The sequence below is a fragment of the Chelonia mydas genome, chromosome 5 (assembly GCF_015237465.2).
Source record: "Chelonia mydas isolate rCheMyd1 chromosome 5, rCheMyd1.pri.v2, whole genome shotgun sequence".
Taxonomy (NCBI): Eukaryota; Metazoa; Chordata; order Testudines; family Cheloniidae; genus Chelonia; species Chelonia mydas.
This window is the reverse complement of record NC_051245.2, coordinates 122,334,977-122,394,625: the sequence shown is the minus strand read 5'-3', so window position 1 is coordinate 122,394,625 and position 59,649 is coordinate 122,334,977. Positions and strand designations below refer to the sequence as shown.

Genomic DNA, 59,649 nt, shown 5'->3' with positions numbered 1-59,649 from the left:
TTCTCCAAAAATACCCAAACAGATGTGTTTTACACCATACCTGGAAGGTCACCAAATTTGGACAGTTCAGAGTCCTCAAGCCCACACACCGAATGCCCTGCCAGCCACCCGCTTTGCTTTATTACAAGAGGGTTCCAGCTCAGGCATTCCTGCAAATGGCAGCATGGTACAGGGAGAGACACAAGCCCTCAGGTAAGGCTGTCCCAGGTTATTTAGGGCTTTGTAGGGGAGAACCAACTCCACCGAGACCAACACACCGACTGGTAGACCCACTGCAGGCCATCAGTGTTCCAGTCAGGATTAAGTGAATAATTAAATCAGACACATCAGCACAAAAATGTAGTGTTTATTTTCAGATGTATCTCATAACATTATAAACATACTGATAGCTTCATGTGAGATGGCACTATAGTGCTTGGCTATTAAGTCTGAACACAAGCAGGGTGAGGTTATTTTTGTAATTGTCAGGTTTGGAGATTAGATATTGCTCATTTTACAAGATGGGTCAGTTCAGTAGTGAGTGCTTATTCTGAGATATTGCTTCACATAGGAAGACCAAGAAAGCAACAGCAGTCAGACATGGGTTACTGAAGCTGTAATATGTCCTCCTAGAAACACTATAATTTGATATGCTGAAAATTAAGTTCGTTACATCTAAAAGATTCAAGGTTTATTTTAATTTTTTTCTTTGTTGTTTCTGAAGAGAGCAGCCCTCCCTACCACTATGGCCTTTCACATAACCACAAACGTTTTATTATAAAAACTGATCCAGAAGTACAGTTAAATATAGGTTTCATTTACATGTTCATATTCATTCTTAATTTTAAGTGCATTAATTGCCCCACCCCCATCTCTGCTTTCTTCCTGTGAGTGGGGAGAGTTTTAGACACAGGTGCTAGATAAAGAAAACAGCTGGAAAATAGAAAAAAAATAGGTTTTGGAACAAAACTGGAAAAAGGCAAGAGATTAGCAATAAGGCAACATCAACATAAGATTAAATTAGAAAACACCGCACTGTAGTGATGATCTAGTTTTAATGGAGATGCAGTGAGACTGACGTAGTACAATACTGATCCCTTGACATCAACATGATTACCACATAAAATGCAGCATTTTCTAATGTTATTCATGAACTTGGCACATTTCCTTGGTGCCTGAAAAAAACAAAAGCCAGAAGTGTAACCATTAAAAAACAGTCATGGGACTGTGAGGTTTTAAAAAAATTGAATCATGTCATTCATAATAGTTTCAAGTTCCTGCTTACCTTAGAAGCTTAAATTGCAAATCAAATGTTAACACCCCTTAGGCAGTTTTCTCACCACAAAGCGGGAGAGAAGAGTACATTTTATTTCTCTCTCAGCCAGATATTGTTTCATACAGAGTCCCGTGTTTCTGTGGTACTGACCATGATTGTTTAGTTCCAGTGTTTCAACTGTCTCAGTCACTCAAGACTAAACTAGCTACAGAACTGAGGAATAAGGATTTAAATTTTCAGCTTTCATTCAAATAAATCCAAGATTTTTCAGGAGGCCAACATCCCTATTAAAAAAATAGCATAGGTTTAATCAAAGTCAGACACAGAATGAGTTTGCTACATAACAGATTGAAGAGGAGGAGGTTGGAAAGTTTGCAAATGCTTTTTTTATATTAAAAAAAGCCCCAACTGCTGCTTCTGAGAATTAGCTATATTAGATGCTCATGATCTGTCTCTTCTGGATATGACAGATGTGCTGAAGCACTAACCCAAATTCTGCATAAACGGAGTAACGCTGGTCCGCAGAAGTGCTCCAAAATGTTAATAGAAACCCAGTTTGTTGAACTCCAGGAGTTAGTTGATGTGCATCTTAAAAAAAAAAACCAAACCCATTGTTAGTCTCTAAGGTGCCACAAGTACTCCTTTCCTTTTTTTAGTTACAATGGTATCAAAGAAGAGGAAATTAAAATAAGATCTGTGAGATTCACGGGAAACAGATTACTGAACTTGTTTTACAAGGTGTACAGTGCTATTTTTTAAATTAAATTTGTGTTGGATTTTTACTTGTGGGAAAGTACATTTATGATACTTCTCTAAATTGAAGAATTAGAGTCAACTGCTACATTTTATCCAGAGAGGCATATGAATATGGCAAGACAGGCTCTTATTCCTGACTGTTCCTCAGATCAAAGTAATCCATGGTTGGGAGGACAATAAGTATATGGAGAAGGAAATTAAAAAGCCTGAAGATAAGAGCATCAGAAAAGGATAGTCTGCTTACACAATAAGTTGGATCAGATTGACTGTCAGCATCTGGAAAGGGTAAGAGACTATCTTATACAATAAAAGAAGCCACCACAGATCATATCTCCCATTTAAAATAAAGTAGACAATAACAAGCTCTTTTCAGACATCTATGTATATGGAGTTTTAACATATGAAATACAAGTTGGTTAAAATACTGCTAAGAATAGCACATACAGAAACAGTACGTCACTTATCACTCATTACAAGTTTTTACAGAAAAAAATGGTGAAACACCTAGGAGATCTTGCTGTATTCAAACTATATACACATCTAACAGTCCAAACGTTACTTGTCTTGGACTCAAGGTAAGCACCTTCATTACAGTGTCCATTACAGGAAAACAGCCAAAAATACATTCAGAACCCCTACAACTATTTTCCTAATTAACATTTTAAAGCATTTTGTGGTAGACAGGTGTATCCAAGATTGTTTTTCTTTAAGGATATGCAATCTGCATTAGTAACAGTAAAGAGCTCTTTGCATTTTTGTTCATACACATAATGTATCAACTTATTTTACAAGTTATTTATTTAAACACTTTCACAATTTTACAAAATTCCTAAAAAAAATTTGCACTTCAGTTTCTCATCCTTGAAACGTGCTACTTTAACATAATTAGGAGCTGGCTACATTTTCACCCATTCTCTCCTACCTATTTCTTCCCTCCCACCTCCCCCCACAGCAACCCCTACTTGGTTTTAGGGATTGCATCCCCATGAGCCCAAGACCTGCATTTACATAATAATAATAATACTTAATACGTCTATAGTGCCTCCTTCAGAGCATCTCAAAACGCGTCCAAACAGTTGTTTAAGCCTCACAACACCCCTGTGAGGTAGGTATGGTATTATCCCCATTTTACAGGACCAAGACTTTTTTTTTTTTTTTTTTTTGGGGGGGGGGGGGGGCACAATCACACTTAAGTGTTTACTACAAGGGCAGCTTCTTAACCTGCAGTCTTGAACAAAATAGTGTTAATACTCCAGACATCGTTCAGTTCACGTTCCTACAATTTGTATTGGCATTATTTGTATGGGCTTGGGGGGAAGGATTAAAGCAAAGTGCTGGGTAGGTTGCTGCTCTGCCACCGCAGGCAAGTGGTTTTGGAATGTTTATACAAATGGCTGGACTGGCTGAACCGTTTGCCGCACTTTAAACAGGCATAAGGCTTTTCTCCTGTGTGCACACGGATGTGCTTCTTACAGTCTGTTAAGGTCAGGAAAGTCTTGCAGCAGATTTTACAGGCATATTTGCGAGCACCTTCTACAACCAAGACATTGTGCTCAGATAAGGCCTTCTTACATTTTGAAAGAACATCAGCAGATGCCCTGGTCAACTGTGGTGGACCAGGCTGGGAAGGATGCCCATTTTCGAAAGAGGAACTGGTCCCATTCATCATCAACTGGGAATTAGATGTACTATCTTGCATTTGGGAACTCCTAACAGAGGTCACAACAGGCATTTTGGGGGCTATGCGACGGTAGCCGGGAAAGTTACTAGCTCCACCTCTTGGAGAGCCCATCATTGCCCTTGATAAAGAGTGTAGTCCCAAGCCAGACCTTGGAAAGTCCATCCCAAACTGTTCTGCTGCCCGGTATCCAGAAGTCTGTACACATGGAAGACCCATTACATCCTGCATAGGTCTAACAAAGTGAGAGTCTGCAGATTCATTGAATGGATTTTCCACATGAGACACAGTAGCAGAGGAATGGCCATTAGTAGGCCCAGACTCTGGACTCATTAAATAAGCGGCATCTCCATCCATTCTGCAGTCACTGGTTGTATTTGGAATATTGTCATCGTTTTGATTAGCACCAAAATTGCCACCTCGGCTCTTATTCAGAAAATTTGAGATACTGAAAGTAGACTTATGTTCCAGGTTATTTGACACCTCCAAAATATGGATGTCACCAACCCGATCAGTACTAGACTGTGGGTCAGAAAAGCTACGATCACTACTTTCAGGACTCAGTTCTATCTTTTCTGCACTCACTACTCCTCCTTCCACTTCAACAGACTCACTGCCTTCTGCTTGGGAAGTAACATCACTCACTTCATCTTGAGGCTCTGGGGAACTCAAGGGCTCAGATTTAACCACCACCCTCATGTGTTCTTTTTCATTTAGACTGATCTCTGGATTTTCACACTGAAAGTTGTTTTTCTCAGAAGTAGCTTCTTGGTCAAAGCTAGTTTCCACTTGTGTTGCTTGAGATGCCATGGACATTTGTGAAATATTTCCTCCACTGTTGTCAGACTGACTGGGCACTTGGGCATCTTCTTGGGCACCAAAAGACTGATCAAACATAATGGTGTTATCCTCCTGATTATTGGTCACAACATCAGCTTTAGAATTGTCCACAATCTTCAGCGAATCTGGTGAAAAAAATTCTTCCCGTGAATGAACTACTGACTGCCCACTCTCTGGGGCAACATCTGAAATGATGGACTCATCTATGGTAGGCCTGATTCGCTGTCTGGCCCGGTCTTCAGAAGACTGTTTACGTTTGTGGAGACGCCGAATAGGAAAAGTAGTGCGCTGTTCTATGTTACTTCTCATTGATGAGTTCATAGTATTTTGTTGTTCCTCTGCATTCTGGGTGGAATTTAATGCAGAGCTCACTATACTCAGTCCAAGCTGCTGAAGCATGAAAGATCTTTGCATGCGTGCATTTTGTTCTTGAACTCTATCGCTAGGTGGCGACATTGGCAGTGTCCTTGTAGTAAGGTAGTGTTTACATGCTTTAACAACAGAGTTCAAATGTAAGTGAGAAGCTGCCAGCAAGACATCCATAACATTGCTCTCTCCAAGCATGAGTGTGGAGGTGTACATCATGTCAATCAGAGCAGCAAAGGCCTCAGCTGTCACTACCTCACTGTCCAGCTGGATCATGTTCATGGTCTGGTCTCCCTCTGCTACAGTAAAGAGAGCTCGAAAATGTGTGCTGCATGCTGCCAAAACAGAGCGATGGGCTTTGAAATGCCTGTTCCCCACCACAATGACACAGTCACAAAGTTGACCATGAAGTCGCTGGTAGTTTAGCTGTTGAAAGATTTGCTCAAAATGTCCTGGAAAATCCATGATCCTACAAAATAAAAAAAAAGAGGAAAATGTAAGACAAAAATGGCTGAAGTTCTATTTCTATCACAATGAACCAGGGTTTAAAATTTGAATGCAGGTGGCTGAGAGGCAAACTATCAATAACTGATCTTGTACTTACCACCACCATATTGTTATAATACTTATGCTGGCAATCTTGTGAAGGAGCATAGAAAAACTGCAGCTTCTGCTAGACTCATTCTGTTTTCAGGATTTTCTCTATTGTACTTCCCAGCTAAGTATCAAACATATTATAAGCAGAGCTGGTAACACAACCTATAGTTAAAGGTGTCTGATATCTTCCATTATAAAGACGCTACTTTCAGTTGCTTATAGCTTCACCAAACTTTAACCCTTCAGGCTAAAATTCCCATGCCTGGTCTCTCCCTTAGCTAAAACAGTGCAGCAGTTTGAGAACGAGATTAGGAGAAAATATGTTGTTTCCTCATGCTAAAAAAAAAATTTATTGCAACCATTCACTGAAAAGCTCTAGCACCTCCATACTTTGAAGAAAGGGTGTGAAGTTTGAGGTGGGTGTGGGAGGGCAAGGAGGTTAGAGATGTCCTTTTTGCAGCCCAAGTAAAAATTCACCCAGGCTGTACAAAATCTCAGTTAGCACATGGTCGATACAGACTTGTTAAGAATGTGGCAGTTAAATTCTCTGAAGATTCCATCTTCACTGAGCATTATCCAGCCCCGCTCTTTCCTTGAAATTGCTCCTCCCAGCAGCCAAGAGAACGGACAGCAGGAAGCCTGTCTTGCCTGTGTTCTCAACAGCCCCTCTGCTGGCACCCAGGCAGCATGGAGGAGGAAGCTGCCTGCCAAAAATGCAGAGGGGTGAGGAATAAGGAGAGGTGTTGCACAAATCAGAAGGCAAAAAGGCGGTAGGGATGCGTGGTGGGAGCAAGAGCCAGGTGGACTGGATAGAAGAGAGGAGCAGATGGGGGGGGGGGAGGGGGGAGAGACAGACAGAAGGATCTATAACCACTAGGTAACACTCTCCTACAAAACCTGGATTTAACCCAGGAGTTTTCAGTCTCTGCATTCTTCTGCTATCAGCAAAGATAACAGCATATTACCACTACCGGTTACTCTATTAGCTCAAGTGGTAGAGGATTGTGCTGTGGATATAAAGATCCAAACCCTATTACTGACCTAACTTGACGGTCACTGTATGTGTGTATTTAATTTGTATCATGTGGAACCAAATTCAAAAAATTGGAAGTCACATAAGATCCACATTAGAAAAATGTGGAGGTTGCAGTCAAGTACTCAAAAAATTAGGAAATACTCAAATCAAGGTTGCACAATTCAGCTCCTTTGTGTGTATGCATTATTAGAGTTTTTAATTACGTGATCACATACTACACTTCTACCCCAGGACCCTATCTCATTCAGTGCACAGATTGGACGGACAGTGCTCTGGGAATGAATCAGGGTTGCATAGTGAATTAGGCTGTTGCCTGTAGGGCACATTCTCCATTTGTTGCAGAAGCTGGAAGGTGCTCAGTGAATGTGGCAGGGGACTGTAGGAAAAGAAAGGATATTCTAATGGTTAAGGATGCTAAAGCCGCTCTAGAGAACTGAGTTCTATTCCTGCCTCTGCCACAGAGTTCCTGTGTGATTTTGGACAAGTCATGTAAGTCAAAATATTCACAGCTGTCTTCTAATTGTGGGTTCCTCATTTTCTGAATGCCCAAAACAAAACTTCTGCCACCAGATTTGGTGAGCACTCACAATTGCAACTATAGTCAACTGGAGCTGTGCTCTGAACATATAAAGTGCAATAAAACTGCTGAATACTCTGAAAGCCCTACAGTTTCAAGCTGGGCACCCAAAAATAATGGACACTCGATGATTTTGGCCTTTATCTCATAGGGATGTTATGAAGACATATTAATGTTTGTGAAGTTCACAGATGTTATGGAGAGCACCACAGAAATGTGCACGAGGAAACTGATAATTTCGTATTAAGTGCAGGGTTTGTTAAATGAAGACTAGGACTACACATTAATAGATTATAACCTCCTCCATAACTCAGGCCATAAGACTTCCTTGAATTAATTCCTGTTTGAATGTCAGCATCTCTTTTAGGAATAACACCCAATCTTGATTTTAAAATTGCCAATGATGGAGAATTTACCACAACCCTTGGTAAGCTATTCCAGTGGTTAATTACCCTTACTGTTAAAAATGTGTTCCTTTATTCTAGCCTAAGTTTGTCTAGCTCTCACTTCCAGTCGGTGGATCTTGTTATATTAGGTCTGTTGACTGAAGAGCCCTTCACCATCAAATTTCTGCTCCCCATGTAGGGTACTTATAAATCGTGGTTAAGTCACCCTTTAACCTTCTCTTAGAAACACAAAATAAATTGAGCTCCTTGCATATTTCACTTTAATCTAAGGCATAATTTTCCCATCTTTTAATCATTCTTGTGGTTCTTCCCTGAACCCTCTCCAATTTATTAACCTCCTTCTTGAATTGTAGACATCAGAACTGGACAGAGTATTCCAGTAGCAGTTGCACCAGAGCCAAATACAGAGGTAACAAAACCCTCCCTACTCGTACATGATACTCTCTTGTTTATACATCCTACAATCACATTAACCCTTTTGGCCAAAGTCGGTCCAGAGGCTCACATTCGGCTGATTATCCATCATAACTCCCAAATGTTTTTCAGAGTCACTGCTTGACAGGATACCTTTGTTCCAAGATGTGTGATCTGAACATTTGACCATATTGAAACATATCATTTTCTTACACCCAAATGACCAACTGACTCTATTGCTCTGTTTCAATCTCCTCTCCATTATTTACCGCTCCCTCAATCTTTGGGTCATCTTCAAACTTTAACGGTCATGATTTTATGTTTACTTCCAGGTCATTCATAAAAATATTAAATGCCATAAGGCTGAGAACCAATCCCAACCTATTAGCCAGTTTTTAATTTATTTAACATGTACCATGTTCATTTTGTATAATTCTAGTTCCTCAATCAAAAGATCACATGGTGCCAAGTCCAATACCTTACAGAAGTCTGTTACATGTGTTTGTACAGTGCCTATCACAATGGGGTCTGTGACTAGGGCTCCTAAGCACAAGAATACAAAAAACAAACAAACTTGTCATCTCTTCAAATCAAGATATCAAGTTACTTTGACAAGATCTATTTTGTCTGCAATATCACGAATGCCATGTTAATTGATGTTAATTATGTCACGCTCATATTACATTGAATGTGGAAGATAAAAGAAATACTGCATAACTACTCATCCAGTGAACAAGGCAGGGGCATTGGGTGGGAGGAAGGGAGAGAGGAGGGGACAGTATATGATTATGTAATCAAAGGTTTTCAAAGCATATACATAAGGGGGCCAAATTAAAGTTGCACAGACAAACCTTATATTGGCACTGCCTAACTTGTGTGCTTGTCTTTGCAACCTTAACCTTCTCACAAATATATATTTATATCAAACTGGACAAGGAAATTCACCTACAATGCCCAAGTTAAAAAACAGAGGAAGAGGAAGGATGGTCATGTGGTTAAGGCACTGAATCGTGACTCAGGAGATCTGGGTTCAACGCCCAACTCTGCCACAGATTTCCTATGTGATCTTGGTCAACTCACTTTACCCCATAATCCCCATTTTACAGATTGAAAATTGGGGTAATAGTTCCTTTTGCCTATGCTGTCTGCCTTGCTTATTTAGATGGTAAACTATTCAAGGCAGAGTGTCTTACCTACTATGTATGTACATACACAAGGAGTCTTGATCTCATTTGGGACCTCTGGGCACTAACATAGTAAGTGATCTGTCAAGGATTAAAAGAAGTCTACTAGCCAGCAGGAAGCTCTCATAAACATGGATACTAAGCCACTACTTTCTTCAACATGTAAGTTTTCATTTCAATAGCTAGCCCTTAAGGATGTGAAATAATCCTCCAAACAAACAAATGTAATGCTGTCTTTGTTCATCTACAGACTGTTCTAGTGTTTGAGACTGCTGTATATTGCTTTTCCAATCATCAGCAGCAGCTCAGAGTTAAGACTCATGAGATTTGCAGTTGTTATTCAGAACTTTGTAGGCACAAGTGAAATCATACCTTATTCCTTTTGCTACTGCTACAGTTTTCCCAAGCAGAAGAGGCAGATACCAGAATTGTTTGAAGGAGAACATGACACCACCAAAAAAGGAGGCTGAAGGAAAGGTAGAGCATCAAACACTTGGTGGAAAAGAATGCTCCACTCTTGCAGCAGCTGGAGGCTGGGTCATCTTCACATCTGGCGCACATCAACTATCCAGAAATTGATACTGAAAATGGAGGCCCCAATCTTGTTTTTCGAAAAGATATGCTCTAGGAATTATTCTGAGAAAGTTTTATGGCCTGTACTATACAGGAGGTGAGATTAGATGATCACAATGGTCCCTTCTAGGGATGTAGATATCGTTTAAAAATTTAACCGGTTAACAGATTAAAATTATATTGTTTAACCGATTAAAGGGAGAGGGGCTGGCGCCACTCTGGCCGGCCCGGGGCCATTCCGTCCGGGGTTGCTCCGGTCAGCCAGCGCAGGTGGGGCGCTCTAGCTGGGGCCGGGGTCAGCCGGCTGATGCAGCTGCTCCAGCCATGGGCTGGGGATTAACAGTTAGGGTGGGTTAATGCTAAAACTAATGCTTACCAGTTAATATTTTACATCCCTAGTTCCTTCTGGCTTTGGAGTCTATGAATCAGACTCTAGGGATAGAAATCCCAGTGTCATCAGCCATCTCAGCAGTGATGCTGGACAGTGGGCTTTTCACTACAGTATTAGCCCTGGAATTCCCCCAACGCACATGAGCCTCTAGCTAGCAAGTGTCCAATAAATTTTTCACCTGTGCTGTATGTCTAGTGACATACCGGAGCCAGAAGTGGACAGTATGCACTCTGCTTTCTCCAGTGAAAAAAGAAAACAAATGGTAGTAAGATCTAGGAGAAAAACATTTAGTGAACCTTAAGGGCAAGATCCTATTTTCTCTGTAAATAATTTTTCCACTGATCTTTCTGGTCCTGCCAGCTCAGGACCCAAACTGTGTTGTATGCTTAGCAACATGAACACTGTTCAACAACAGAAGTGTGGTTAAGGTTTGGGGTTTTAAGTTTCCATTAATACAATTGTAAAGTTAAACAATATCTTAGTGTGTTATAGATTGACCCTTGCCTAAAAAAAGGCATTTTTCACTATCTGTACCTTTCTGATTAAGAAGATTACAGGAGAGTTTTTTTAAACAAACAGACCAATAGTAATATTGAAGCATATTATAGGACAGAGACTACCAGACCCTATAGAAACAGCTAAGATAGGACTGGCAAATCACAGAAACATAATTTTGACTCCTTTCCCAAGATATAAGAGACAGTCTCCAAATTTAAAGAGTTAATGTTTACACTGGCTTACAATTCCATGCATTTACTTCAAAATGTCATGTAAGACTCAAACCACATACCTGAATATTCTCATATGCATATAGTCATGCATTAAGTGCATTATGTGTGTACAGAATTCCAGATTCGTGCATTCCAATAGAAATGAGACAAAGCAATTTATTTTGATATAGGCAATAAATATCAATTATGAACTGTACAGACTTCACTTCTAAACCAAAGATGGGTAAAAGGAATTTAACTTCATTAGACAAGCCTGAAGTTTAAAAAAAAAAAGCTAGTCTGAAAGATTCCCAATGGATGAATACTTGTTTCAGGGCCAAATTAAACCCCCCCATATAAAAACATTACTTTTTCCATTTTAATATATCTAGGCTTGTTTTTTATAAGAATGACACATGTTAACTTAAAAGGATAGCGTCTTCCAAAAGCTGAAAACCTAACAAATAGGTTTTAATTAGTCTATTTCTTTTATTGCTCTGTCCAAAGCCAATGTGAGAATTAAAAAGACATTCAAAGTTATTACGCCAACTATCCTTTTTGACATATCCGATCATAACTGAAAGCACTCGTCCAAAGAAAGATTACAAACTGAACCTATAGTTCCCCCCCCCAAAAAATCTGACATCGGTTAAAGAAGGCATTTATGGTGTGATAGTCTAGGTTTTTGCATCATAAGAGGGAAGGCCATGTCTACACTAGCAAGCTTATAGTGGCACAGCTGTACCGATAGAGCTGTGCCACTGTAAGATTGCTTGTGTAGCTGCTCTATACCAATTGGAGAGAGCTTCCCCCATCGACATAATAAAACCACCACCTAAACGAGCAGCAGTAGCTATGTTGAAGGGAAAGCGTCTCCTGCCGACATAGTGCTGTGCACATGAGCGCTTATGCCCGCAAAACTTATGTCCCTCGGGGTGTTTTTTTCACACCTCTGAGCGACGTGTTTTGCCGACATACGAAGTAGTGTAGACATGGCCTAGTGTCCATGGTCTCAGATATGCCATAGTTAAACTGAATATCAAAGGGAGCTTGGCACACAGGTAACACTCTAAATCATTATCAGTATTACAACTGGGTTGCTTCTTGCTTGCTAGCCAACAGCTCGCAGTTTACTACTTGGAGTCACCCCCTCCCCATCTCCCTAAACCTTCAATATTTAAAATATATTTGAGGTGTCAGACACCAAATCTGTAAGGATTCCTAGCACAAAATTAATACGCAAAAAGATGCCCAAGGTACGTTAAAGAACTTAAGCAAAAAGGTTGTATCTCGCCAACGTTAGAATGTGTTTGTCCTGTGCTCACCTGTTGTGCCAAAAAGTATCAAAGCCCACAGAAAACTCCTTTGGAGACCGTAATAGACACTTAAGTCCAGGTACTTAAATAGTGAAAATCAAGAATGCTTTTTTCTCCTTTTCGTCCCTCAACACTTGGATTTTTATTTTATTTAATAAGCCATGGAGAAAAATCTCAAAGAAGTTGACTTTTTCAGTGAATTAACTCTTTGAACAAAGAGCTAAACAGGTCATTAGTTTTAAAGTTATATTCTGGTTAAACACACGCAAAATCTTAATTTAGTGACAGCTAAGGTTGCATCTGGACATACCCCATCCATCCAAACACCTTAAAAGCATGGAAATAAGGTGAGGGAATCATCTCCTGTGTTCTCCGTCACCTTCACACTGCCAAGAACACGGTCAGTGGCACACTCAGTCAGGTTTTCACTTCCACCTCCAACAGATAAAGAGAAGCAATATGTACCCAAACATAATGAAACTGACAACCTTATTACTAAATGAAGTTTGTGGGAGCTTCCTAGAGTTTTGTGGTTTGGGTTTTTTTTAAATCCAGGGTTGGTAGTTGGTGTAGCTCACTGGTTAACTCCCCAGTATCAGGGAGGGTGAGCTGCAGTTGCTTGGCAATCAGAGGGCCAAGCTGCATTGCCAAAGCTGCTCCTGCCACCTTGACCCTCCAGAAAAGGCTGAGACATGGCTCAGGAGAGCTTTTGTCCCTAATATTTTACCACCATTTAAAAGTTACTGAAATTACAGAGTCCAAACGCAATTTACTGTAATTAACAGCAATGCATAGTTTATCAGTCGAAGCAGCAAGCATCATCACTTGCTTCCTGAAACACAACATTGCCTCTCATACACCTCTGGAGGTTGACACAGCCAAAAGCAACTGTAGCAGCAGAGCGTATGCGAGCCTGCACTCTGGCAGCAGGGCTACATAGGGTGTTCCTCTTTTTTCTAGGTCCCTTGCCCTGTCCCCCTGTGAAGAGTATCTCTCAACTTTCAAACCTGCAATATCTGACACTTGAAAGCAAAGCGTGACAAATGATTAAAATGTGAAACACTTATATTTTGGCCCATCACACCAAAGTTTACAGATTCTAATGGTTTAAGTAAAAAAATTGTTTTTTCACTAAGAAAATTAAATTATCTTTAAAAGATTTTCTCAGTGGATCCATAACATCATGATGGGGTTGTCAATTTGAATCCTAGCCCTGCAAATTCCTAGCCAAGACCTTTACCACCTGGGCTTACAGGTGTAATTGCTATCCTGTAAGGGAACACTCACTAGAAGGGGGACTTGACACACACTTTCCTAGTGGGTTTGCTAAATAGTGGTAGAAAATTGGAGACAGGGGTTCTGGATTCTATCCCTGACTTCATGGCAGCAATGTGGTATACTCAGAGATAGGATAAGAAAAAACGCAAAGAACAAACATTCTGAAAGGCATCATGGCTAAGTGGATAATTTTGGGTTTTGATACTAGAGACCTGGGTTCTACATTACAGCAGCTACAGCGCTGCAACTGTGCTGTTGTAGCATAAAAAGAAAAGGAGGACTTGTGGCACCTTAGAGACTAACCAATTTATTTGAGCATAAGCTTTCGTGAGCTACAGCTCACTTCATCGGTGCATACTGTGGAAAATACAGAAGGTGTTTTTATACATACAAACCATGAAAAAATGGGTGTTTACCACTACAAAAGGTTTTCTCTCCCCCCACCCCACTCTCCTGCTGGTAATAGCTTATCTAAAGTGATCACTCTCCGTACAATGTGTATGATAATCAAGGTGGGCAATTTCCAGCACAAATCCAGGGTTTAACAAGAACGTCGGGGGGGGGGGGGGGGGTGTTGGAAATATTGTATCCAATTTGCAAATGAATTCCAATTCAACAGTCTCTCGCTGGAGTCTGGTTTTGAAGTTTTTCTGTTGTAATATCGCAACTTTCATGTCTGTATGTATAAAAACACCTTCTGTATTTTCCACATTATGCATCCGATGAAGTGAGCTGTAGCTCACAAAAGCTTATGCTCAAATTAACTGGTTAGTCTCTAAGGTGCCACAAGTACTCCTTTTCTTTTTGTGAATACAGACTAATACGGCTGTTACTCTGAAACCTGTCATTATGCAAGGCACTGCATTTAGCCATATGGAGTGGAAATCTATCAACTGCATAAAAAAACTTGTACAGATACAGACAGACATCATCTTCCTTTCCAAATGCAAGCAGATGGACATTGTACCAAAAGGACTGAAGGTAAAAAAATCCATTACAATCTACCTACCACACAGACTATGCTGACAGCTTGTGCCACACGCTCTCAAAGAAACTGTGGAACCACCTGATCAACATCCTCTACAGCAAACAGGGAAAGATAAAGAATGAGCTCTCAAAAATGGATACTCTCATAAAAAACAACTTTCCACACAAACTTCCTCGTGGCTGGACTTTACTAAAACTAGACAAGCCATTTACAAACACACACTTTGCTTCTCTACAAAAGAAAAAGGACACTAAACTTTCTAAACTACTACATGTCACAAGGGGCCATAGCAATGGTTCCCTCAACCCACCCAGCAATATTGTTAACCTATCCAACTATACTCTTAGCCCAGCAGAAGCAGCTGTCCTATCTCGGGGCCTCTGCTTCTGCCCCTCCACCCCCACGAACATGATACAGTTCTGTGGTGACCTAGAATCCTATTTTCGATGTCTCTGACTCAAGGAATATTTCCAACACACCTCTGAACAACATACTAATCCACAGAGACCTCCCTACCAACAACTACATAAAGAAGGATTCTAGGTGGACTCCTCCTAAAGGTTGAGACAGCAGACTGGACTTCTACATAGAGTGCTTCCGCCGACGTGCACGGGTTGAAATTGTGGAAAAGCAGCTTGTCCCACAACTTCAGCCGTGCAGAACACAATGCCATCCACAGCCTCAGAAACAACTCTGACATCATAATCAAAAAGGCTGACAAAGGAGGTGCTGTTGTCATCATGAATAGGTCGGAATATGAACAAGAGGCTGCTCGGCAGCTCTCCAACACCACTTTCTACAAGCCATTACCCTCTGATCCCACTGAGAGTTACCAAAAGAAACTACAGCATTTGCTCAAGAAACTCCCTGAAAAAGCACAAGATCAAATCCGGACAGACACACCCTTGGAACCTCAACCTGGGATATTCTATCTACTACCCAAGATCCATAAACCTGGAAATCCTGGGCGCCCCATCATCTCAGGCATTGGCACCCTGACAGCAGGATTGTCTGGCTATGTAGACTCCCTCCTCAGGCCCTATGCTACCAGCACTCCTAGCTACCTTCGAGACACCACTGACTTCCTGAGGAAACTACAATCCATCGATGGTCTTCCTGATAACACCATCCTGGCCACTATGGATGTAGAAGCCCTCTATACCAACATTCCACACAAAGATGGACTACAAGCCGTCAAGAACACTATCCCCAATAATGTCACGGCAAACCTGGTGGCTGAACTTTGTGACTTTGTCCTTACCCATAACTATTTTACATTTGGGGATAATGTATACCTTCAAATCAGCGGCACTGCTATGGGTACCCGCATGGCCCCACAGTATGCCAACATTTTTATGGCTGACTTAGAACAATGCTTCCTCAGCTCTTGTCCCCTAACGCCCCTACTCTATTTGCACTATATTGATGACATCTTCATCATCTGGACCCATGGAAAAGAAGCCCTTGAGGAATTCCACCATGATTTCAACAATTTCCATCCCACCATCAACCTCAGCCTGGTCAAGTCCACACAAGAGATCCACTTCCTGGACACTACAGTGCTAATAAACGATGATCACAACACCACCCTATACTGGAAACCTACTGACCGCTATTCCTACTTACATGCCTCCAGCTTTCACCCTGACCACACCACACGATCCATCGTCTACAGCCAAGCTCTGCGATACAACCGCATTTGCTCCAACCCCTCAGACAGAGACAAACACCTACAAGAGCTCTATCAAGCATTCTTACAACTACAATACCCACCTGCGGAAGTGAAGAAACAGATTGACAGAGCCAGAAGAGTTCCCAGAAGTCACCTACTACAGGATAGGCCTAACAAAGAAAATAACAGAACGCCACTAGCCGTCACCTTCAGCCCCCAACTAAAACCCCTCCAACGCATTATTAAGGATCTACAACCTATCCTGAAGGATGACCCAACACTCTCACAAATCTTGGGAGACAGGCCAGTCCTTGCCTATAGACAGCCCCCCAACCTGAAGCAAATACTCACCAGCAACCACATACCACACAACAGAACCACTAACCCAGGAACCTATCCTTGCAACAAAGCCCGTTGCCAACTGTGCCCACATATCTATTCAGGGGACACCATCACAAGGCCTAATAACATCAGCCACACTATGAGAGGCTCGTTCACCTGCACATCTACCAATGTGATATATGCCATCATGTGCCAGCAATGCCTCTCTGTCAAACTGGACAGTCTCTACATAAAAGACTAAATGGACACAAATCAGATGTCAAGAATTATAACATTCATAAACCAGTCGGAGACAACTTCAATCTCTCTGGTCACGCGATTACAGACATGAAAGTTGTGATATTACAACAGAAAAACTTCAAAACCAGACTCCAGCGAGAGACCGTTGAATTGGAATTCATTTGCAAATTGGATACAATTAACTTAGGCTTGAATAGAGACTGGGAGTGGCTAAGTCATTATGCAAGGTAACCTAATCCCCCCCCCACCCCCCCGTTCCTCAGACGTTCTTGTTAAACCCTGGATTTGTGCTGGAAATGGCCCACCTTGATTATCATACACATTGTACGGAGAGCGATCACTTTAGATAAGCTAAAAGAAAAGGAGTACTTTTGGCACCTTAGAGACTAACCAATTTATTTGAGCATAAGCTTTCGTGAGCTACAGCTCACTTCATCGGATGCATACTGTGGAAAGTGTAGAAGATCTTTTATACACACAAAGCATGAAAAAATACCTCCCCCCACCCCACTCTCACAAATCCTGGGAGACAGGCCAGTCCTTGCCTACAGACAGCCCCCCAACCTGAAGCAAATACTCACCAGCAACCACATACCACACAACAGAACCACTAACCCAGGAACCTTTCCTTGCAACAAAGCCTGTTGCTAACTGTGCCCACATATCTATTCAGGGGACACCATCACAGGGCCTAATAACATCAGCCACACTATCAGAGGCTCGTTCACCTGCACATCCACCAATGTGATATATGCCATCATGTGCCAGCAATGCCCCTCTGCCATGTACATTGGTCAGACTGGACAGTCTCTACATAAAAGAATAAATGGACACAAATCAGATGTCAAGAATTATAACATTCATAAACCAGTCGGAGAACACTTCAATCTCTCTGGTCACGCAATCAGAGACATGAAGGTCGCTATCTTACAACAAAAAAACTTCAAATCCAGCGAGAAACTGCTGAATTGGAATTCATTTGCAAATTGGATACAATTAACTTAAGCTTGAATAGAGACTGGGAGTGGCTAAGTCATTATGCAAGGTAACCTAATCTCCCCCCCCACCTTCCTCAGACGTTCTTGTTAAACCCTGGATTTGTGCTGGAAATGGCCCACCTTGATTATCATACACATTGTAAGAAGAGTGATTGCTTTAGATAAGCTATTGCCAGCAGGAGAGTGGGGTGGGGGGAGGTATTTTTTCATGCTTTGTGTGTATAAAAGATCTTCTACACTTTCCACAGTATGCATCCGATGAAGTGAGCTGTAGCTCACGAAAGCTTATGCTCAAATAAATTGGTTAGTCTCTAAGGTGCCACAAGTACTCCTTTTCTTTCTGCGAATACAGACTAACACAGCTGTTACTCTGAAACCTTTAGATAAGCTATTACCAGCAGGAGTGTGGGTTTGTGTGTGTGGAAGGGGGGGGGGGGGGGGGGGAGAAAACCTGAATTTGTGCTGGAAATGGCCCAACTTGATTATCATACACATTGTAAGGAGAGTGATCACTTTAGATAAGCTATTACCAGCAGGAGAGTGGGGTGGGGGGAGAAAAAACCTTTTGTAGTGGTAAACACCCATTTTTTCATGGTTTGTATGTATTTTCCACAGTATGCATCCAATGAAGTGAGCTGTAGCTCACGAAAGCTTATGCTGAAATAAATTGGTTAGTCTCTAAGGTGCCACAAGTACTCCTTTTCTCTTTGTGAATACAGACTAACACAGCTGTTACTCTGAAACCTGTTGTAGCATAGACACTTTCTATGTTGCCAGGAGTTGTTCCATCGAGAGGCAGTAACTAGGTCAATGGAAGAATTCTTCCACTTACCTAGCTGTGTCTACAGTGGGGGTTAGGTCAACTTAATCACTTCACCCAGGATGTGAAATTTTTTACAGCTCTGAGCAATTTAGCTAGGTCAGTCTATGTTCTAAGTGTAGACCTGGCCTTAGTGCATCTGAAATGACCTTTTCTAACATCTATTTGTTAAAGGGAAAGTGTGGAGGTAAGGTACAGGTGGCAACTTATACTTGACTGACTTGTAGGGTTGGGGTCATGGCCTTGGTTGATAATAAAGGTGGTGAAGGGCATGGAACTATAAACTGTGTAAGATCTGAAGTCATGCTCTCTGGTTCTCAGTTCAGGGAACTGTTCTCTGAACTACCAGTATAGAGGAAGAGAGAGAGAGTGCCACTAACTGCTACAGAACAATCTGGGGATGGCAGAAACATTATCTTGTATTAAGTTCCATCTAGGCAACTCACTTTCAAAAGTGCTCCATATGTTCACTTCATGTTGGTATATATAAAAACTGAAACTGGTGAAAATTATGTAAGAAGAATAGAAACAAATACCTACTCTGCAGATGTGGGTAACGTGTGACGCAAGAATCAGATCCAAGGAGTTTACACACTTGTCTAAAGGGATAAAAAAGGGGGATGCCACATTCAAAAGTGATCATTCTGGGAGACATTAACAGCAATGTCATATGTAACACACAGGATATAATTGTTCGGCTCTACTTGTCACTGGTGAGGCCTCAGCTAGAGTACTGCGTCCAGCTCTGGGCATCACTTTTTAAGGAAAGATAAGAACAAACTGCAAAGAGTCAAGATCAGATCAACAAAAATAATTAGATGTTTGGAACAAATGTCCAGTTCTTTCACTCTTTCCATGTTTAGTCTAGAGAAGAGGTAGTTTCAAATATGTAACAGGTTGTTTTAAAGAGGACAGTGATCAATTGTTCTCCAAGCCCAACAAGGGTAGGACAAGAAGTAATTAGCTTAGTTTGAAGCAAAGGATATTTAGATAGAAAGTTTTTCCTAACAACAAAACTATAAAGGACAGTTAAGCACTGGAACAAGTTACGTAGGGAGGTTGTGGAATTCCCATCAATGGAGGTTTTTAAAAACAGGTTAGCCAAACGGCTCTCAGGGACAGTCTAGATATATTTAACCCTGCTTCAGTGTGTGTGTGGGGGTCGAGGGTGGGGAGCAGCAGAACTAGGACTAGGTGGCCTCTTTCAATATTTCTACTGAAATACACGTCTGCATTTCTATGATTATTGTTTTATTGTTCCATTTGTATCAGCCTGACCAGCACCAAACTACCATGAAAACTTCAGATACTACGTCAGTTTTAATTTCTATCTTTCGTCAGTTTTACAGTATTTCTGAAAAATGAAGCTTTAACACTCCCATAAAAATGAAACTTTTCCTGTAACTTTACTTACGGCCTTGCTACCGCTGCATCATAACATGACACTTGTATTCCCAATCTCCATCTTGATCTGCAAAAGCTGAACAAATCCATAGGATGGCCTCTCTGCTATCTACAACCTGCCTCTCAAATGGAGGCCCCAACTTTAAAAAGAAAATTCAGTTTCCAGCTTTCCCATTTAAAAGCAATCCTCTGTCCATGAATCTAACCTCAAATACCATATGGAGCCAAAGAGAACTGCATTTAAGTATCCCAGGAGAAAAAGCAGCCACAGATACCTGAGCATGATACCATCTTGCCCAACAGGGCATTAAACTTCTAAATCTAATGCATCAACCTCACTTTACCATTTACTAGAAATTCAAGGACTTCTCTCAACCCTTGCTAATTCTGAAGCAGCCTGGAAACAAAGCATAAGTTTTTAACAGTGAGAGTAATTAACCAATGGATAATTTACCAAGGTTCGTGGTGGATTCTCAATCACTGACAATTTTTTAATCAAGACTGGATGTTTCTTCTAAAAGATCTGCTTTAGGAAATATTTTGGGGAAGTTCTATGACCTGTGTTAAACAGGAAGTCAGAATAAATGATCATAGTGGTTTCTGCTGGCTGTGGAATCTACAAATCTCTGCATGCGGTTTTTAAATTCTAGTCATCTAACCAATGATGATTTAGTTTAACTCAGAATGGTGAAATACATTTTTACCAGAAAAATTTAAAGCAGGCCAAAGGGACAAATATCCTTTGTGCCTTCTCCACTGTAGATGATACATGGGCTCAATCAATTTTCTTCATGATTTTAACTTCCAAAGGAGATTATTTTATCTATAAATTAGGCATGTCTCCAGCAAATCAATACTGCATTTTAACTGAGATTTGACATACTCTCCTGCTTCTGGCCTCCTTAAACCTATTAATATTAAAATTATTTCAAGAATATGTCTTCTCATGGCAGTGTAATTTGAACCACTATTAACGGAAAGTCTGTGTTGTACAGTCTTTTATACAAATCCATAATAGGATTCCAGACATTTTAGCATGTACTAATTCATAAAAATATTGTTGGCCGAAGTAACAACCATAATTTTGTAATTTTAACTCTTCTAAAAACCTCAGCCACGAGTTTGTTTTTTAAAGAGAAATTCATTTATCATGTCGAAACTAATTACTTTTAGTTATGGGAAATAATGAACTAGAAATGAACTGTTACAATCACTGAATAATTTAAACAGTGGCAACAAAGTTAATAGAAAAAAGTAGCAACTAACAGGCTGCCTAAATTTAGAACACAGCAATATATACATGCTCCCTTTGCTGTGTTACATATTTCATTTTACATCAAAGTGTAACAGTAGCCACATGGTTACTAGTTTGACCTTTGCCGAATTTGTCTTTGATAGTACGATTGTGTAAAAAAAATGTAGATCCTAACCATATAAATAAAAGAACATAAGAACAGCCATACTGGGTCAGACCAAAGGTCCATCTAGCCCAGAATCCAGTCTTCTGACAGTGGCCAAGCCAGGTTCCTTAGAGGGAATGAACAGAACAGGTCATCACAAAATGCAGCTGCCAAATGACCTCCGTACAGTCTACAGACAACTATCTTTTTGTACTTTGGCAGTTTGTTTTGTAACACATTGCACCCATTTGTTGTACCTTCCATTACATTTGCTAGAACTAGTTCAATGTTATAAATGCAAGCCAATAGTAGTTCTAAAACAGTCACCTAAAATTATCTTTATTCTCTGAAAATTCCAAATAATCAAACCAGAAGTGGGGGAGGTCTGGGAGAAGGGGAGCAGGGGGGAGGAATAGTTGTTAGAAGTGAGTGGGTATACTAGAAAGGTAACCTGGTGCCAAACTAAAGAACTAAGCTATGCCAAAACTTGTTTCACACCTACTTGAACAGCAAGTCACTCATAGTAGTACAGATTTAGAATGGTTTCCACACTACCCCTACATTTCACACTTTTGATCATTCACTATCCAAGTTTTAAAAAAAAAAAAATCTGCAAAAGGTTCTTTTTTGAAAACTCTGCTTCACATACTTGGTCACATGATTTTGTAACACTTGATTTGCTTAGAATCACACATTTTTAAAAAAGTGTTTCATAGAGTCTTGCAGAAGAGATCAAATGGCAACTTCATTTCACTAGATTTTGTAGTATGTCAAATGCTGTTTTGGAAGACCTCATTCCCTTCTGGCTTAGAATGATGCCTTGAAAGTGAAAGATTTGTGTGAGCTGACAAATATTTGAATTGCCAAGAGAAAATCTATACTGCAACATGAGTATAAAGGCGGATATAAGTATAAAAAAGCTCCCGTTGGTTTTCTGCAAATTACACATTAACCGGTAGCTGTGTTTTTAATATAACACACACCACATTTTCATCATCTACTTAAGTATTCTTATGCAACCACAATTGCTTCAGTAGCACTAACCAATGACTAGGGGTTCCATGTTGCAGTCCTTCACTCACGCAGGTAACCACCACAATGAAGTCAGCAAGATTTTGCTCAATTCAGAATGACCGGACCTGGCCCTATAATTATTTTTCAATGTGTCTACTACAACTTCCAGGTTGTAACACCTGTTACAAAGCTGCACAAATGTGAGGACTTGGGTAGAATTTCCAGCACAAATGGTGCGAGATTGCAGGTATGACTGCCAACCCACTCCCCATATGAATTCCACCTACGTGCACAAGACAGATCTTCAGACCTGGTGGTTTTCACGACAGACATCCCCCCCATGTACACACTTGTTCAGGGGTACCCAACCTGGGGGAACATCACTACAGCTCTCCCCACCTCCAGTCTTGGAGAATTTTGGGACTCAATTCTCCCCAACAAGTAACAAAGAGCTAACGGGACACGAGGGGAACCTGCAAGGAGTGGGGACGGGGGCAGGGTCTGGCGATCATGGGATCCTGAAGGGAAGGCTCAGGGTGGACAGATGAGGGAAGGATGCAGTGGGGGGCGCCTACAGACAGATCTGTCACTGCAGGGGGCAGGGAGACGAGGGAAGCAGCGGGGGTGGGGCGGGCAGATGAGGGTAGCGTAAGGGGGGGCGAGGCTGGGGTGTCTGTCCCTGCAGGGGGGGCAGGGACGGGTAGGTGAGGGCAGACTGCGGGGGTAGGGGCGGGGCTAGGGTCTGTCTGTCCCGACGGGGGGTAGAGGAGGGCAGCCTGCAGGGGCATGTATGGGGGGCCCGGTATCAGCCCGAGCCCTGGCCAGAGGGGCCCCCCCCCGCCGCCGCCCTGTCACTCACCAGCCGGCCGAGACCCCGCCCCTCCCGCTCAGACTGTCTAGTGTCGGTGACACTAATCGCGCCGTCTCCCAGGCCCCGGCGCATGCGCAAGACCCCGGTCCCCCTCCTCACTCCCTCCCCCGCATCGGCGAGACAAGCGCTGACAAGAGAACAAACCTCCCCAAACACAGCTCGCGCGCGCGCCCGCCCCGCCTCGCGCGCGCCCCCGGCGCAGCGCGCGCAGCCTCTCCCACCCGCCGCCTCGGGCCTGCCTCACCTGCGCCGTGCCGTCCCCTCCCCTCCCGCGGCTCTGCGTCTCCGGGCCGGGGGGGGGCCGTCGTTCTCGGCCCCGGCGGGTTCCTCTCCACCTCGCTCCGGTCTCCTCCCCCCTCCACTCCGGACACAGCAACGGCCTCGCCGGCAGCAGGAAGTGACGCCATCGTATGGCGGCCAATCAGCGGGGTGGGTGGGGACGAGAAGAAAAAAGGCTCCGGAGCCTCCCGGGATGCGAAACTCCTAGCCAATCCCAGGGCGCCATTCGCTGCCCTGAGCGCTCCGAGGCGTAGCCTTAGCCAGTCAGCCATCGGTTTGCTGATAACACCACGGTGCTCCAGGGGGTTTATCAATAAACTGCTCGCTGATTGGACATGTCCTCCATAATCCAATCAGAACGTGATTTCACGGTAGGCTGAGGCTCAAGAGCGCCCCCTTCCCTCCCAACCAGAACTGCAGCCTCCCAAGAGCCTCAGCGGTCGCCCACTTTAGGGCTTCCCCACTTCTCCCTTACCCCACGTTCATTGGCCTGGTATCCCACCCTGGCCATCCTGAGCTGGACCCCAATGCACCCACCATCCTGCAGGACCAGCCAGAGCCCACATCAGAGCCTGTTAAAGCAGGATGGAAACTCTGCACTCACGCTCATCCGAGGCCTAGCTACCTGGGCTTGGAAAGCGATGCTCCAGGGTGTTTTCCAGCCGCTGTAAAAGCAGAACTGTTGCCAATCCCAGACGTTCAAAAATCATGAGTCAGGCTCCAAAAATCATGAAGCTGTATTAGAAATCATGAGACTCTTAAAAAAATTAACATTGGGTTATTTTCCTTTGCATTCTGGTTTTTGAGCCTTTAGGCTGCACTTGAGTCATGTTCCCAAGGTTTTATCTGCATTTGTGAAGGCCACAAATTTGCTTTTTAATAAAAATGAAAGCTGAGATTTTCACATAATTTTGTGCCTGCAGGAGCTGGGGCTGGAAGGGAAACATCAAAAATTGTGAGATGCATGATAAAAATCCCAAGAGTTGGCAACACTTCACTAAATAAGTAAAAACCTATCCATAAATGATTGTTAAAGTCTTCCAGAAGCATAATTCAACCCATTCCACAAACAGGAGAAAATTCTCGGGCCTGACTGTAACTACCAACTGTACTGATTGGGACAAACCGCACAAGAAAACAAATAGATTTAAATTGTTATTAAAGAAAATGTTAAAATTATCTAATACACATGTTAAGAAAACAGTTTCTATATATCTGAGTATAATGCTTAAATTATATAAAAGTACAAAGTTTGGTTTAAAAGTCATAAAATATAAAACATAAAAACATACTGTATATAATCTGTAATATCCCAAATTAAGGTTAATAAATGTAATGATACCATTAAAATATTAGCATCCAAATATTTGGGTACATCACTCAAAAAGTTATACTAAGAGTAGCTTGTGGAAAGCAAATATAGCAATGAGTATAGATTGTCCCAGTACCAGGCATTCCTTCAGCACCAATAATGGCTGCAGAGAACAAGAACAAGTTTCTCCTCCCTTATTAATATTCAGAAAATAATACAACATTTAGAGCCATTTTAACTAAAGCAGCTTACAAATACATTAGATGAAAGTTTAAATCAACCATGCATCAGACATTGGGAAGAACAGATACAAAAATACTAATAAGCCAGACCGCTAGAAATCCCTGCACAGAACTAACACAAAAAATCGCTTTAAATCCCAGCCATAAAGACACAGACCCACTGTCGGTAATGAACCAGTTTGCTACAGTAGACAGGTCCCTATAAAATTACACGCCATGTTGGATGCCAATATGTAACAGCACTCTCCTCTCCTTCCTCCATTTGGGTCTTCAGCAGGGTTTGAATCTCAAACTTCAGCACTAAAGCAATGAGCTTTTATCATTTCAACTGAAAAAAGTAATAATTCCATTGGCTGGTAGCAGCAGACTCTATCCTCTTGCACGAACCAGCCAGTAGACAGGAAGAAAAATTAACATTGCAGTGCGAGCAGGATTTTCTTCCTTCCATCCATCGTTGCAATGTGCTGTGTCAAGGTCTTTCTATGGATGCCAGTAATTTCACAAATGACATCATGCAATATAGGCCAGGAGGAGCAGTGGTAGCTCCCAAAGGATTTTGCAAGCTTGAGTTCAAGTACCTGTACAGTGTGACTTATTTTAAAACAGAAATAACACAGTGTCCTGCTTCTCTGTGATCTAAAATAAGCTTAACCTCAACCATAGGCTCCGAAGTGACAGACTGACACAGGCTGTGACAACAAGAGGAGACAATGGCTATGGGCACCATCTATCATTCAGCTTTTCCCTCCCTTCATGCAGATTGTTTTAATTCACTTCTTAAAGAATCAGCAGCCTGCAGCCAATGAGACTCATCAACATCTATGATAGTCTCTAAGGTGCCACAAGTACTCCTTTTCTTTTTGTGAATACAGACTAACATGGCTGTTACTCTGAAACCTGTCATCTATGATAGTTACCTGTATCTGGATATATTATTCCTAGAATTGTTTTGTATTGCTATCCAAAGACACCTCATATCTCTTATCTTATTAATATCAAAATTCTACCTAATATCCTTTGTCTACACTTTTTTCCTGTTGGCATGACAGAAAACTGTTGGTGTAGAAAGGTGGTCGGGGGGACACACACTCCAGTTAACATGTACCCAAAGACTGGCCACTACGATGTTCTTTGAAGAATGTTTAAAGTTGACTGTTAGCCAAGTGATAATTGTAAGTAGACCAACAACTGTGCCTAGAGAAAGGGGGTATATGTGTGTGAGGGGACCTCAACTGGAAGCAGAGTGCTTAAGGATAATATTGACAACTATTTATGTACATTTGGGAACAGGAAGAATCATTAGTTGTCAAATAGGGATGTGGTTTCGCAAAAGAACAGATGGCAAAAAAGGAAATAACTATTCTGGACCGGACTAAACTATAGTGCAGCCCCAAATGATAAAAGAGGCTTTTGAAACAAGAGTTCAAATGAGCTCTGGTGAAACAGGGTCTCCTTTCTCTCAAACGCACCCTTCCCCCCGCCCCCCACACTCTGCATTTCTTCCTGAGAGAGTCACCTCAGCTCTTGCTTAAGATGGACAGTTTAAAATTGTGGGTCACACTCATAAAGTTCAGCCCTTCAAATAATAAATATAATGGGGCAACTCCTGAAGTTCTTAGTAAACCAGGCACAACTTTGACTGAAATGAAACAGCAATGAACAGCAGACGGGGTCTCTTTGCGAAAGTGTTATTGACCAAAGGAAGCAGATGGTGGTAGGTCTGTTGCCAAGCGATCTATTCGGTCAGTGTGCTATGTTTGATTGTAGCAGTCTCCCGACATTTGCCATGTCGTGGTAAGGAGACGTACTTCCTCGGAAGCTCTTCAGAAGCTTGCTCCAACCCTGCTGTATTGAATGCTGATACTGCCCACGGCTTGCAATTCCTCTTGTCCTCTTAGGGTTGACTCATGGCCAGGCACAAAACAGGTTACAAAAATATCACTGTCCGCAGAAGATGCAGAGGCGGCCCCAGAAATGAGATGGCCCCAGACCCCCTTTCCTCGTGAATCGGAGCAGCTGCAAGCCCGAGGCAGGGGGAGACCAGCGCTGAGCTGCCCGCGGACCGGCGCGCCGACCCGGCGGCAGGGCAGCTCTCCGCCGCGCAGCGGGCCACTGAGCGCAGCGCAGGGCCCGGCGGGGGGCGTCTCCAGCGCCGTGCGCCGGCCGGCGGTAGGCGGCGATCGCGGCCGGGGCGGGGCGGGGCGGGAGGCGGTCTCCAGCCGGCCGCGAGGAGCCGCGCCATGGCCGCTGCCGCCCGCTGGTGCTACCGGGGGGACCCCCAGGAGGCCCAGAGCGCCCCGCTCGGTAAGAGTCGCGCCCCTGAGGCGGGGGGGAGCAAGGGCCGCGCTCGCCCGTGCGCCCCCGGGCCGTGGCTGCGCGGCCTCCTGCGCCACGCGGTGCGCGGGGGCTGCCCGGCCAGGGGCGCTGCTCTCCCACGCCCCGCAGCAGCAGCCGCCGCCGCCCGGGAGTCGGGGCACCGGCCGCGCAGCCACCCCCCCGCCCTGCCCTGCACGGGTCTCGCCGGGGCTGTCCGCTGGGCCGGCGGCCCGGGCTCGGGGTGGGCGTGTAGCCGGTGCCCGGGCTTCATCTCAGAGACATTTGCTGGCTTGGTGGGTTTCATCCTTCCCAGCTGGCCCGTGGGATCTCCCCTGGGTCCTCCTGAACGTTGCACAGGCCAGTGCTGGGGGGGCTCTTTCCCTCGGCAGATCCCACCTTGGTCGGATTAGTCCTTTCGGTGGGCTGCTCCTTCCTCCTGCTGGCCCGGGAAGGGCACCGCTCTGCCGACCTCAGGGGTGAAGCCCTCTCCCTGGACTTGTTCTGGCCACCGCAGGCGTCTGTAGCTGATGTGTGTGAGGATTGAGGTGCTACGCGGGCCTGGCATGCGCCACCGTGCAGCTGAACTCCGTTTTTGGAGGCGTGACCAAATATTAACCTGTGGGAGTTCAAGAAAAAAAATGCAGAATTTAACTATTAAATACATTCTTAAAAATAATCAACCCTAAATTAAAGTCAGTGAAAGACAAATAAAGCTAGAAGGCAGTTTTCTGGAGGGGCAGGCTGCTTGTCTCTAAGCTGCTCCTTTGCTGTGTTTTGACACCAGCCTTGTTATTACACCTTAGAGACTAACCAATTTATTTGAGCATAAGCTTTCGTGATGCATACTCAAATAAATTGGTTAGTCTCTAAGGTGCCACAAGTCCTCCTTTTCTTTTTGCGAATACAGACTAACACGGCTGTTACTCTGAAACTTGTTATTACAGTGTGTTTTTTGCACTGTGCTGCATTCAGGCCCTGGTCCAAGAAAGCAAATGAGTGAATGCATGTGCATGGTCCCTTTGCAGTCTGCAGTCAACGTAGATTCATGAACATAAATATGCATGGAACATTATACAAATAGTTTCCAACGGTTGAAGTTAAATTCAGGGAGCAGTCTACATCCAAAAGATTGTTGAAATTCATAGATTCCAAGGCCAGAAGGGACCATTGTGATCATCTAGTCTGACCTCCTGCATAACACAGGCCAAAGTCTTGTCCCGCAATAATTCCTAGAGCAGATCTTTTTGAAAAAACAACCCATCTTGATTTCAAAATTGTCAGTGATGGAGGAATTGTACGCTCTTCCGGGTCTGTTTCTGACTGTGTTTGTACAGCTCCTAGGACAGTGGGCCCTTATCTCAGTTGGGGCAAATAGCAGAATCTTTCAAATCATGTCTGATGAGATCCTTCTGTAGTGTCAAGCTTGGTCTAGCCTTGCCAGGGAGAGTCTATGGCATCTTACTCAGGACAAATTACTGACATCTCAGGTGCAGGGCGTTAGTGACCCTCCGTTTGCTCTACACCCGTAGCACAATAATAATGTCCTGTTTATGCTCAGAAATTGAGTGGAATAACCATTGCAGAGTAAACTGTTCTGTAATAGATATTCCAGACTAACTTCCTGCGTGGATACTGTGCCATAAGAAAAGTCACTTTATTCCAGAATAATTAGTTGGCTTCCAAAGTGGAGTAATTATTTTAAAAAAAAAAAACCACTTGTATTCTGAAATTAACTCTGATATAACTCAGGCTGCCCAAAATTCTCATTAAGAACAACCTCTTTCCTGGCATTGTTATAAACATTTTTATTTTAAACATAGGTTTACCTTTGTCTGTACTGTTTCAAATGCTTTCTCCTTACAAATTTATTACAGTTCAATTTTCAAATGGAAAACTGCAGAATTCTGAAAACATGGATTTTACTTTATACAAAAGCAAAGATGCGATTAATCCCAGAAAGAAACACCAAAGAATCTTGGTAAGTTTGTTTGTCATTGTACAAGAGTTCTGCAGTGAAACATCAGATCCCTGTTTATTACCAGGTTTTTGTCTTTGTCAGCCAGGATGTTTTTGCCAAGAAATATTGAAAAATATGTAAAGGGACACTGAAATAAAAAATCTCACTTTTGTATATTTTTGTAACCTGCTATTGTTACAGATATAACACCTAAGATTACAAGAAATGAAAGATATTGTATGGATATAAAATATGTAGCATTATAGTGACTAACACATTTTGAATGATTGTTAAACCTTTTGCTTCAGGTTTTAAGCGATTAGACATCAAGATGAGCTCTAATGTGGTGGCAGATTATCCCTCATCTGCTATTTTGGAGTTCTAGTACCTTCCTCTGAAGTATTTGGAACTGCCCACATTTGGAGACAGATATTGGACTAGATGAATTTTGGGTCTGATCCAGTCTGTGAAGTCCCATGGTGAAGGAAAATCTCTGTTTTTGTATCTGGTTTTTGTTTTCTTTGTGCATTTGACATCCTCTTCATGTACAGTCATTTTCACTGGTTCTCTTGTATAAGGAGATAGGCCCCAATCCTGACACTGGATCTGCATGGCACCTCATTGTTCCCAGTAGGGTTGTCTGTGGGTCCGCTGGCATGGATCTGATTGTAGGAGCAGGGCTTTAGTTGGGCTGTTGTTTTGTAGGTCTCCACCCCTACCCGCCCCAGCAGTGGAAAGGAAAACATTCAGACAAATGTGATTGTAAAACATCATAAATTAGGAGGGGGATTTAAGCAGGTGTAGTAACTGAAGCAGTTTTTAACTAACTTTAAAAAAAAAATTGTCTAGATTTCAAATTGGTGGTGCCCCTTGAAAGAGAAAGTAGCCAGTCGTAGAATCACAGAACTGGAAGGGACAAGGTCGTCTAGTCCAGTCCCCTGCACTCCTGGCAGGACTAAGTATTATCTAGACCATCCCTGACAGGTGTTTGTCCAACCTGCTCTTAAAAATCCCCAATGATGGGGATTCCACAACCTCCCTCGGCAATTTATTCCAGTGCTTAACCACCCTGGGAAGTTTTTCCTAATATCCAACCTAAACCTCCCTTGCTGCAATTTAAGCCCAGTGCTTCTTGTCCTGTCCTCAGAGGTGAAGAAGAACAATTTTTCTCCCTCCTCCTTGTAACAGCCTTTTGTTGATGAACCCTCCATGTGAATTAAAAACAAAACACAAACCCCAAAATTAAACCATTCCACTTTATGGTATTTTATGAGATTCTGGATATGTCCAGACCCTTATTTCAGCTTGCAGGGCAGAGAGACTGTTCTTAGCAGCAGAAATCAGACTGGATCGAGGGAAAGTGGTAGCAGAAGCTTAAATGGAAAAAGCCGCTGCTTGGAACAATGGCATCGAGGGAGAGGGGGTAAGAGCTTTTGCCTGTAGCTTTGAGTTAGCCCAGCTGTGTGCCGTGTTAATATGAGCAATAGTCTGTGCACTGATACCTGGAGCTCCTCAAGTCTCTAAAAGCATGTATTCTGGAGTCTTTAGTCTACAAAACCACAAGATGTCACTGTAACCTCAGGAAGTTGACAGGTATGAAAGCATAATTTTGCTTTGTCAAAGCAATTCATGATCAGACACAGAATGAACCTAACACCATATAGCTTACCAAACAATGTACTTCAAGTATATTAATACCAATTATATAAAGGGATGGTAACGGGGTTCAATAATGCAGTACGCTGCAAGTTTGAATTGCTCTGGCTCATATGTTAAATGCAAAATACCACTGCAGTAATATAGTTAAGGTGACCAAATTAAACACCCAAAGTCATGGATTCTGAAAGTAATATTGACTTTCCCATGTTGCACATACTGTATATATTAGGCTATATGGTTAACAGCATACCTAATAACAAAGTAAAGCTATTATTTGCAGAGTTGGCCGGCTAAGATGACTGCAAAAACCATGTTGCATTTTCTGATTTCTTTCATGTGTACATTTCTAACCTTAACATTTGCATTGCTGTAGTTTTTGTTATGATTGAATTCTCTTGTGTGAAAGTTTTCCTTGCATTGGCTTTAGTGGAAAGAGAAACAAGCCAAAGACCAGAAAAGGAAAAACCTTACCTGAGTTATTGTGGAGTTATGCAGTTAGTACCACTGATTAGTATACACCTATTCAAGCACAAACTAGGTACAGATTTTGTACTGCAGAGGTACCAACGTTCTTTATTTAAATAATTTTGAAATGTAGGCCCTGATCCTGTGAACTCTTCAGAGTGGCTGACTCGCACTCAGCTGTCGGGATTGGGGACAGAAACTGACGATGCAATGAAGTTTGAAAGTTCAGTTATTTTTGAGTCCAAGGGCACATAAACAAGTCCAGTTTTTCAAAAGCGTGTGTGTATATATAATGATAGTGTGGGCTTGTGCGTATTAAAATTACATTTAAAAAAATCACTGAATTAATTTTACTCGCACTACCACTCCCCCCAGGAATAACCTTGGAATTGAGACAAAACACAGCAATTTTCCATCCAGGAGGAGAATTAATTTTCAGGAAGTTATGAGCAACAGTTACAATGGAAGGCTGGATGTAACTTTAACTAAAGCATCTGAAATAACACCTTAAATTTAATAGCAAAGATGGTTAATTTCTCTACATTTTTAGCTCTAACTAGTTACAGCATTTTTATTACAAACCATCGCTTTTAGGTTTAACTATTGTGGACAAGACGTTCTAGCTGTGTTTTTAAATTCCAGAGTTCACGACAATGCTAAGCCTGCTCAGAAGTTAACCAGAAATACTATTAGCACTGTGAAGGCAATAACTTCCACGTAAAGTGTTCTTACCTTCCTTTAGGTCAGTGGTTCCCAAACTTGTTCCACCGCTTGAGCAGGGAAAGCCCCTGGTGGGCCGGGCCGGTTTGTTTACCTGCCGAGTCCGCAGGTTCGGCCGATCGCGGCTCCCAATGGCCGCGGTTCACTGCTCCAGGCCAATGGGGGCTGCGGGAAGGGCGGCCAGTACGTCCCTCGGCCCGCGCCGCTTCCAGCAGCTCCCACTGGCCTGGAGCAGTGAACCGCGGCCACTGGGAGCCGCCATCGGCCGAAGCTGCGGACACGGCAGGTAAACAAACCGGCCCGGCAGGGGCTTTCCCTGCACAAGCGGTGGAACGAGTTTGGGAACCACTGCTCTAGGTGAATGTGAAGGTAGCATTGTTTACAAGGTTGGGTTCTTTCAGTCATAAAAAATGTTGTCTCTTTTAAGACTTTATTTGGGAAATATTGGTGTGTTTTTTTTAATAGAATTGATGAGAAAATTTCCCTAAAAGTAGACAAGTTAAAAATGTCTTTTGTTCGGAGAACTGGTATCTGATACCCAGGAAAAAAGAACGTAATAGCTTTGTTAGAAAGTTCAGTGCACATGGAGAATTTGTGTCACAAGTACCCCACCGCTAAAGTTATTTTTCTTTGTATTTTAGACTTTGGAGACAGACAGGCTTTCTTATGTGGGAAAAAACTTCGGCTCAGGAGTCTTGAAATGTAACTCCCTCTGCAGGTATGGGGTGTGTGCAAAGGAGGAGGGTAAAGCAGTTGTTCTGTTTACTTGATTCTTCTCTTTTCCTTTTCATTTGTGCTGTTTATAAATGCAGGGACAGATTTTCAGAAGAGCTCAGCTTTTGCTGAGGATCGGAAAGAAAGAGGGGCAGATTTTCAAGCATTCAGCGCCTTGCAGCTCCCATTGTTTTAAGGTCAGGCTTGACAAAGCCCTGGCTGGGATGATTTAGTTGGGGATCGGTCCTGCTTTGAGCAGGGGGTTGGACTAGATGACCTCTTGAGGTCCCTTCCAACCCTGAGATTCTATGATTCCTACCTAGGGAGATGGTGGAATCTCCATCCTTAGAGGTTTTTAAGGCCTGGCTTGACAAAGCCCTGGCTGGGATGATTTAGTTGGGGATTGGTCCTGCTTTGAGCAGGGGGTTGGACTAGATGACCTCTTGAGGTCCCTTCCAACCCTGAGATTCTATGATTCCTACCTAGGGAGATGGTGGAATCTCCATCCTTAGAGGTTTTTAAGGCCTGGCTTGACAAAGCCCTGGCTGGGATGATTTAGTTGGGGATTGGTCCTGCTTTGAGCAGGGGGTTGGACTAGATGACCTCCTGAGGTCCCTTCCAACCCTGATATTTTATGATTGTTTTCAATGAGAGGTGCTGAGTGCTGCTGAAAATATGGCCATGCAATTTATATGTACATCAGGTTAAGAAGATTTGGAAAAAAAAAACCCCAAAACCGTAAGTAACTTCACCGAGGAGAGACATTGATGTTACAGAATCCAGTTTAATGACCCACCCTTCAAATTTGGCAGAATCTGTACCTGATATATGCAGAGGATTCCTTGGTCTTGCATGATCACTGGGCAGTTGCAGGACAACAGCTTGATAATCTTGATGATCTGCTTGACTGTTCCATACACTGGTGGTTCTCAACCTTTCCAGACTTCTGAACTCCTTTCAGGAGTCTGATTTTTGTTTTGCATACCCCAAGTTTCACCTCACTTAAAAACGACTTGCTTACAAACTCAGACACAAAAATACAAAAGCGTCACAGCACACTAGTACTGAAAAACTGCTGACTTTCTCATTTTACCATATATTTATAAAATAAATTAATTGGAATATAAATATTGTACTTACATTTCAGCGTATGGTGTATAGAGCAGTATAAACAAGTCATTGTCTGTATGAAATTTTAGTTTGTACTGACTTCGCTAGTGCTTTTTATGTACCTGTTGTAAAACTAGGCAAGTATCTAGATGAGTTGATGTACCCCCGGAAGACCTCTGCGTACCCACAGGGGGGACATGTACCACAGGGGAGAACCATTGCCATACATCAGAAAGGGAAACACATATGAAGTGATGGTATTTTCATTGGGAAGGTTAAGAAAAAGATAACAGATACTGGCACATCCAAGCGAATGTTAGTAGTAATAATGTTTTTTTATCAAGTCTTGCTTGATCTAGGAACTGTAAGTAAGGAAACCTCTGGTTTTGATAGAAACCTTTGGAATTAGTGGATCCAGGAAACATCAACAGCAAATAATCCTGTTGGATCGGTTAACGGTATCTGTTCTTTCCTTGAGGCTCATTGACATTCCCATTAATATCAAAGGAAGTTTAATATGTGCACAGTCAGAAGGAGGAGCATTCCTAAGAGACGCTGTCAGGTCAAATTCGAGCCTAAATTTAGGTTTTGTTGTGTACATAACTAGTGAGAGAAAAAGAACAAAACAAGCTTTTACATGACTTCAGGCAATAGTCCTAACAGTACAACAAGGTTTGTTGCCATAGGAACTGGATAATAAAATCATATAAGGCCCTGATCCTGCAAAAACTTACTCATATGCTTATCTGTGAGGAATCCTACTGAAATCCGTTGGTAATTGAACGTCCAGATCCCTAAAGCAGCTGTGAAAATCCTGCCTTAGATGTGGAAAGCAGAGAAGACCCTAGAACTGGGTTTCTGTTCCTCCAACTAAACTGATTTTCAGGCAGATGCAGCTAAAACATTTGCCTCTGGTGCTCACAGCTTGAACTTTGCAGCTAGTTTTGACTTAGATTTAGAGACAATTATATTTTACTAGAGAATCTGCATTTTGGGGTCAAATTTGACATGATGTGTCTCTTAAATTTAATATATACCAGTGGAGGGTGAAAAGGGTGGACTTCAGAAATGTCTGTCAAGTCTGAGTCCTAGTCACATCTGTACTGGTAACAGACCTGCGTTGACGTACTTTTGCTGATTCTGTGCCTCGTAACAATTTCCATATTGCTGGGTGGGACGAGAACAAATTCGCTCGGTGTTTGTTCTGGATCATGTGAGAGTGGAGCAGGGACATGGGACTTCTAAACTTGAGTTTCCTGAGGTGCTTGGGTTCTAGGGGAGTTGATTAAAAGCAAGTCCCTTTCTGCTACTCACCATTTTGTTAAGCAGCCCAAGAGCGGCTGTAGCAGGAAATCCAGGACTCAAATCGTCTAAAAGGTGAAAGAGATTGATTACATGCTGGTCATGGGGTTTTGTTCTCCTCTGTCTCAAATGAAATGAGGAGAACTGTGACTTTAATTTTGACAGAACTTAATTTACAATACTGTCACTGCAACAAGACTCTGGGGGCGGTTTTATGCTTGTGTCTGGAGAATTCAATTGAGACCCAATTAGTCTAATGAACATCTATGCTACAAATATCAGTGATATGCAATTTTATACCAGCGTAGGACTCCATCTCGGAACACTCATATCGTTGGGCATGATTAAGAGACCGTTTTAATGATGTAATCAATCCTTGGAACAGCTGCTGCAGAGCCCTAGACATGTGCCTGGCTAATGTGAGGCCAGTTCTTGAAGCTGGAGGGGTGGAAATGTAGCTTCCTTAGGTGTGAGGACATCTGGCTAGTCTGAGTAGGGTGCTCTTTCTTTCTGTGGGTTTTTCTTTGTTTAGAGGCTTCAGGCCCCATCCCTTTTTTTATTCCTTTCCTCTCCATTCAACTTAGTGTGACTCATTCTTTTTGTCTAGTTCAGGGGCAGGCAAACTTTTTGGCCTGAGGGCCGCATCGGGTTTCAGAAATTGTATGGAGGGTCAGTTAGGGGAGGCTGCGCCTCCCCAAACAGCCAGGAGTGGCCCGGCCCCTATCCGACCCCCCTGCTTCTCGCCCCCTGATGCCCGCCCCCTCAGGACTCCTGCCCCATCCAACCCCCCCCTCCTTCCTGACTGCTGTCCCCAGAACTCCTGCCCCCATTCAACCCCCCTGTTCCCCACCCTCTGACCGCTCCAACCCCTATCCACCCCCTCCGGCCCCTGACCACCCTCCCCCCCCCGAACTACCCTGCCCTCTAGCCAACCCCGCTCCCTTCCCCCTTACCGCGCTGCCTGGAGCCCCAGTGGCTGGCGGCGCTACAGCCGCTCTGCCCGGCTGGAGCCAGCCACGCACCGTGCAGCAGAGAGCACCGGGTCAGGCCATCGTTCTGCAGCTGCACTGCCCCAGGAGCTCGCAGCCCCCCGCCCGGAGCATTGCGGCGGTGGCGCAGCGAGCTGAGGCTGCGTGGGAGGGGAAGCCGCAGGCAAGGGGCCAGACTAGCCTCCCCAGTCAGGAGCTCAGGGGCCAGGCAGGACGGTCCCGCGGGCCGTAGTTTGCCCAACTCTGGTCTAGTTGAAGGAGCTACCAATGGGGTTGCGGTTCTCCACAACCCAAAGACCAGGCATTGCCTCCATCAAGCTTCTAGCAGTTACTCGTCCATAGTTGTTCCTGAAATGTCCCAAGTTTTATTAGCTACTAGACTTGTATTTTTGCTCTTAGTCCCTATCGAAACCCCGCAGAGACACTGAATTCAATTTGAAGCGGCTTATGTCGGTTCAGCTTAGCTCAATGATGCACTGTTGAACTGAATCAGTTTGCAATTATGCCTTTAGTTGAACTGCTCCCGTGAAATAGACGAGGCAGTAGAGAGAATTCCTCCCCCAGCTCAGCACACCTGAATGCCTGACGTAATGCTGTAGCCATACTTGGTCTTCACCAAGTCAGTTCCAGTTTTAAAAATGGCAGAGGGGGGCAGATCCAGCACAAGCCAGCTGAAAACCTTGCCAAACGCAACATTAAATGAATGTCCGAGGCTGCCAGGTGGATGAGAGAAAGATCCAGCCTGGTCCTCAGAGTTCGGCGAAAATGGGAGAAACACACATTTTCTCAAGCCATGCGGGTCTGGACAGCAGCAAAGTGAACCATCCATCTTATCCCTCTGAACTGCTGGCTGGAAAGAAAGGGAGGGCTAGATCTCTTTAAAATGAGCTACTTTGGTCCTGCAAAACAATCTGTTTTCTCAGTAGTGGAGAAAGTAGAGTCAGTTTCTGGGATGCTGTCAGACTTAGGCTTTAGTGTAGACATGCGTGTATGCTGGCATAGCCTCCTAACATAGATACAGGTTAAACCAACAGAAGGAGTCTTTCTTTCAATGTAGGAACACTGCCTCCACAAACAGAAGCACTCTTCTGTTGGCATAGCTGCGTCTATACTGGGGGATTTGTCATCATACCTATGTTGACTGGGGGTGTGATGTTTCACACCTCTGACTAATGCAGCTATGCTGGTGTTCATTTTAAGTGTAGCCCAAACCTTAGGTTCAAGGGGCCATTAATAATCAGAAAACGGCCACATGGAATCTGAGCTTTAAAAAGAGCCATCCAATCTTTAATTATTTGCTTGAGAACCAAGTCAGCGTTTGAAATATCTTTATCCTTTAAATTCCAGATAGTACAGATCCTGAGCCCAGGCAGCCCTAGAAAAACTTCATTCTTAAGCTTCTGAAACCAGACAGTGCACCTAATGAGATCCTGCTTAGAGGAGCTGTTAGGATCCCTGCAAATACATACAAGAAAGAGAATAGAAGATGACACTTAAGCACCTCAATACTCGTTCTGTGTGCCTGGAGGCTAATTTAGATGCCTTCATTTGAGACTCCAGGGTTAAAAATCAGGCCTCCTATGTGACTTTTATGGAACTCATTTTACTGTGAAATTCTAGTTGTTGTGATGGAAAAAATCGGTCCCTGCTGGGGACAGGAGGGGAGAAGGAGGGTCATGAAGAGCACTGGGCCATATACTATTGCTAATGTATTTCACTTACGATCATCTCTGGTTAATCATCCCTCACTGTGCTCTCCACAGGTACTTTGTCGGTGTGTTAGATAAGGACGCTGGACAAATGGAAGTCTATAATGCTGAATTATTCAACATGCAGCCGTTGTTGTCAGGTAAGTAAAAGACTGAACTCGGCCACCGACAGCACAGTACATCGGCACTCCATCTGCTGCCTATAGTTTGGCTCCTGTCTCCATCAGTCCAATGTCACAGATATTCTTATTGGTCCCTGAGTGAAAGAGCGCAAGCCGATTGGAGAATGCCCCCATAATACACTTTTTTTCCGGTGCTTTAACGAGCTAGCTACAACTCTCCCTTTTACTGTTTTCCACGTTGCAAGCTACGAGGTGATATTTAGGAAGGTGTGTGTGTGTGTGTGTGGTGGTGGGGGAGTTAGAGTTAATCAAGGTGGAAAACGTTGAACTTAATCCCAGTCAATGGTTTCAGGTCGTGTTTTGGTGTTATCGTCCTTTGTGTCTTCTGCTTAGGAGAAGGCTAGAACTAAACAGGCCCAGAGACTGAATCGCCACTTTCTGGGAAATGAAATAATCCCTGGCAGCACAGTTCTTCAGCAGGGCTGCTTTTATTGCCGCAAGCCTAGAGGAAAATATTGAGTATCCCCAATGAATTGTTTCCTTGGTGCACAAGGTGATCCTGATGTTGGTATAATCCAGGACACACCTTTTGTGATGTATCAAACCAAAGTATGAATGCTCTTTGTAGTAACACGACTGCCCAGTCTCTCTCAGATGCTGTCTAGCATCTCAGTTTATCCTTTTTCAAATTCTCGAGTATCAGGTGTGAGAGCCTGCGAACTTGTCTGCCGGGTTCCGGCACCACGTGAATGAAGACACAGTAGCACAGTTATACCTACGTGTACTCATTTTTGGTCTTTTTCTAGATGATTTAATAGATGACGACCTGTCAGAGTATCAGAATAAATCCTACAGAGAGAAGGTAAAAGTTTTGTTTTTCTAACATAATCACCGGGCTACCCTCAGCAAACGATCCTAGTCTAGAAACGGTTTGTCCACGTTTGCCATTAATGGGTGTAGTTCAGCATTTTTAGTATGTTCGGAAGCTGAGCCATAGATTTGAAGTGGTGTAACGGCAGCAGTTGTATCATTAGTGTAGCTTTGGTGGTGGTTCTGTGAACTGGCTAACCATTAAATAGATTAATGGCCACCAAAACGTTGGGGTGCATTCGCCGATTTCTTTTAAGTTTACCTAGAGCATATTCACAAAGAACAAGTTTAATGTGAATTGTTCTTTGACGGGGTTCGTGGCCTCGGGGGGGGGAAGCGGTAGACACGCAAAGTACGCAGCTGTGAGGGCACCAGGATAGCTGGGGACGGCCCTGGCGGCAGACATGATATATCTCGCTTTTCAGTAAGGGTTTTGGCACAGACCCGCATGATGTTCTTATAAGCAAACTAGGGAAATGAGGAATATATTAAATTACTATTAGGTGGGTGCGCTGCTGGTTGCAAACATCATATTCAATGAGTAGTTATCAATGGTTCGCTGTCAGACTGGGAGGCTGTATCTAGTGGGGTCCCACGTGGTTCATTCTTGGATCCAGTACTATTCACTATTGCCATTAATGACTTGGATAGTGGAGTGGAGATTGTGCTTATAAAATCTGTGGATGACACCAAACCGGGGGGGTTGGAGGAGGGGTTGCAAGAACTTTGGAGGACAGGATTAGATTTCAAAAGGACTTTGACAAATTGGAGAATTGGTCAGAATTCAGCAACATGACATGAAATAGAGACAAGTGCAAAGTACGTCACCTAGGAAGGAAGAAACAACTGCACGACTACAAAGTGGGGAGTCAGTGGCAAGGTGGTGGTACTGCTGAGAAGGATCTGGGTGCTGGACTGGCTCACAAACTGAGTGAGGCATCAGTGTGATGCCGTTGCAAAAAACCCTGTTACGCTGCGGTGTATAAAGAGTGTCCCGTGTAAGACACGGGAGGTCATTGTCCTGCTCTGCTCTGCTCTGGTGAGGCCTCCGCTGGAGTTCTGGGTCCAGTTCTGGGGGATGGGGGGAAGGGCACGCTTTAGGAAAGATGTGGACAAACTGAGGAGGGTCCAGAGGACAGCAACAAAAATGATAAAAGATTTAGAAACCTGACTTTTAGGAAAGATTAAAAAACTGTTTGTTCTTAAGAAAAGAAGACTGGGGGGGGGACCCCGATAACAGTCTTCAAATCTGTTAAGGGCGGTTACAAAGAGGACAAAGGATCCATTGCTCTCCATGTCTGCTGCCGGTAGAACAAGAAATAATGAACTTAATCTGCAGCAAGGGAGATTTAGGTTAGGTAGCAGGAAAAACTTTCTAACTCTAAGGGCGGTTAAGCTCTGGAAGAGGCTTCCAAGGGAGGTTGTGGAATCCCCTCACTGGCAGTTTTTAAGAACAGGTTGGACAAATCCCTGCCAGGGTTGGTCTAGGTTTACTTGGTCCTGCCTCAGTGTTTGGGGGCTGGAGTTGATAACTTATTGAGGTCTCTACCAGCCCCGTAGTTCTATTATTCTAACCCTTAAACGTAGACAGACGGCAGTTCAGCAGTGACTTACACATGTCCTTAATTTTATGCATGGTGGGTGTTCTCATGGAAGACAAGAAGACTACTTGCAATGTGTAAAGTTAAGCATGTGCATAAGTCTTTGCAGAATCAGGGCCTTAATCACTATCTCAGAGAGGGGAAAAATACATTTTGGTCCAATGTAACTCTATTGTTACTTCTTTTTACACCCTACACTTTGTAGCTATAACCTGATCACCCTTTTGGACGCTCAAAGCAAAAGTGAAATTTACAATTTTTAATAAAGGAGCGCTAGCTTTCCCAACCCTCTGTATTTAGTTACTGTACATCGAATAGAATCTCTGTTTACAGATCTTTCTAATGTTCCATTAGTTGATGGCCCCCTTACAAATGGGCATTAGGCCATGGTCTTGTGGTCAGATCCAGGCAGGCAGACACCACTGTCAGCTTGGGGTCTGAAACCAGTGCACTCCCACAGATTTGCCCATGGAGATCCATTTGCAGGATCATGGTCTTAGTTCGCAGCTTATTGTTCAGCTTCACTAGCACTTGGTCACTGTGGGGGCATACTGCAAATCATGCCTCCCCTCTTTTTGTTTCTAGTGACTCATTCATTCTGTACTTGTTAGTTTTTGCTTTTTTTTAAAAAAAAGCCGTCTCTGCCTTGGACTGGACTGTAATCTAAAGGCTGAGTTTTCCTTTCATTCATACTGGTTAACACCAGTAGAGGAGCGAATTTGGTCCTACAGATCTGTGACAGGTATTTCCTTTCCTTTGAAAGGTAGAATCCAATAGTAGCCCGTCCTATTCAGGGTGCATTATCTCCTGCTTCCCTCCAACACCTTCCAAAGAGCATACCTCCATCTCTAGGTGCAGTAACTTGGATCGGTTTCTTGTGCAGGTGGATTCGTGTATTGAAGCCTTCGGCACCAACAAGCAGAAGCGAGCCCTGAACTCTCGAAGGATGCACCAAGTTGGCAGTGAGACTTTAAATGTGGCTGTGACAAAAGCAGCCGAAAACATCATAGAGACAAAAGGTGTTGCTGGTAAGTAACAAGACTGATGCAGAAGAGCAGCAGCAAGCCTCCCTGTTGGGTTTTTGGAGACTTGCTAATTCATTGTGTCTATTCCCTCCTCTAATGTATTCAGAGGATTCTCCCACCTCAAGGACTAGGGGAGGGAGAGGCGGCTTTGCCTTGAGTGTTAAATGAAGCAGAGTGGTGAACTCTATAGTAGTGGCATTGGAGAAATTTGAGCAGCTAGAAACTAACAAACGACCATTGTGGGAGAGAGTCATGCAGCCCTCTCTGCTACAAGCACACTGAAATCCAATCTTCTCGTTCTGATCACGATGCTTATAAATTGGTGAATCATCCATTCTTTTCCTTGCCCAGCGCAACTCTCTGGTAGCAGAGCAGAGGGTCCTGGAAAGTTATTCTCTCCATCTGTTCTGTGAGCTGTTCGCGTAGAACATTCGTCTACAGAACCTGTCACACTTTATCCTTTAAAGAATGATACCGCATCAGGCCGGCATAAAGGACCAGCTGACCCCAAAGCTTTAAAACCGACAAGCTAAGTCACCCTGTCAGTCCTGCGAGTCTGGGCTTCGGATCAGACGAGCAGCAGAAGCGAAGGCTGCTCTTGCTCCAGTTCCACAGTATTGTGTCACACTCTTTCGTGCTCCAGATGGGGTTTTGCAAGTCCCCAGAGTTGCAAGCAACGAAGTGATGACAGTGGCATAAAACTGTGGCGAACCACCATGGTGAATTAGGCTCTAATATTTATAGTAATATTATTTCAGTATTGCGTGGAGATTGGGGCCCCACTGTGTTAGGCGCTGTACAAACGGACAATAGAAGACAGTCCCCATCCCTCTGTCACATGGAGGTTTTTTAAGAACAGGTTACATAGACACCTGTCAGATGGTCTGGTATACTTAATCCTGCCTCAGTGTGGGGGCATGGAGTAGGTGACCTCCTGAGGTCCCTTCCAGGCCTCCATTTCTATGATCCCAAAGAGCTCCCAATAGGAGAATGCACTGTGTTCTGCACACACAAGACTGCTCTGTGTACCATAGCTAACTCTACTTAGAGTGGGGAAAACAATAGAAATTTGCAGAATCATTGTCGTGAGTTTGATTTATTAGTCATTTCAAAAGCTTCCAGTATCCCCCCCCCACACTCCATACCGCATTTCGAGCTTTAAAACTCTAACCGGAAGAGTTCTCGGTTTTTAACTAAGAATTCCCTTGGCACAGACTGACACTAAACACGAGCGTTCGCTTTGCGGTTCTGTTCACGTTAGCATTGGCTCAAGCACTCTCTCATCTCCGGCTTGCTTTGAAAGCTTTAGTCAGTGACGCTGCTCAGGATGACGTGCAAGATGTCTCCCTCTTCCTACCTCCCTGCCAGGAAGATGCTGACAGACCAGAGAACGTCTACAGGTTTGAGGACAGTATCCTTTATGGGGCAGGGCACTGCTTTACCCAGCTGAAAATACTGAGTTAAAGGAAAGGGCCAGACTCAGGTGAGCAGCGGAGTTGTGTGTCATTTGAGAGGAGTAATTTCTGTTCGTGACCAAAACGCTGGGGACAGAAGATTTGAGAGTGTGCCTTAGGGCTTTGGGCCTATAAGTCACATATCCTGCCTTTTGAGCGGCTATTCCCAGAGGAGATGCTTTGGTGCCTTCCCCTGTGCGAATGTGAAGTAGATGTCAACTGTAAGTGTTATGAAGGGTATTATGGGGAGCAAAGGGTAGAATTTGGACTGTGGACCCAAGTACCAGAGGAGATGCTTCATCATGAAACTTACAGGGACATTAATCCTGGCTGGCTTCCAGTCCCTGTGATTGTTCCTCTATAGTACATCTCCCTGGGCTGCGTTAGTCAGACATACTGTCTTAACTGCTCTAAGATATTAGTGATGGTAGTTGCTGTGAGCAGTTGTGCAATGGATGAAGTGAGCCCTTTGTGTAATGTAAATCTACCGTACAGGGCTGTTGTGAAACTTAATGGTCGTTAAGGGGCTTCTAGATCCTCAATGGGAAAGAGCACAGTGTTCTTTATGATTTCCTAAAATCTCTCCAGTCCTCTCCCCTGCCGAATATGAAGCGCTGCAGACTCCAGCGGCAGCTTTCGTTAGCATTACTCCTGAGGCGATCCTTAAGAAGACAGAAGAGAAAAGGTAAGGGTGCTCTAGGCTTATTGATGGGGCAAATATAGTGGTTAGTTCCTTGTAATGAAATGAGTTGAAAAAATGAGTAGCTTCTAGCATGAAGGAAAACACCTATAGAACCTAGTTGACACGTAGGAAGCTGTATATACCTGGTGGAATTTCCAGACAGATTTCATTAGAATTATTCTGTTTCATCTGATGGACCAGTAGCCCCAGGAATCAGCAGATGCATAAGGTCAGTGCTGTTTCAAAACCCTGTTAGCCAACTGGAACCAGATCACTAGATGAAAGAGTTAGACATTTAACATTCATGGAGGATAGGTCCATCAGTGTCTATTGTCCAAGATAGCCAGGGATGCAACCCCATGCTCTGGATATCTCTAAGCCTCTGACTGCCAGAAGCAGGACTGAAAGACAGAGGAAGGATCACTCGATAAATTTCCCTGCTCTGTTCACTACCTCTGAAGCATCTGGCACTGGCCACTATTGGCCGACAGGATTCTGAGCTAGATGGACCATTGGTCTGACCCAGTATGGCTGTTCTTATGTTCTTATTAACATTTTCTACTGTGGCTGTTAGGTTTATCTTTGTTCCAAAAAGACTCATTTCTTTCTTAAAATAGTATGTTCAGTGATGTAATAACAGCCTCTTAACGCTGACTTCAAAGTTGTGGTTCCTATGCTGGATAAGATGAGCCCCTTCATTGTTGTGATCTCTTAATCACAAGGTGGGATATAACCTGAACTGTGAACCTGGAATATAACCTGATCTGGGAACTCTGCCCCAGTGGGAGGAGTTGGAATCTAGGAAGCAGGCTGAGGGATGACTGCAATTTGGGGCGTGCATCTGTGTGTGCAGAGTTTATAACAGTGAGAGCTGGGGGACCTAGGAAACAGCCAGAAGCCAAAGGCAGAGTCTCCGCCTGCTTGTGTAGGTGCAGCCAGGATGGCTGCTGTTTGGGGGAATGGGAATAAGAGAAGTGTAAGGAACTTGCTAGCAAATAGGAAGAGATGAGGTAGGATAGGTAAATGTGAAAAATGCAGGGGGCCAGAGGACGGGGTTGGGTGGGAAATCCCAGGGTTTGAAGACTAGCAAGGATATTAAAATGAACAGGAAGCAAATGGTGATTCTGAGAATGGTGGGCAGATGGCCCCATTCTGGGCACTGTTCTAGACAAGCTGCCGAACAGGGAATGCGTTGAAGTTTGGAGAGTCTAGGCTAGGGGGAACCATAAAGAGGAGATGAAAGGCCCACGTAGACCGTGGATGGATGCAGACAGCGTTTGCTCCGGTGAAGTTTGCGGTTAGAGTATACAGGCCCACAGGTTGGACAGATATTGTCCACCATATTAGTATACTGTAGGATCATCTGCACTTCTTTTCAGAGCAGTATCTTCCCTAGGTGGAAATGTCCTTCTCATGACTCTCCTGTCTGGTCAGAGAATACTACTCCTGCCTTTCATCATTAAGCATTAGTGCATTTAAAGGTTCTGGGTAGAGCACAATAGGTTAGTGGTTGCTCTGACAAAGGAATACACACGAGCCCAGATCCTCTGCTGGCATAAATTGGCTTTGCCATATGAAAGTTAGTGGAGCTCTGTAAATTTAAACTAGCTGCGGACTTGGCCTTATTTGTGTATTCCTTACGCTCAGGCATCCCCTGTCCTAGTGTGCTGTATCCATAACCCCATTTCTTTATGCCCTTGGCTCTAAGGGATGTTCCCTCTCTTCCTTTTAGCCATTGCTCCTTCGTTCTAGAAGAACTGAAGTCCATGCCTCCAAGTGAGGACAGCTCGGACCATAAGGCGCGGTGTCTGTGGTTTCTGGATGCCCTCATCAAGTTCAGTTTCCAGAAAGTGATTAAGAAGAAACGTGAGTTAATAACAGGAGCATCTCTCTGCCCTGCTTACCTTTCAGCTGTGGACTGGGGTTTGTATTGTAACTAATGGAGTCTTAAATCCAGAAAAGAAATAAAATTCCACCAAGATGACAGATGAGCTTTAACAGACACGGGTAGCAGTTTGATCCCCATGTACACTTTTGGGCCAAGGTTAAGATTTTGAAAGCAGTCCAAGGCAGTTAGGCACAAATTTGGTGCCCAAAGCCCTTTGGAATGCTGTGAAAATCTCAACCTAAAAACACTGACGAAAAATGAACCCTTTCTCTTTCCCCACGGTGCCGGTTGCTGAATCTGCATGGGGAGGACGGGACACAAGCTTGAAAGCAAGTAGTGAGATGTGTTGTGCAGTTAATGCCTCAACAGTGAACAGAGTGTAGAACAAATCAACACGTTCGTGTCACAAACGAAGTAGAAATGGCATTTTCTTATCACTAAAATGTACGTTGTCTTGAAATTATAGAAGCCCCAATAATTCAAGACTGTAAACTTGCCATTTTCATTCATCAGGGACTTTGCCATTTTAGATCAGGGTATTGTGAAGACCAGAGTAACTCCTGTCAGAAATGCTCCAACTGAATATTTTTCCATCAGAAAATGCTGGTTCTTCGGAAACATGTCTGTTTCCATGAGTTTTGGGGGGGAGGATTGGAACAGAGGATTCCAATAAGTTCCCAGTTATTTTTCAACACAGGACATTTTGATTGTCTATTTTGAAATGACATTTCATTTCAGTTTTTTTCACTTTATAAACCATAATGTGACATTTTAAAAGGTAAAAATTCAGAATAATTTTTTGGGGGTTTTATCCAAACTAAAAGTTTCAGCCTGAAACAATTTTTATTGGAAATTTCTTGTAGGAAATTTTGAAATTTTTTGTTTGGTTTTGTTTCTGGACAGAAATAATTTAGAAATCTGGTGGGAAATGCACATCTAAACTTCCAGTACCCAGCTGGCTCTTCTAATGACAGTTACTCCAGCCTTCTGCTATCATACAATCTTCCCTTTCTCCGCATGTTGCGCAGATCACTGGGAAGACCCTTGAGGCATCGACATTGAACCAAATATTCTTTCATATGTTGCTTTTTCTCATGCTGTTATCAAGAAAGTCTTTCTTTTTTTTTTTAAACAGATTTTTTTGTTAATTGGTTCAGAATGGTGTCAAAATCATCACCTTAGCACAGCATTGCCAACCCAACCCATTAAAAAATCATGAGCCAGGCCCCCCAGAATAAATATAAAATTATTGGGTCTAAATTAGCTGTTACCACTCAAGAAAGATCTTGGAGTCATTGTGGACAGTTCTCTGAAAACATCCACTCGCTGTGCAGCGGCAGTCAAAAAAGCAATTAGAATGTTGGGAATCATTAGGAAAGGGATAGATAATAAGACAGAAAATATCATATTGCCTTTATATAAATCCATTGTACGTCCACACCTTGAATACTGCGTGCAGATGTCGTCTCCCCATCTCAAAAAAGATATATTGGAATTGGAAAAGAATCAGAAAACGACAACAAAAATTATTAGGGGTATGGAACGGCTTCTGTATGAGGAACGATTAATAAGACTGGGACTTTTCAGCTAGGAAAAGAGACGACTAAGGGGGGATGTGATAGATCTCAAAAAAATCAATTGGTGTGGAGAAAGTGAATAAGAAAGTGTTATTTACTCCTTCTCATAACATAAGAACTAGGGGGGCACCAAATGAAATTAATAGGCAGCAGGTTTAAAACAAACAAAAGGAAGTATTTTTTCACACAATGCAGTCAACCTGTGGAACTCCTTGCCAGAGGATGTTGTGAAGGCCAAGACTATAATAGGATTCAACAAAGAACTAGATAAGTTCATGGAGGATAGGTCCATCAATGGCTATTAGCCAGGATGGGCAGGGATGGTGTCCCTAGCCTCTGTTTGCCAGAAGCTGGGAATGGGCAACAGGGGATGGATCACTTGATGATTACCTGTTCTGTTCATTCCTTCTGGGGCACCTGGCATTGGCCACTGTCAGAAGACAGGATACTGGGCTAGATGGACCTTTGGTCTGACCCAGTGTGGCTGTTCTTATGTTCTTAATAATGATTGGTTTATAAACAATGAGATTTTATTATTTTAAATAAATTTTTGGCGGGTTTTATTTTGCTTTCTAGTTTCTGGGCTTTCAGGATCACACTTTTATGTTTTCAAGGTTTTCTCCCCAATCGAGAAGGTTAGGATTTTTTTTTTTTAAATGAAAGCTGAGATTCTCATCCAATCTCCTGATTCCAGCAGCTGGAGATTTAAGAAAAACACCAAATATCATGAGACACTTGATGAGAGCTTGCAGAACTGAGGGTATCCCTTATTTACAAGTTTATTCAGCCTCACTTTATTTGTACGTTCAGTCTCCAGCCAACTTCTCCTCCATTGGTTCCAACTAACAAGCTCTTTTGAACTCTGCATCCAAAATGATCTTGCTTTTAAAGGTGCAGTAACGACAGTTCTTAAAAGCTCCACACAAAACATTTAGGTGTGGATTTTGAACAGGGATTTGGATGCATAATTCCCATTGTCTTCTGCGGAAATTGTGCTTCTCAATCCGCAGAGCAGGTTTGAAAATCTCCGCTTTAGATTTCTGTAGAAAAAACTTTCTTTAAACATTCCTCTGTTGTATTGGGAACCCAGCTACCCTGATGCATGGGAGTCCAAAAGTCAAAGTGGTATGAAATAAAAGTGAACCTCACCATTCTAAGGCCCAGTCTACACAAAAAAGTTGTCGACCCATCTACGTCGGTCAGGGGTGTGAAAAAATCCACGCTCCTGCATGATGCAGTTAAGCTGACCTAACCCCTAGTGTAGACAGTGTGAGGTTGATGGAAGAATTCTTCCACTGATCTAGCTACTACCTCTTGGAGAGGTGGATTAACGATACCGATGGGAGAACCCTGCTTCTCAGCACAGGTAATGTCTACACTGAAGCATTACAGCAGCAGGAGCATTTCAAGTGTAGACAACCCCTAAGTGGTGAAAAGGAAATTGAGTTTTTTTTGAAAAACGATTTAAGTGTTAATAACCTTCTGGTAATGGAAACACAGATAAGGAAGGAATGATATCGTATTAATACTTGATGTAATTTAATTTATTATTAATAATATTTTTTTAAAAAGTGCCTAGGGGTCCTCATTCTGGACCACGACTCCACTGTGCGAGGCACTGTACAAACAAAGAACAAAATGACAGTCCGTAGGTGGTACAGAAGCTTGCCCTACATTCTAGGGGTAAAATTTTCAAAAGCTTCCAAGTCCCATTTTCAAAAGTGAAAGGCCATTAGGAGCCTAAGTCTGATTGAAGTCCGTGGGATTTTGGCTTGTAAACACCTAAGTCTCTTTTGAAAATGGGGTTTAAGATTGTAAATCATTTAGACACTGTTTGAAAATCTTACCCTAGAAGCTCTAAGTAGTTTGTCAAGACACTGATTTTATATTTTTTTAAGTTGTTCCCTTAAAGATGTCATAGAAGCAGTATAAAACCAGCACAGTGTAATCATAGTTCTTAAGTGTTAATTTTATTGAAGCCCCATTATGTTCAGAATGCGTGTTTATCATTTTATTGCAAAAAGCTTTTTCTTCTAGATGCAATGGGGCCCGACTGTCCACACATCATTAACAGCAAACTCATGAAAAACTTCACAGCGCTGACGTACAACAATGGCAGGTAGCGAATGGTTTGTTTTGTTTGAAATTGATGTTCGTGACACAGGAAAGTTCAGATCAAGAGATCATAACTCTGCCCATGTTATCAGGAAATCATCTCAACAGTAATATAAAGAAATCTGAATTATTGGCATCTTCCCTTCTTAATGCCTGTAGATTTCGGTACAGAGATTTTTCTGTGTAGAAAATGGAAGGGGCTGTCACCATGCTGAGCAATCATCGGTATTCAGGCGGTGATTGTGTGGAAACGCTGGCTCTCGTTCTCCTCAGCCTTATGCCAGTGTAAATCAGGAGTGGCTCTGTTGAGGTCAGTGGAGTCACACCAGTGTGAGAGGAGACTCTGGCTCAATGGCTTGTATTTTAAAATCAGGTATTTTATTTCACATCGTACAAAGGCTGGGGGTAAAATGCTCACAAGCATCTGAGTGACTTAGGAACCCAGCCCCATTTGTAAGAGATCATGCTACTTAGGAGCTCAAGTGCTATTGAACTCACTGCGGGCTTGGGCTCCCAGGTCACTGGGGAACTACTGAAAATGCAACCCCTGACTACACACCAGTTTAACTAAAGTTGTGATTTGAAACTGAGGGCTTGGCTATACTTACATTTTATAGCGCTCTAACTTGCTGGCTCGGGGGCGTGAAAAATCACCCCCCTGAGCGCAGCAAGTCTGAGCGCTTTAAAGCGCTAGTGTGGACAGGCTCCGAGCGCTCGTGGAGGTGGATTACCAGGAGCCCTGGGAGAGCTCTCTCCCAATGCTGGCGCAGGAGCATTCCCACGACAGCGTTAGAAGTTTCCAGTCTAGCCTTTCCCTGAGGCAGTAAGTCAATGCAACTTTGCACTCGGAAGCTCTTCAGTCCGTTTAAATCTGGCTTATGTCGGATTTCAGGCAGAAGTTAAACCGATAAAACCAGTTTGAAACCAATTTAAAACGTGTACTGGTATAGCTATGTTGGTTACAGGTGTGACCTTTTATGATGGAACTAGCCCTAGCATGGATGCAGTTATACTGGAATCAGAGCCTTGCCTCTCTCTCGGGGGACCAGTGTTAGCTAAGATGGCCGAAGCTCTTTTATGCAGATATGAGCTGTGTCTACACTCGGAGGGTTTGCTGGTATAATGATGCCAGGGTAGTGATGCCAGCAAAACTTTTCCAGTGTAGACTAGGCCTAGGTGTGCCCATATAGGGGCCTGTGCCAGTTTAACTCACCCCATTTAATGAAACCAGTGCGTGTGTGTGTGTAGACAAGGCCTACATCTTCCTGGGGCCTTCTCTTTCTGAAGCATTTTACAGACATCCGTGAATGAAACCTGCCAGCAGCCTGTGACCTTAGCGCACCATCATTGCTGTCTTGGCAGGGCAGACTCTCTGCCCCACTCCGGCAGCACAGTGGAAGGAAAGACCGGCTATGTCTCATCGGCTGGGGAGTTGCGCAGCCCCTGTGCACCCTCGCGCAGCCTCCTCCCTCACCCCCACCCCAGGGAGCATGTCAGGCTGGCAGGAGGAGTAGCCAGACTGTGATGCTCCGCCAGTCTCCTTGGTCCTCTGAGCATGATGTTGCAGAGCAGAGAAGCTAGCCCAATAAGTGGAGGTGTAGTGAATTGTGGTAGTGTCAGCCGCAGTAAAGCTAGGAATAGAACCCAGGAATTCTCGCTTGTGCCATAGAGGGGGCTAGCCGGGAGAAGACACCTCTATGGGTGGAAAGCAGGAGAGCACACACTGTACCCTCCTAAGGTACTGCCAGGGAGCTCCAGCTGCCATTGTACCTCCCAGGCCAGGACCCTCTGGTGTCACCACTGAGTCAAGGCAGGTCCCCAACCCCTGCTGTGCCTGGCGGTGCAGGCTGGTCCCAGATCACCAAACTAAAGCACGTTTAGGACTTCACCTCTTCCCCATGATAGATGCCTGCCTCTGACCAAGCGCTCCAGTTTACAGCTTTAAAAGAAAAGTTCTGGACACTGGTCAGAGCTGTGGCACCGGCTTCTGCTCTTCTTGGGCACTAGATTCTTTGCCTGTATGCCATAGAACAGCCTTTCAGCAGTTTAGTGACTGCCAGCCGGAGGCGCCAGAATACACACACTTAGAAATGCAGAGGTTTGAGTTAGGAAAGGCTGTCCAAAGGACACGGACACATGGAAAGTAATTAAAATAAGCATCCTCCAAGGGGGCGGTCTGCTGGGGAGCTGTTTTAGTTTAATAACGTTTCCAAGAAGCTGCTTGTGGTTTTATTGAATTTTGTTGGCTGCCACCGAGGTGGCTGTGTGCAGAAGGGCCAAACTTTTTTGCTTTACAGTCATTGTCTCTTCATACTTTTTTTTATCGGCGTTACTATGAAGGGGCCAGGAGTTCTGAACATAAATGTACAACGTCAGCATGAAAAACAATCCTCTAGACCCGTCTGCTGTGAGAGCTGTGTTGATTTATAACTAGAGCTGGGTGAAATCTTTCAGCCCACTAGATTTGATGAAAGTTGCAGTTTTGGTCAACCCAAAACTATTTGCAAATTTGACACACACAGTTTTTCATTCGTTCACAAAAGGGCTGGTAGTGGAGATAATGCTGCTGTTGTCACCAGTATTCCCCATCCCTTTTACTAGGAATATAATCCCAGGTTTTGCCGTCGGATGTAGGCAGACACAATCCCAAAGGGTTATACTTCTGGCTCTGTTAAAAAGTGTCACATTTTGTCTCTCTTCCCTACCCTCTTATTCTCAAGTATCCAGAATTTAATCTCTGCTTCGATGAAAGCTAAAATTACAGCCTACGTCATAGCCTTAGCCTTGCACATTAACAACTTCCAAACAGACCTGACTGTGCTACAGAGGGACATGAAACTCCGCGAGAACAGGTGAGTAACATTTCTGTTAATTGAAAGAACACGAAGCGTTCAGTCATTTTTAATAATTTGGGGGGGGAGGGGGAGGAAGGCAGCACTGGGGGTTTGTCTTCAGTTCCTCGACTGAGCAGTTGGGTGTTTGATCCAGATGCTGCCCTGCGTGCCATACAGGCTCCCCCCGTTCTTGTCAGTGGGGTGCACCCAGGCAGTGCTCAGTGCAGGATTGGGGTGTAATGGGGTAATTTTTAAAATAACTAATAATACTGAGCTCTTATCGAACACTTTTCATCAGTAGATCTCAAAGCACTTTACAGAGGAGTTTGGCATCCTTGTCCCCTTTTACAGATGGGGAAACTGAGGCATGGAGGGAAAGTGACTTGCCCAAAGTCACTCAGCAGGCCAGTGACAGAGCCAGTAGAATTCTGAGTCCAATCCAGTGCTCTGTCCACTGAGTAACAATGCCTCTGTGTTTTCCAGTCTATTCTCCTCCTCCTCACAACAAGGGGGAAGCGGAGTTCTGACTCCCCGCTGGGTCCTTGATCTGTGTTTAATTGCCAGGAGGCAACAGTCTCTGTCATAAAGGTTGGAACTCAGGTTTTTAAACAAAACCAATTGTGAGCACATGCCCCCTTGGCACAGCCAGTAATCCAGTCCCCCCCAAATGCCTTGCCTGCGCCTGGTGCAGAGGAGACGTGTTTTCCTGAAATTTGGGGAGGGTAATTGCACATGGCATCAGGAGATGAGAGTTTGGCTAATTGGGACTAGCAAGGACAACTGTGGTGGGGGCAGGATCGGGTCCTTAATGAAGAACACTTGCTCCGGTATCTTCATTGAGAAGTTACTTCCTAGCGCTTAATTTCCCATGGGACAAGAAGTATGTCTGTGCCATATTTACTGAGTATTAAGTGTAAAATGTGCCTTTATCAACAGGTCTCAATCAGGGCCTGATCCAGAGTCCATAAAACTCAGAGGGGTCTTTCCACTGACTTTGAAGGGGTGTGACTCAGGCTATTGGAGAATACAATTATGATCAATTCTTGATTTAATCTAATGGACTCGCTTAGGAATCCTTGACCTGCAGGTTGGGGAGACTGGCTGTTAGCAGAGAGCAGCTGCATAATACCATCTGGAATTGAAATGTATTGGCCCCCGGTCAGCAATTTGAGTTCAACCATGCTTAGCTTGCTGCACCTCAGTGGGAGAAATAGCAACTCCAAGGACATGCTTTGTAGCTTGACCTGGTTCATAAGGATGACCCTTCCCTGACAAGATCTCTAAAGATGCTATTGCAGGGGATGAAAAACCCATCTCGAGATCTGTGTCCTGCAGAATTAACAACTTCAACAAGAAATCAATTATTCCCCATAACAAAATCCTGTAGAAAATAATGAAATGATTCTCGACTAGAAAGGTTAAATTCCAATGGTAAATGGAAGTAATCCGACCTATTAGTTGCCTGGCTTTTCAGAGGGTGACTCCATTTGTACTTGTTGTGGCAGTGGATGCTCTTGCTGATTCCAGTAATTTTGCTGTTTGGAACTGATGTGGAATAATGGTTTTAATGGCAGTGTTTGAAGCTGGTTAGACCCCATTTTTAAAGATGAAGTAAATGGCTTTTGGAAAGGTCACGCTGCCTTTTGTGAGCTATATTAGATACAACAGATTCTTGACTTGTGCAGCTGTCTTTTTGGGGATCCTGAAACAATGAGTGAAGAGAAGTCGGAAAAACGAAAGTCAGAGTGAACCTCAAACTGGAAAAAAGCCACTTCTTTAATCTCCTTGCAAACGGCATTGTTCACTGAAACACAGATGCAAAGCTTGCATTGGGGATCAATCAGAATACACTAAAGTGGGAGCCTAGGACTTTTACTAGAACAGGCAGCATTGTTAATCACATTCAGATGCGCCATGTGCCACGGGAAGAATGAGAAATTGCTGTGATCATTATATTCAGGAGTGATTTAGTTCTCTGAGTAAGGATTTTGCATCCCTGATTAAAAAGTTCTACATGTTCTCCTTGCTGACGTGTTACTGCTTTAATTCTACTCTGAGGTCTCATAGGCCTGGTCTACACTGCGGGGTGGATGGGGGGCATCAATCTAAGTTACACAACTTCAGCTAGAAGTCGACGTACTTAGATCTACTCACCGCGGTGTCTTCGCTGCGGTGAGTTGACAGCTGCCGCTCCCCGGTCGACTCCGCCTGCACCTCTCACTCCGGTGGAGTACCGGAGTTGACGGGAGAGAACTCGGCTGTCGATTTATCGCATCTAGATTAGACGCGATAAATCGACCCCCGCTGGATCGATCGCTGCGCGCCAATCCGGCAGGCAGTATAGACAAGCCCTTAGAGCCCATCAGTGCTGCATCCTAGATAGCCAAAAGAGTTTGCAGTTGAGCACCACAGGACATTCTCTCTCTTTCCTCCTGAGTGTCTGGAAATCAGCTGGGCTCTCCTGCAGGGCAGCGTGCCGTGCTATCAATCAATAAATACTTGAGCTGTGCCCGTTACAAAATGTAGATTGCTTTTACTTCATCTCTCCCCGGACTGGCATGGACTGAATAACTTCCACACACTTGGGATTATGAGCCACTAAATAAAGCAACAGCTATTCTCATTACCCAAAGCTGGGCAGGCCAGCCATATTGCCAGTCACTGCTCCAGAGAACAGCCACAGAGCCAAGTTACTGCTTGCGTCTGACCTGATTCTTGCTCCTCCGAGGTGAAAGCCTAATTGCTCTGATCCAGGGGGCTGCCTTGCGCTTCTGAGTGTTTGTGATTTGACACAGGAATGTACACTCTTGCATTCACTGATATGGGTGTTTTTATTTTTGTCAGAATACTGGAGATCGCTAAAGCCATGAGGCTGAAGATCTCCAAAAGGAAGGGGCCGTCAGGACTCACGGACGATGAAGACCACAAGTTGGCCACCCTCTCTCTGCCCTTACCTGTGTACAAGCCGTCAGGGAGCCAGCGGAAGCGCAAGAAGATGAAATAAAGGAATACTGTGCACATCTCACTGAGGAGAACACTGGCTGAAAGGACAGGGAAGGAGCCTCTGCAAGAACAAAGCTGATGCCAGTTCCCTGATCCCACTTGAAATCTGAGCTCCTAGAAGGGCTATTTTGCCAGACAGTGGAACTGGACAAGGCTGATACTAATAATGGGTTTGGCTTACGTTCATCTCTGTAATCAGTCCTTTTTGAAAATAAACCAAAACCCTCTCCTCCTTTCTACACAGCTACACCCATGCTTTTATGGGATAGGGGGCGGCTAGAAGGGGGAAAAGATAGGAGAGGCCATGCAGACCTCACAAACTTCCATTAGTCCTGGATCAGTTGTGGGCACATCAAGTCTGTGAAAGAAGGCAGGCAGGAGAGTGAATGCTCTGTGGCCAACGCAGTCTGCTGAACAAATGTGGTTTGTGGCTGTGCATCTGAAAAGAGGAGTCCAGACTTTCTAACCTGATCAGCTCCTCTTCCTCTCTTGCTGTCTGTGCCTGTGGGAGCGTATTGTAATTAATATTAAAAGGAAGTTCTCACCCTCTAACTAGTCAGCTGGGGGAATGGGAACTCCTCCTAATCTTGATTCCTACCCTTACTTGCTTTGTGACCTTTGGCAACAGCGTTAGCTGGTGTTATTTCAGTTGTTTTTGTCTGGAGCATATTGTTACTAACCTGCACATGCCTCTGGCTCTCTGAACTTCTGCAGTTTCCCATCATTGCTAAATGTGATAAGAGGGAATCAGTGGAAGTTCAGCATTTTTCTAGTTAAGTAGAGAGCTGATTTTATTCTTCTACACCAAAGCACTCGGCAAAAATGTTACAGCTTTTCTCCATCCTATTCTCCCACTGTCAAATTTTCAGAGTTGCAGAGCACAGACAGTTTTCATGGAGGACACCAGACAAAAAGAGAATGAAGCGTGTACAGGGCAAGATGGCCTGCCTGCCCGTTGGTTATCATCAGCATACCTACCCCAGTCAACCAACCAGAAAGTTGTAGTGCTGTCTGCTCTGCTGAAATCCTTTAAGCATAATAGTAGAACCCAGTGGAGGCTCCAGCTATGCTGTTGAAGTGTGGGGTGGGAGGGAAGCTGAGCAGGGAGCGAATCAAAACAAAACTTAAACGTACTCATTTCTTCACATTGCCCTGCTGTACTTCCTGGTACCCGTCCTGTGCCCTGTTTCCATCCCATAAGCTTTAAAATCACAATGAAACTCAGCCCAGAGCAGGAGAATCTGGCTTATTGACTCCTGGCCAGCCGCAGGAACGAGGCACCATTTCTCCCTGGAGCCTGTTTAATTGCTGGCGCACCGTATTATAAAGTAAGTAGAAGAATTGGATTAGTCTTTTTCTGGCTGCTTAGCTCGTGCTTTTATTGCTCTCTCCTTTCCAAGGCTGTTCCACGCGTACAGCAGAAGGCAGATGAATGAAGAGCTGGTTTGTAGGTGCTGTTTTAGGACTAGGTTTCCTGCAGGGAGGTGAGGGGAAAGCTAGAACCACAACTCAATCCTCAGCTAGAACAGAAGATGCAGGAGCACAGAAAACAAAAGCTTTTCCATGGATTTCTGCCCCATGTGCTTATTTACGGTGTCCACAGACAGGCTCCTGAGTCCACATGCAGATACCTACATGAACGACCCGATTTAGCGAACAGAATGTGGGGAATCATTAAGAAAGGGATGGATAATGAGACAGAAAATAGCGTATTACATCTGTATAAATCCATGGTACACCCACATCTTGAATACTGCGTGCGGATGTGGTCTCCCCATCTCAAAAAAGATATATTGGAATTGGAAAAGGTTCAGAAAAGGGCAACAACAATGATTAGGGGTATGGAACGGCTTCCGTATGAGGAGAAATTAATTAGACTGGACTTTTCAGGTTGGAAAAGAGACTAAGGGAGGATATGATAGAGGTCTATAAAATCTTGATGTGTGGAGAAAGACTCCTCGTAACACAAAAACTAGAGGTCACCAAAAGAACTTAATAGGCAGCAGGTTTAAAACAAACGGAAGTATTTTTTCACACAATGCACAGTCAACCTGTGGAACTCCTTGCCGGAGGATGTTGTGAAGGCCAAGACCAGTGGTGGGCAACCTGCAGACCACATGTAGCCCATCAGCGAACTATAGCTGGTGCGGCGGGAGGGCGTGCCTGCGGACTGTCAACATCAGCAAAATGTCTTGTGGCCTGCAATCAGATTACCCTGATGGGCTGTATGCAGGCTGCAGGTTGCCCACCACTGGCCAAACAGGTTTCAAAAAAGAACTAGTTAAGTTCATGGAGGATAGGTCCATCAGTAACTCTTAGCTAGGCTGTGCAGGGATGGCGGCCCTAGCCTGTTTGGCAAAAGCTGGGAAGGGGCAAGGGGATGGATCACTTGATGATCACCTGTTCTGTTCGTTCCCTCTGGGGCACCTGGCACTGGCCACTGTTGGCAGACAGGATACTGGGCTAGATGGACCTTTGGTCTGACCCAGTATGGCCGTTCTTATGTTCAAAAGCACAGAGCCCCCAGCAGCTCCTCTTCAATTCAATGGGGAACTCATTAAGGACCTGATTCAAAGCCTATTGGAGTCAAAGGAAAGACTCCCACTGGTTTCTATGGATTGTAGACCCAGGCCTTAGGCACCATAACAGACTTAGGAGCTTTGGTAGGCACTCGGTAATTACGGGAGGCACTTAGTTTGGAAAATCTTAGCCTGTTCTATTCAACAAGAAGGGGAGATCCTGGCAAAGGCTGCAGCTTATCTCCAAGGAGGAAAGCCACTGTAAGCTGAAGGGAGCAGGAAGTGTTTAACAGCTCGAATAAATTCCTATTATTTTATGTGGTGCATTTGCTTCAGGGAGAGACATGGGCCTCTGAAGCACCCACAGAAACTCTCTCAGGATACAACGTAGCCTTTTATTGCGCACCCTGGCAAGTGTTGTGAGCAGTCAGTCATTAAAAGTGACAGAAAACATACTCAACTTTTTGGGCAGAGGCTGCTAATTAATGCCACAGAGATTACAGACGGGCTGATCAAGGCAGAGGTTTTGACTGAAGGTCTGTAAATGCTTCTGTGGCAAATCTAGTTGGGAAAATTTGGAAGGTTTTTAGTCTAAAGATAAGGAGGACTTGTGGCACCTTAGAGACTAACCAATTTATCTGAGCATAAGCTTTCGTGAGCTACAGCTCACTTCATCGGATGCATGCTGTGGAAAATACAGACGATGTTTTATATACACAAACCATGAAAAAATGGGTGATTATCACTACAAAAGGTTTTCTCTCCCCCCACCCCACTCTCCTGCTGTTAATAGCTTATGTAAAGTGATCACTCTCCTTACAATGTGTATGATAATCAAGGTGGGCCATTTCCAGCACAAATCCAGGTTTTCTCGCCCCCCCCCCCCCAATACACACACACACAAACCCACTCTCCTGTTGGTAATAGCTTATCTAAAGCGATCACTCTCCTTACAATGTGTATGATAATCAAGGTGGGCCATTTCCAGCACAAATCCAGGGTTTAACAAGAACATCTGAGGCGGGGGGGGGGAGAGGGTGTAGGAAAAAACAAGGGGAAATAGGTTACCTTGCATAATGACTTAGCTACTCCCAGTCTCTATTCAAGCCTAAGTTAATTGTATCCAATTTGCAAATGAATTCCAATTCAGCAGTCTCTTGCTGGAGTCTGGATTTGAAGTTTTTCTGTTGTAATATCGCAACTTTCATGTCTGTAATCGCGTGACCAGAGAGATTGAAGTATTCTCCGACTGGTTTATGAATGTTATAATTCTTGACATCTGATTTGTGTCCATACAGACATGAAAGTTGCGATATTACAACAGAAAAACTTCAAATCCAGACTCCAGCGAGAGACTGCTGAATTGGAATTCATTTGCAAAAAAACCTGGATTTGTGCTGGAAATGGCCCACCTTGATTATCATACACATTGTAAGGAGAGTGATCACTTTACATAAGCTATTACCAGCAGGAGAGTGGGGTGGGGAGAGAGAAAACCTTTTGTAGTGATAATCACCCATTTTTTCATGGTTTGTGTGTATAAAACATCATCTGTATTTTCCACAGTATGCATCCGATGAAGTGAGCTGTAGCTCACGAAAGCTTACGCTCAGATAAATTGGTTAGTCTCTAAGGTGCCACAAGTCCTCCTTTTCTTTTTGCAAATACAGACTAACACGGCTGTTACTCTGAAACTAGTCTAAAGATGGTGCTGTGATTAATTAACCGCCGTTAACTACCCTGCCTGCGGCGTGTTGTGCTCATGAGACAGCAACACATAAGAACCAAATAGCAGGAGTTAATTTGGAACCCAGCACAAAATAACTGAACAGCCTCCCCCTGGACTACAGCAGCTTAGCCCAGCCAAGGGAAGTTCTGTGCATGTCACTCTCAATGCAGCCTCCTAGGAGCAAAATTCGGCTGAAGAGCCGGGTGGGACCCTGGGCTGGGTCATAGCCCCGTCAAAGGAGCTGCGAACTGGAGGGATTTCGGTTTCCTTTTCATTATTGCTGTTGGCAGGGTTGTGGTGCCGAGGAGAGGAGCACCGTTCGGGTGATT

At 43.8% G+C, this 59,649-nt stretch overlaps 2 protein-coding genes across 6 annotated transcripts; one reads left to right on the top strand and one right to left on the bottom strand.

The window, feature by feature from the left end:
* Window positions 1-330: 330 nt before the first annotated feature.
* On the bottom strand, window positions 331-23,578 carry ZBTB5 (zinc finger and BTB domain containing 5). 4 transcript variants are annotated; one of them, XM_037902190.2, is made up of 2 exons: window positions 23,372-23,578; window positions 331-5,364 (listed from the first exon to the last, which is right to left on the bottom strand). In XM_037902190.2, exon 2 carries the CDS (start codon window positions 5,358-5,360, stop codon window positions 3,333-3,335), a length of 2,028 nt encoding a protein of 675 aa, XP_037758118.1. In that variant the 5' UTR covers window positions 5,361-5,364; window positions 23,372-23,578; the 3' UTR covers window positions 331-3,332. The 4 variants fall into 4 exon arrangements, with proteins under 4 accessions (XP_037758118.1, XP_037758117.1, XP_037758116.1 ...); XM_037902189.2 differs by lacking the exon at window positions 23,372-23,578 and adding an exon at window positions 12,411-12,535; XM_037902188.2 differs by lacking the exon at window positions 23,372-23,578 and adding an exon at window positions 9,483-12,327.
* Window positions 23,579-27,115: 3,537 nt separating this feature from the next.
* POLR1E (RNA polymerase I subunit E) lies at window positions 27,116-55,315 on the top strand. Of its 2 annotated transcripts, none has more exons than XM_037902187.2 (12): window positions 27,116-27,264; window positions 29,151-29,254; window positions 32,719-32,795; window positions 37,956-38,041; window positions 38,830-38,885; window positions 41,378-41,522; window positions 42,823-42,930; window positions 43,562-43,658; window positions 45,388-45,521; window positions 49,158-49,239; window positions 51,956-52,087; window positions 54,914-55,315. In XM_037902187.2, exons 1-12 carry the CDS (start codon window positions 27,201-27,203, stop codon window positions 55,071-55,073), a joined length of 1,245 nt encoding a protein of 414 aa, XP_037758115.1. In that variant the 5' UTR covers window positions 27,116-27,200; the 3' UTR covers window positions 55,074-55,315. The 2 variants fall into 2 exon arrangements, with proteins under 2 accessions (XP_037758115.1, XP_043402872.1); XM_043546937.1 differs by lacking the exon at window positions 27,116-27,264 and adding an exon at window positions 27,541-27,569.
* Window positions 55,316-59,649: the final 4,334 nt, after the last annotated feature.

What these genes read in the sequence shown, in the direction of transcription:
- ZBTB5 (XM_037902188.2), bottom strand. Translation starts at nt 9,556, where the DNA reads ATGTTCTCCTTCAAACAATTCTGGTATCTGCCTCTTCTGCTTGGGAAA. An exon ending in GCAGTAGCAAAAGGAATAAG is followed by an intron (nt 5,365 to 9,482) that starts GTATGATTTCAC and finishes TTTATTTTGTAG; the next exon opens with GATCATGGATTTTCCAGGAC.
- POLR1E (XM_037902187.2), top strand. Translation starts at nt 27,201, where the DNA reads ATGGCCGCTGCCGCCCGCTGGTGCTACCGGGGGGACCCCCAGGAGGCC. An exon ending in CATGCAGCCGTTGTTGTCAG is followed by an intron (nt 38,042 to 38,829) that starts GTAAGTAAAAGA and finishes GTCTTTTTCTAG; the next exon opens with ATGATTTAATAGATGACGAC. An exon ending in ATGAAACTCCGCGAGAACAG is followed by an intron (nt 52,088 to 54,913) that starts GTGAGTAACATT and finishes TATTTTTGTCAG; the next exon opens with AATACTGGAGATCGCTAAAG.